The 71,809-nt window shown below is 45.3% G+C and overlaps 1 protein-coding gene and 1 pseudogene across 1 annotated transcript; both read left to right on the plus strand.

The window, feature by feature from the left end:
• The first annotated feature begins 9,543 nt into the window (after positions 1-9,543).
• On the plus strand, positions 9,544-32,062 carry LOC147001140 (uncharacterized). Its single transcript, XM_085830427.1, has 3 exons — positions 9,544-9,841; positions 27,903-28,084; positions 29,589-32,062. Exons 1-3 carry the CDS (start codon positions 9,716-9,718, stop codon positions 31,015-31,017), a joined length of 1,737 nt encoding a protein of 578 aa, XP_085686553.1. The 5' UTR covers positions 9,544-9,715; the 3' UTR covers positions 31,018-32,062.
• Positions 32,063-44,189: 12,127 nt separating this feature from the next.
• On the plus strand, positions 44,190-47,068 carry LOC147001141 (hippocalcin-like protein 1; annotated as a pseudogene).
• The last annotated feature ends 24,741 nt before the right edge of the window (positions 47,069-71,809 follow it).

Below are 71,809 nucleotides of genomic sequence, written 5' to 3' on the forward strand. Positions count from 1 at the left end.
ACACACACACACACCTTCAAAATGACACATTCATATGATAGAGACCCAAACATCTGATTTTTCTTAGATTAAATCCCAATAGTACAATAGAGTTCCCACACTTTGAAATAGTAGCCTTCTGACAAGATGAGAAAACAAAGTCCTTGTTTTTGGTGTATCCCTATGTAAGCTAGAAAAACATCTCTCAAAGTTTAAGTGCAAACGAGTTAGCTCGTGGTCTCCCTAAGTCTTGGTAGGAGTGAGTTCTGCATTTCTACCAGGCTCCCAGGCCGCTGCTGCTCTCCAGACAACAGTTGTCACACCACAGATTGAGGCAGGAGTTCCTTTATTCATATGGAACTGTGTTCATGGCTGTCGGACTCAATATTTGGCCAAAAACCAATCACTTCACATATCAGTGAGGATGGAGACAGGCAGAGAAATGGGTGGTAGGCGTCTCGCTGTGCACTAAGATCTATTAGTATTATTCTTATTAATAATAGTTCTTTTTTCTACAGTCCAGTCATTATCCCCCTCCTGGTCTAACCTCCGGCAGTTTCTCATCCCTTTCCTCTTCCCAGTCTCCAAGACGATGTCCCTCCCCTCTACCCCCATGCACCAAGACCTTAGTGCTGTGCTCTGCTCTGTTTCTTTTCTGCTGCCTCACAGATTCTGTCTAAAGCTTCAAGGAAGGAGAGTAGCTAAGACCACCAATTTTGCCCAGACAGGCTGAGAAAAATTGTAGTGAGCTGGACTCTCAGGCTCAGGTTTTGGGTTGATTCTGAAAGATGACCAAGACACTTCCCAAGCAGTCAAGAAAAAGAAAGTGTTCCAGGCCAAGGATTTGGTGCGAGGGTATGAAGGTGTGTGAAGATGAGGAAGCTCACGACAAAGTTCCAGGGTCAAAAGCTAGCTAGCCTGTCCTACAGGAAGCCAATGAGGAGCAGAGCTGCTCTCAGTGGGGAAACACAGAGGGGCACTCTGAGCTGCAGGGAAGGGCAGCTTGAAGTCTCAAGGATGTGGCTGATACTCTCTGCTGAGCAGGTCTAGTGTACTGCAGATGCTTTAGTGTGGGGCTCTTGGGTGAGTGCTGCAACTTCTCAACTCTCTATGGGTGAATGATTGGTGTGGTCGAGAAAGTTTCTCAGACTGGGCATGGTGGCACATGCCTTTAAACCCAGCACTCGGGAGGCAGAGGCAGGTGGATTTCTGTGTTCGAGGCCAGCCTGGTCTACAGAGTGAGTTCCAGGACAGCCAGGGGTATACAGAAAAACCCTGTCTCAAAAAAAAAAAAAAACAAAAAAACAAAAACACAAAAAAAACAATAAAAAAAAACCAAACGAAAGTAAGAAAGAAAGAAAGGAAGGAAGACAGACAGACAGACAGACAGACAGACAGAAAGAAAGAAAGAAAGAAAGAAAGAAAGAAAGAAAGAAAGAAAGAAAGGAAGAAAGAAAGATAAAGTAAGTAAGTTTCTCAGGGGAAGAGAGGTAAAGTCGGGTGACCTCTGAGGATCCAGTGACAGGTTGGAGTGTGAGTAATGGTGTGGAGTTGTGGTTCTAGATTCTCTCTGGCCTCGCCTTTATGGGGGTGTGCTTGATCATCCTTGGGGTGTCCATTGCATACATCCACAATTTCACCAACAGGGGCAAGGAAACAGCTGCTCAAGTTCAGCCCCAAGGGCCTGGAGAACATTGACTAAGGAAGTGTTTTCCTGGCTGATGAGAAAAATCACTCAGCTGTGGTCATCTGTTCCTGTTAGAAGGATATGCATCATATTATATACTATGTGCATGTTATGAAATGCATAATAAAAAATGTTTCCCAGTCACTCATGGCTGAGTCCCACAGAACCTGTCAAAGTTATTCTTAGTGGAAGGCCCCTACACATGCAGGCAGGGTTTGGAGGTCCTTAGAGGTCAGAGGGTAGCTGGGAGAAGGGTTGGGGGAAGGGCTAGAGTAGAATCAAGAGCTTCACTTTTATTTCATAGACAATAGGAAAACACAGGAGAAATGGCTGCCCCATCTAAAGGAGAGGGAGGGAAACCTATGAATTCATCCACACGCTGAAGGAAGAGGGATTTTTTGTTTGTTTGTTTTGTTGTCTAGAAATAGGATCTCACTATGTCTGGCTTCTAATCGGCTCTGCTGCCTGGAATTTGTAGCTTCAAATTCCTAAGCTTCCAACTCAGCCTCACTGGTGCTGGGATCACAGGCATGCACCACCACACCCAGCTATGAAGAGAGTGCTGTGATCTAAGAAAAAAATAAAGTATGCAAGCACTCTTTAAAAGCTTTAGCAAAAGCTATCTGCATATGGAGTGCTAATTAAACTCTTATTTCTTTTGGTTTGTTTTGCTTTCCCATGAAAACAAACCCCGCCCTTTTCTGGCACTTGTTTGTATTATTCTAAGTGCTTGAAAACAACAAATGGCATCCCCTTAATTGCTGAAAGACAAATAATATTTTTAACACTCATTGCATTTGCTTGCATTTCAGCATATCAGGGCTTTAATCCTATATGTATTTAATTCCAGGAGCATGAATCAGAGTTGGGAGGGCCACTGTTCTGCCCGTTGGCAGGAAAGATAGAAATGTATTCAAAGTGGGCTAGTAAATACTGAAAGGCTAGTCTCTGAAAATAGATGTGTGTGTATATCCATAAATACACTTATTTTATGTTTGCTGACTTACAGACTGGACAGCTCACAGCCTGCAAAGGATTCAGAGATATCCGCTACTCTATAGTGAAGCCCATGTAGCTAATTGATTCTCATACATGCTCCCATTGATTTTTGCCAAGTGGTTACATCAATACCCAGTGTGCAGTTTAAACATGCCTGGACAAAATAAGACGTAGAAGAAATGCTTATTATCCAGCTCAGTCACAAAGAAGTAGCTGCTGTCATTGACAGATGAGTCTCTTTCTGACATCAATGTCAGTTGGCATTTGTTTATGTTAATGAGCAAGCAAGGCTGGTAAAGATGTCTGGTGTAACTTCATCTGCCCATGACACCTGCGGCCTCCTTGCTATAACAGAGAGGATTGGCAGCGTTTTTCCAGAAACATCTTTGCTACTCACAATGCGGTGGCTCAGATGTGCCTGCGTGTGAATATAATCCTCAACAAAGTCCCACCACTCCCCTGCCTTGTTTGGCTTAGACAATCAGTTAAGCAAGAGGTCCAGACAGGATCAGCGGCTGCCCATTTCTCTGGTGTAAATACTCCTACGAAGCAATTTCAAGCTGCCAGACTATGGAACTGGGAAGAGATGCACAGTGACATACCACCATGTAGTATTTCTACCACATACACAAGTTCCCAAACCCAGCTTTCCTGACTGTGTGGCACAGCTCACCTGAGTAGCCCCCACAGACTCCAGTTTAAGGCTCCTTTATCGAGGACTGTCTACTTTATTTCAGCACGGAGAGTCTACAGACTTTATTAAAATGACAAAATGAACAGTCTTTGTGTTCTGTTCTGTAAAATAAGCTGAGGATAGATCTGCTTGTCATTCATTTTCTAAAGTCAGCCATAAAGGTGACCCAGAAAACACACATTTTCAAATGTTGAGGCCTAAACTGGGCATGGTGGCACTTACTTTTAATCCCAGAACTCAGGAAAGTAGAGGCAGGCAAATCTCTGTGAGTTTGAAGCCGGCCTTGTCTACAAGAAAATTCCAGGCTATCCAGGCTACAAAGTAGATCCTGTCTCAAAAAATAAGAACAAATACAAGTGTCTGGGCCCAATGATGAGCTTCCTAAGGTATTTTTTTCTTTTCAGAAACAAACACAAAACATGGATAATGGGATCGTGAACACTAGAGCAGAGACTCATGGTGTAGACATGAGCACATCTAGGACATATAGCTCAGTGGAAGAACACCTTTTAAAGGGGGGATGATTCAGAGGTTGAAAGCAGGTTCAACTCCCAGCACAGAAGTTTACAATCATCTGTCATTCCAGTTCCAGGGGATGTGATGCCCTCTCTGGTCTCTGAGAGCACTGCATGCATGTGGTGCACAGACATACATGAAAGCAAAACAGCCACATAAAAAATGACAAGAACTTTAAAATGTGTGTGTATGTGTGCATTATATGTGTACACTTGTACATGTGTGTGCATGTGTATGTGTGCACTTGTACATGTGTGTGCATGCCTGTGAGTGTGTTTTAAAGATAGGGGTGGGGTGGAGAAATGATGACTTGGCATTTAAAAGTACTTGTTGCTCCTCCCAGCACTCACATGGTTGCTTACAACTATCTGGCCAGGCAGTGGTGGCACACCACTGGGACACTTGGGAGGCAGGGGCAGGGGCATTTCTGAGATTGAGGCCAGCCTGGTCTATAGAGTGAGTTCCAGAACAGCCAGGGCTATACAGAGAAACCCCGTCTCGGAAAAAAAAAAACAAAAACAAAACAACTATCTGTAACCCCAGTTCAAGGGGATCTGACACCCTCTCTGGTCTTTGGGCACACCAGCAAAAGATTGACCCCCAGATCTAAATTTCCATCTCTGTTATAATTGTGTGCTGCCAAATCCTTCCCTGCCTCTGTCCCCAAAGCACAAACCATGAGGTGAGTGACCCATACATGTGGCTGTCTCTCACCTTGGGCTGTAAATGGCTTGCTTTCACAACATTATCTGGGGGTAAGTACTCTATGAGGTGGAGGTGAAAGTCCCAGTGACATTTCCCTGTTCATATCACGGGTACTTGTGGGTGTCCCTATTTTATTGCATAGTTTACCACAAAGTTCCTTTAAGACTCAGATCTGTTCATTCCAAGAGTAATCATTTACAAGTTAACTGCAAGCAAACTGGAAATGTCTGTGTTAAACAAGCCAAGCCTCCAGAAAATTCCGGAGCTGAGAACATTACCTTTTCCCTTGGCTGGACAGTGAGAAATCTCAGGTTCTTGGGAATTACTAGAGGCAGAACATTCCTCTGGAAAATGGGCTATTAGCCAGTCTTATGGGCACCAGGCATGAGCTTTTCTATCCTCCTTCCTTTGGTTTCCTTTGCTGAATTGAGTAAAGGATGAAGCTTATGTTGCCTACAGGATTGGAGGTTTCTGTCTTTTGGTCTTGCTGGTTTGGGGCCTGTAATTGAGGCAAGACATCGTGGTGGAAGAATGCAGGGTAGGGGAGAGGCTCACAGCATGACAGAGGGGAATCAGAGAGAGGAGAGAAGCCAGACTTCCAGTATTTTCTTCCCTGAAAGGATCTAGTAACACTTGCCAAACAAAGGCCTGTCTGCTAGCTTCCATTATCTCCCAGAAGCACTGTTCAGAGGATGCTGATGATGTCATGAGAGGTCTACAAGTCGTTATCTAGACCTTTTTAGCTCTTCAAAGTCTCAAAAAGAATCCACTTGTCTGAGAGAGGGTCTCACTGTGCAGCCCAGGTTAGCCACAGCCTAAGAGAGATCTGCCTGTTTCTTTCGTTAGAGTGCTGGGATTAAAGGTATGGCCACCACACTTGGCAAAAGTCTAGTTTTTAAAAATAACTCTCAGTGGTAAAACTGATCTGAAGTGTGGGGCGTGGTGGTGCACGCCTTTAATCCCAGCACTCAGGAGTTCATGGGCAGGCGGATTTCTGAGTTCAAGGCCAGCCTGGTCTACAAAGTGAGTTTCAGGACAGCCAGGGTACACAGAGAAATCCTGTCTACAAAAAAACAAAAACAAAACAAAATAAACTGATCTGAAATGATCTTGTATGAATTTATGCAGAGTTCTTGCTTATCCCAACTTCTGGGATAACAAACCCTTTCTCTCTCTGCTACTGCTCTGATGTGGTTTGTCCCCTAATGATCCTCGTATTGTAGACTTGGCCTTGGTGTCATGGTGGGGCTCAGGTGGGGACTAGGAGGAGTTAGGGCACTGAGGGTACTATCCTTGGAAGCAATTAAGGAAATTTTCTTGGGAACCTCCATTAGTTCTCATTAAAGCGAGTTCTAAAGTAGGGAGTTGATTTCTGTTTTTCTGGCTTCCAGCCTGTGATCAATCTTACAAGTAAATAATGTCAACATTATGCTACCACCTACATGAAGCTACATGGAAGGGGCTGCTTGATCTTAGACTGTACACCTCTGTCCTAGTTTGTTTTCTGTGCTGTAATAAAACACTGATTAAAACTCGAGGAAGGAAAGGGTTTAACTGGGTTACAGGTTATAGACCATCATTCAGGAAAGCCAAGACAGGAACTGGAGGCAGGAGCTGAAGCAGAGACCTTGGAGGAATGGTGCTTACTGGCTTGCCTTCCTTGATCTACTTAGCCTCTTTCTTACACAGGCCATGCTCACCTGCCTAGGAATTGTGCCACCCACAGTGGACTGGGCCATCTACATCAATTAATAATCATGAAAATGTCATACAGACATGTCTGAATCCCAATCTGATGGAAACAATTCCTTGACTGAGATTCCCCTTCCAGTTATATCTAGGTTTGTGTCCAGTTGACAAAACTAACCAGGGCAGCTTCCAAAACCACTAGCTAACTTCCTCCCCTCTCCCCTATCCTTGCTTTTCTTATTTTCTCCCGGTGTAGAGATGAACCCACAGGCTCTATATACTCCAGACAAGCACTAACAATGTACCATTTGGGCAACATCCTAGCCAACCTCCTCTTCTTCAAAAATTTCAACCTCAGGTATATTATAGCCACAGAAACAGACCAGTACACCCAAGGGAAAAAATAATATGAGTATAGTCTTTTATATGAAAAATATAGGCTCAAATATATATGGATTCATAATTTCTCAGGCTTTAAAACTAACATAGGTTTACGTGGTATGTATTTTGAACCAAGCCCCTAGTGAGGTCTACAAGAATAGTGTATGATCAAAGGCATTTATATTTTACAGCAAAACATAAATGTTTGTATAGTATGGGACAAGTGAAATTGTATATTGCCTCAAATCAGTTTTAGGACAATTTTATCCTTGAGAATTATTATATCTTTTTTGAGTCAGGGTTTCTCTGTATAGAGCCCTGGCTATCCTGGAACTCACTTTGTAGACTTGGCTGTCCTTAAACTCATTGAGACCAACCTGTCTCTGACTCCTGAGTGCTGGGGTTAAAGGGATTTGATACCATGCCCAACAAGAATTATTTTTAGAAATAGATATTTCAGGTTTTTTTAAAAATAAACTTAGTGGTGTCCGTGTCTGTAATGGTAATATCAGCATCTTCTTTTCTCGATGCATTAAAAATATGTAAATGAGGGCTGGGGTAGTAACTCTGTGTTCGAGCACTTGCCTATAGGTTCAAGGCCTTGGATTCAATCCTCAGTACCACATACAAAGGAGTGGGTAGTGCTCCCTTGATTCCTGTTCAACTTAAACCTTAAATTATGTTCATGTCTGTGTGAGTGTGTGTCTCTGTTTGTGTGTGTATATCCCTTTGTGTGTGTCTCTGTGTGTGTGTCTCGTGTGTGTGTCTCTCTGTGTCTGTGTGTTTATGTGTGTGTCCCTGTGTTTGTATGTGTGTGTATATGTCTATGTGTATGTCTCTGTGTGTGTGTGTCTGTGTGTGTGTCTGTGTGTGTGTATCTGTGTATCTGTGTGTCTATGTGTCTGTGTGTGTGTGTTAGACACATTGATTAGTTTGACTGGTACTATATCATGTCAAGGAAAAACACTACTTTCATTTAACTTCCCAAGGCATCACAGAGACGATGTCTCCAAAAATAAAACCTTGAAAAGTCACAGGGAATATTCTTCAATTTCAGAGAAGAACAAAAGCACTTATAGGTGGGAAGAGAGGCAGAGGGATCAGAAATTGCCTTGTGGAGGAGAGCCTGTACTATAACACAATATCCTCAAGTTATACATGCTGAGATAGGTGTGTCCCTGAGACACTAAATGGAAGGATGTTCACAGGCAGTGCTGGTAAAATACCAGAAGCCATACATAATGTCTGACCTCAGCTCCCACCTCATACAGCAGATTTGTACATGGGAGCCTTAAAAAGATGGACTGGTCTACTGTCCTATGGCAGCAGGAGACCACTTTTATTTCCCATGTTGGGCTTATAATGTCCCTCACATTCCCTTCTTTTCAGACCCACAAAAGGTTTTTGTAAAGTTTCTCTAGGCTGTATTGTTGGCAGCAGCAGTAACCGTGCCTCTTGTCTTGGGGAGTTAGAGGGTGTGATTTTTGACTAGTGTCTTCAGAACCTCTGAGTTTTTAAAATACAGCTGAGGCTCTGATCTGATAAATGGTTGCTCTATGATGTGTTCTGACATGGGGTCTGGTTTTGGGGATCTGTTACTTTGGCACTATTCTTTTTTTGCCTCTTAGTGTACTATACCTCAGCCTTATTTGAAATACAGAAGTCTAATTGAAGAATAGTCCTAGGAAGATATATAAAATGATTTGTTTTATAGTTCATCCCCCAAGTCCAGTTTGGTTAGCTTGTTATGCAATGTAAGTGAAATATCAGGTTTTTTTCTCCTGTGCCCTTTTTTATCATTAAAATGAACACAAAATGTGAAAAAAAAATAAAATAAAATACAGCTGAGAATTCCTGAATGAGATATAGATGAAAATGTCCTAATTCAGATGATTTATTGGCCCAGTTGTGTCTGTGATCAGTCAGCTGTGGGTAGGAGTTCTCTCTGAGAACCATCTCTACCTCTGGTTCTCTTGGGTATCCCCCACTTCCCACACCACATCAGTGCATTCTATGATTTTCTCAGGGTGAAGCCTGGCCTAGCACCCTGAAACTGTCTTCAGGTAACTGGGAGTGTCCCTAATTGTACAAGCTTAGGAAACAGGATGCTTAATAGGGGTTGGAGTATTCTTCCAAGTCAAAGGTCATGGGTTTGAATTCCCATTCGGCTTGTATCATGGTCAACTCCCTATGCAAAACACCTGACTTTACCCTTTATCCCTGGCTTCTTAAGGCTGTGAGAAGGAGCACAAACAGAACATGGTCCCTGTCATTGCATCCCCAACTAGCTGTCCCTACATCTTGTCCTGCTAAAGTGCCCTGGAGGATTTCACTGTCTTGTAGGGGGCAAGCAACCCACACTGTCTCACTGGCACTTTCCTGAGGTTCTGATGGGGAATTCAGGGGGTTCTGAGACTAATGGTGAGATTGGGGAGCAAAAGGGTGGGCTCCCTTCCAGCTGGGAAGCCAGTATCCCCGGTTCCACTCCACGCCCTCTGGGCAATGTTGCTAGAGGTCATGGCGGGTGCGGGGTGGGAGTTGGGCACCCCAGCTCATGAGAGGGCGCGCCCTGGAACCCCAGCACTTGCAGAAGGCAGACACAACCCAGCAGCCCACAGCCACCGACAGGCCCTGAGCGCACATAGCCCTCCTTGCTGAGGCCTCCGCTTCCTGGCGACGCGATAGCGGCGGGCGCCCCGATTGGCGGCCAAGCCTGCGCCCCGCCCCGCCGGGCGGGCCTCCGTGCCCTCCCCAGCCGGGCCCTCCCTTTCCGCCGGATGCGTCCGGGACAGCGGCTTGGTGGCGCGCAGTTCCTGTTGCCTGTGCGCGCCCGCGTCTGGGCTCCTTTGGGAGGACTCGGAAGCTGCGGCTCCCGGAGCACAGCGGGCAGAGCTGCAGGCCGCGCGCGCCCCTGCTGCCACCGGGCCTCCCGCGGTGGCTCCCGCGCCCCGCGGCGACTTCCGCACCCGCGCTTCCCTTTGTTCAAGTCCCTGAGCGGCGGCGGGGTCGGAGCCCGCGCCTTGGGCGACTGAGGCGGCCGCAGTCCGCGCCCTGGCGCCGCGGCGATGCCGGACCAGATCTCCGTGTCGGAATTCGTGGCCGAGACCCTTGAGGACTACAAGGCCCCCACGGCCTCTAGCTTCACCACGCGCACGGCCCAGTGCGGGAACGCCGTAATGGCCATCGAGGAGGTGAGCGGTAGCGTCGCCCGCGCCAGGCGGGAGGCTAGGGTCGCGGGGATCTCGCTGCGTCCTGGGGACCCGCTAGGCTTCCGCGCCTGGTGCCCGATACCCAGTGCCCTCCGCCTGCGCCCACACCCGGGAAAAGTTTTTGGTACCCCAAAGCCGGACGCAGCCGGACCAGCAGTGCCCAACACAGAAGCCCTTTGTTCCCTGCTCTAGGGAGAGGCTGCTTGGCCACCTTGGGCCTTTTTTGGGAACGCTCCTGTCTGTTCCCATTTCCAGTGCAGGGTTTCAGGTTCTTTGCTCCCATCCTCGGACAGGTTAATTTCGGCTGCAGAGTCTGTGGCAGCTTCGAGCCGGGGACCCCTGCGAGCTCTGCGGCCCTCAAGTGATGGGTCTCTCCAACTTGTTCAGGACCTCTCCAACTTGTTCCTGAAGTAGCCCGGCGGGGGCAGAAGTGGCTTCTGAGCCAACATGTAGAGCAGATCCAGGGACCCCAAGCTGCTTAGGCACGGGTGCCCATCCCATCTTGGGAGGCCTGGCAGTGCCCACTACTTGCCACAGAGCAGCGCTGTAGAGGGATGTGGAGAATGGTCTCTTTGAGGTCCAAAAGGTCTTTGGTGGCCGCTTCTGGGCTACCTGTGTGGTGCCTGTTGACAGTATGATCAGTTCCTGTGCCCTTAACCTGGAAAGGACCTGCATAGTCATTGTATTGAGTGGCTAAGCCGCGAGCTCTCCAGATCCTGGGGAAGAGGGACTGCGAGAAGGAAGCAGTTTGGGTTGAAAATTGAAGCAGGCTTGGAAGAGGCTGTGTGAGTCCAGAGACCACGGCTGTCCATAGCTTGGGAAAGCCTCACTTACATCATTTTCTTTACCTCCCCAACAGAATTTAGAGTTTCGTGTTTTCAGCTCTGTAGGCTTTGTTCGTCCAGCCGGACTCACAAAAGGTAGCTGGAGAACGAGACACACATGTGTAGCAGTAGTGAACCGATGACTACATTTCTTTTGCTCAGAATTTTAAGATCAAGGTAGACATTTTAAAATACTCTTGCCAGAGGTTGGTGTTCGGAGAGCTTTTAAATTAAGCTATGTCATTACATCCTTTCCCGTTGGTTGAACAAAGCAATCGCTATTAGGCTTTGGCTGGGCGGGGAGTGGGGTGGGGGACTAGACTATTATTCTTTCGTGTAAAATATTTGTCTTTGTAGACCTACACAGTCAGGAAATGAAAAATACTAGGTTCAGCATCCTGCTCTTGGAAGTGAGCTAGGGTATCCGTTCTTCTCCTTCACCCTAGTCCCCCTTTTTTCTCTCTCCCGTCTTCCCAAAGATCTGCTTGTAAATCTTTTGTAGCAAATTCAGTGAGAGCAGATTGCTTTAGTCCACTTTTCTCAGCCTGGTCTTTAGGTGCCACTGATGCCTTTAATGAGTCAGGTGGGGGATGAGAGCCCCTCCCCCATGAGGGCCCTTGCAAAGCACTAGGAAGATAGTCACAGTGTTTTGAAAATGCATCATTAATACTTATGAAAATAATTACATCCAAAAAGGTAGGATTCCCTATGTGGAAAGGACACTTGTGTCTGATGTCCTTTAAAGACAGCCCATGTTTATAAGGTTAGGACGCTTTTCTCATTGTATTGAATCAGTTAGGTATCAGTAATACTGGCAGATGTTGGAAAGCCAGGAAAATACGAGTTGCAATTAAAGTAGGCATGGCCTCTCTGATTAATTTTAGTTTATTTTGGATGAACCCAAAGCTGCTTTTCCATGCAGTGCAGGAGATTACCCAAGAGCTCAGTTACTGAGTAGATTAAAGAGAGACTGGATTTGGTCATTCTATTAAATTGCAGGCTGGCTTCACTCAGCCTCCAAAGCAGAAAATGGATTTGAGTTGGAAACAGGGAAAACCTGAACTCTTTGCAGGCTTATCTCATTTTAAGTGAGGCCAGCATCCACTCTAAGATAATAGTGTGTATGAACTGATTTGAAGGGTGAAAGGACTCAGTGTGGATTACTTAAAATAATGCTTTCTTTCTCCTCCTACATTATTTAATGTTTACTTCCAAAACAAAAAGTTGTTCTCTGTCTAGTGTAATAACACACCATGTTTACAATACTTAGACTTTAAACAAATGTTTTTTTATGGTCAGATGAGACATTAGGGTAGGTTTTGGGACGTACAAAAAGTTATGCATTTCATAGAAATACAACTAAAAAAATAAGTCCCTGGTCTTCTACTTAAATGAGTTATGGAATAGGTAAACTTATCTGATTAACTTTGGCAAACCTGATTGCTCCCAATGGAGAATATGTTTAACTGTTGTCATTTTCTGACTGAAATCGGCTTTCTTGACTGCACACCTGTAGCTAGAATGTCAGTAGTTAGCCAGTGCCTGACCTGTATTACAGGTATCAAACTGTTGTGTTTAATCTCTATCCCTGCTGTGCAGATAAGGAATTTGAGGCTAGGAGATTAGTTCAAGTTATAGACACAGCAAGTGGAGTTTAAACTTGGCTGGATGCTGCTTTCTCAAACTGCATGGCTTTTTCTAATGCTTAGTGATGGTGCTTTCTCAAAACTGCCCATAGCTAGATCAGCCACCTCCAAGTCAGGCTCCATCACTTTCCAGTTGTATGAATTGGGATGAGACCCTCCCCACCCACACACTCTTTTACAGTTTTCAGTCCAGTTCACAGTCTAGATAATCATGTCTATTTCTGAAGGTTCTGGTACAGTACACAGTAGACTTAGTAAATGGTAGCTGCTTTACCAGATTTCACTGTAATTACTGTATAGACCCTGGAATGAGAATGGAGGAGGGGAGAAGAAAATGGATGAATGGATGAAGGTGTGCATATAAATGAAAATTGTTGTCCCTCCTCCTAGGTGTGCCTGTGTGTGGATGGGTTTTTGTGTGTGTGTGTGTGTGTGTGTGTGTGATGGTTCCTGTGCTGACCGAGGCCAGAGGCTGAACTTGCAAAGCTTTCCTGAATCAGTTCCCCACAGCCTGTCTCTGCTTCCCCTGAATCCTGGGAATCCCCATGCAGGTTCACAGGCTTGTGCAGCAAGCACCTGACACCCTAAGCTGCCTTCCCAGCCCCCATGCATTCTCTCTAAGGAACTTATTGTCTTGGTAACAGGTGAGAGTGTAGGTGGTTTGAAACTTTTCACTTCCTGATGACTTTCTCTGGGTGACTTACTTTGCACAGTTTGCAAAGTGCAGAAGCGCAACTGGTGTCAGCTTTGTGCTTTGGAAATAAGGGAGAAAATAAGTAGTTGTGGCATAAATCTGAAAACTGAGCCCCGCCACCCCCCACCCTCTTCCCAGCTTTGATTTTTATATCTTAGTTTATTTAAGCCTCTGGTTACTTCAAAATACTCTGGAAATAGAGAAACATTGTGTGCATTCTTGGGACACTCCTGTTGTTTGTTAGGGCTTCTTCATAGCTCCATTCATTCCTACCCTGTTTATTTGGCATTGATGTAGTTTTAAAAAAAAAATTTGATATTGACTCTTAAGTATCAAAATTTAACTTTTTCCTTCCATGGCCATGAGTCTCTTATTCTGTTGTTCTTGGTTACCTTGGAAATCGCTTTGCTGTTTTAACTGCAAAAGGAGAATGAACATCTGGACTGTACAGACTCCCAGGGGGATGTTGTTCATGGGGCCAGGCTCCGTCCAGCATTTCCAGTGGGAACTGGCCTTGCATTTGATTCTGAGTTGTAGTCCTTTGTGACTTGTTTGTAAACCAGCGCCTTCAGAATCCCAGGCTAACAGATTTTGAATCTATGGTCAGAAGGATGCCCCCTTTTTCTCAGTGTATCCTTGGAAGGGAGTAGGTTAACAGGCAATCATTTTATGCTGCCCTGAAATCTGAATTGGTGTCTCTGGAACGTTTTGAATCAGTTAGGGTGGAATTGGTTTCCCTCCAGCTGAACTCAATTTCTCTTTTATGATTAGTAGTGCAGTTACTATGATACCACTCCTTGTGCATCCCAGCTCTTGCTGTGGTTCATTTGGGACCTGCTGCTGTGTGTTAGGTGAAGGGATTAGACATCTCTTCTCTTTGAAAGAATCTGTGGTTCCGTGGGGAGAAACCGACTCTCCAGGCAGATCAGTGACGTGAGGCCATGTCTGTGAGAGCATCTATGGCGATGATATACAGAACAGGAAGACTGGGACTGCTTACATGTGATCAGAGCATCTATGGTGATGATATTGAGAACAGGAAGACTGGGACTGCTTACATGTGATCAGAGAATCTATGGCCATGATATAGAGAACAGGAAGACTGGAACTGCTTACATATGATCAGGGATGTGGATGAAAGGGCCTTGAATGGAAGCCTGGTGTAAGAGGCTCCAAGGTGGTTTAATCCAGTCTTCCATATCTGTGTCCCTACCTTAGGGAAATATTTATCCACTCTTGGGCTGGTGATCAACTAGGCCTTTGGTGGAATTTTCCTATCCATCCAGACTGCAGAAGGCTCCTTAGGCCAAGAATTTACAGAGGCCTTTCATGGTGGGGAATTGCACTTTTGGCTTTTGGTCAGCATTGTAGCCCAAGAATGAAGTCAGCTCTTTGCTAACATTACTCTGTCTCAGATGCTTGGTGGCGACATGGGTTAGTGGCCACTCTGTTGTGTGATGTAGATTCAGGACTTTGTTCTCCATACTTGCAGGAAGTCCTGTTGATGAGCACAGTTTTAGGTCCTTGCAACTCCAAAATGCTTCACCTGACAGCACCAGTCAGTGTGGTGTGGAACTTGCAGAGCCTCAGGTTCCATGGCAGAGCTGTGGAAATAATGTGTGCATTTTAACAGCACTCTCAGGAGCAGTGTGTGCACCAGGGTTTGAAAGTACTGTTGTAGGCTGCCCTGAGTCCTGGCTGTGTTCAGAGTTGCCGCGTGGGGGAGGGGGTGTCTGTGGACTGGAAGAACCTGGTTCTGTCTCCTAAATTCTGATTTCATATGATTTGGGTGAGGCCTGGAGCTTTTATATTTGTAAAAGGCTCCTCCCTAGTTGATAATCACTGATAGACAGGTGATTATGTCATGTTGTGTGCCAGGAAGTGATAAGTCAAGGTTATGCATAACTTGGGGAAAGGATGTGGTTTTGGAAGGGAGGAAACTGAAGTCTCTGGAGAGGTGACCTTTGAGCAGTCTGGAATGTAGAGGCTGCCTGCTTGCAAAGACCTGGGGAAAGAGGAGTCCTGGAAAAGGCCTGAGGTGTGAGTATCAGGGCAGAGAGAAGGCCTGTGATCAGAGGTGAGGGAGAGCAGAGGGGCCTGTGTGGAGGGGTGGCTTAGGTCCAGATAGCACTGGGCTTTACCTTGGGGAGAGAATTTGCACTTTGGCTGTGGAATGGTGCGAAGCTGTTAGAGGGTGTGGGGCTCAGACTCCTATGGTCTGATTTCCTCTTTAGGATTTACTTTTTATTGATTTGTATCTGTGTGTGACACTCAGAATGCAGATGTCCTTAGAGCTTATGCAGCCAGAGTAGTAGGCAGCTGTGAATTTCTTGGTTGTGGGTGCTGGGAATGAAACTTGGAACCTCCAGAAGAGCAGGAAGTTCTCTTACAATAAACCATTTCTCCAGCCACTGCTTCACAGTTTAAAGACATTTCAGTGCTTGTTCCTAGTCCCAGGAGAAAGGTGGGGAGACCAGCAAGGGAGTAGGGGTTCATTTGGGTGCTACGGTGGTGGCAGTGCTGAAGTGTCCTTTGAACTGGGTGTCATTCCCTGGTACTTGAAGCATGGGTCTCCTATCATCCCCAAGGTAAAAGTGGCACTGTCCAGCATGCCTTAGTGGTAGAGACCAGGTCTACTGTAAAGATTGACTGGCTGGAGGACTTGTATTGAAAGCAGTCTTTTTTGTTTTTGTTTTTTGTTTGTTTGTTTGTTTTTGGTTTTGGGTGTTTTTTTTTGGGGGGGGGGTTCAAGACAGGTTTTCTCTGTATAGCCCTGGGGGTCCTGGAACTCACTTAGTAGACCAGTCTGGCCTCGAACCCAGGAATCCACCTGGCTCTACCTCCTGAGTGCTGGTATTAAAGATGTGTACCACCACACCTGGCTATAACTAGCATTTTTATGAACTTTAATTCTATGTTAAGAAAATGTGCTTTTGCCAGTTGGTTGCCTAATACCAAATGGTCAGCACCGAAGCCAGACATATAAATAATTTTATACAGATTGTGCAGGCTGTGTTTACATATTTAGGGAATATACATGTATGTATAAAATAACAAATGAAAAGAGAGGTTATGAATTTGAAAGAGAGGAAGCAGGGATATGTGGGTTGGTTTGGAGAATAGAAACGATGAGATTATATTACAATTTCAAAAAATAAAGAAAAGTAATTGTAAAGTAAGAAAGCATTAAATGGGCTTATTTAAGTTTATTTCTTTTTGGGAGAGGTCATATAGGCACCATGGAGTCATGTGACTCTGGGTTTCAGCAGGTGACAAAACAGGAGTTCTGACCACTCTGGTTGGTTCTTCAATGTCCTTTCACTGTACAGAGGTGGTTTTCCTTAGTGCAAGCTGGTGTCCATTGAGTCTCTGCAGGCCAGCTTCCATTGTTGTCAACTTAGAGGAGCCAAGACTGACAACTCCAGAGATATCAAGTGCTAACCCCTGGGGAGGCATTAGAGGCCCTTTTTTTAGAGGCTTTTCTTTTCTTGTTTTACTTTTTAGTCAGGGCTTCAGGGTTGCCTTGAACTCTATGTACCAAATATACCTTTGGATTTCAGATCCTCCTGCCTCTGCTTCCACCTTTGAAGGCTGCAATTACAGCATGTGTTATCATGTTTGTTTTATGTGGTGCCAGGGATCAAACCCTGAGCCTCTTGAATGCCAGGCAAACATTCTACCAACTGAGCTGCCTCTGTAACCTCTAGAGGCGTTTACTGAGAGGCCTTCACTGCCACAGAGTGAGTTGTCTAATAATATACCTGGTCCCTTAGGGCTGTGGGTTCCAGAAAACCATCTGGGTTGTGTACATAAAGGCCTCATAGTGAATGACTCAGGCTGGGTCTTCGAGGCCAGGAGATCTGTGTGTGGTGGCTGCTCTTCTTAGAGGGGCACAAGCTAAACCATGCCAATTAAGGTAACTGTTAGGGACAGACCTTCCACCTAGGGCTGTCCTAATCATCAGGATCCATTCTTCTCAGATCAAAGAAAAAGTCTCCAACTAATGCCCACTGGAACATGGCAGAAGAGGGGGTACAAAGAGCATCAGAGGACACATTTGGTAAAACACTTGCTTTCTGGATATAATGTGACCATTGCACCCTGGGCAGTGCCATTCCATTTATATGCACAAGATCCAGCCTAACAGATATTGAGTAATATTCCATCAGGCAGCACTAAGTGACCTTAGTAACGATGGTGATGGTGATGAAGAAGGAGAAGGAGGAGGAGGAGGAGGAAGAAGAGAAGAAGAAGAAGAAGAGGAGGAGGGGATGGAGAGGGAGGAGAAATGGGGGAACTAGGAGGAAAAAGAAGACACAATGGAGACATGAAGGTGCAAGTGTCAGAGAGGATGTAGGTAGAGGTAGGAATGAGAGATAGAAACAATCAAGATATACTGTGTGCACATATGAAATTGTCAAAGAATAAATTAATAACAAATAAATAATAAACCTTCCAGTTCAGCTCACCCCTGCTTCCTGACCATTGTCTTGCCTCTAACAACCCTAACACTAAGAACCCTAATCCTAACCTTAACCCTCTAATAGGCTAACCCTAAGTCTAACCCTGCTTACTGTGAGGGAAATGTGTTCATTATACCTTTTGAAGTGAGAAACCATTTCTTATTCTTGATCTTTTGAGATCATCAGATCCACTTTCAGTCTAGGCAATAGATTCTTTTGGCATCCTACATACATAAAAGACAATGAACAGGGTTGTTCTTTCATTTTTTTATACTTGCCCTATTTTTGTATTTTAGAAATGGTGATTTGCTAGTTTGATTTTTAAAATTGGCATTGGAAAGTACTTATTTCTTCAGAATTCTGGTACATAGTGAATATCAGCTGCAATATCCTGCAACATGAGATAACCCGTCCTTGATTTTTCTAAGTTCCCTTGGCCAAGAACCTTTCTATTATAGACATTAGAGAGACATTGTATTAAATTTCCTTTCTGTATCCACAGAGAAATTCATTCTGATTTGAGATATGTTTATCTAGAGAACCTGTCCTAATACAACTGTGGCTTTTCTCTACTTTGCCACTGATGCTGATGTGCTGGCTAACAAGAGGGCTCATCAGTGTTTCCCTTACGTTTGTGGCTTTCCTCCCAGGGTTGGTTGGTTCCTATCATCTGGGAAAGGGAGCTGCAGTCTCCCTGAGCCTAGCACTGAGCCACAAACAAAACTCTTGTTTCCTAAAATCCCTCTTTAATGTTCATTGCCTGGGCACCCTCTCACTCAGATTGATAACCCCACTGCACCTTGGGTAATGGGCTATGCATGCTCTTCCCCTGGATTTCAGGAAGAAGAAGGCAAGTGATGTGAGGCAAGCTCAGGCAAGGTCTGAAGTCAGGTCCTGGTAATGGAGGATCATTACTCACAGTGGGCAGGAGCAGGCAGCTGGCTAGCCTGAGCTGGAATGTGTTGGCAACTAAAAGGGGGAAGAAAGGAAAGGGGAGGGGGGGGGAAGGCCCACGCTCTGCCAGAGTTCCACCTATGCTCTGGACAGAGATGTGGGAGAGCTGCCATTCACTTTCAACTCAGCCCTGAGTGGGCATCTAAGCCTTTGACCCACTCTTTGGGTCTGAACAAGGGGCAGCCCAACCTGGGAGCCCCAGGGATACTTTTCTAAAGCCCTGGAGTTATGGGAGAAAGGGATGAGGGATGAGAGGTTCCCACACCTGTGAGAGTGAGCACAGTGGATCTGCAGTGGAGCACATGAAGGCCTTCCATCTGGAGAGTAGAAAGGGCTCATTACAAGAAAGCCTATCCCATCCTCCAAGGGCAGTGGGCCTTGATTAACAGAGACATTCTATAGTTTTAGAGCTTTATTATAGAAAGGCAGGGAGAAAGAGAGAAGGTAGAAGAGAGAGAGAGAGAGGCCCCTCTAGAAGGCTAGAAGGGGGAAGGCTAGATAGAAAGAGAGTAAGAGGGAGAGAGGAGAGGTCAAAGAGAAAGGAAAGAGGAGAGAGGAGTGCAAGAAATGAGAGGTAAGAGATCAAAGGAGTGAGAGCAAGAGAGATAGACAGGGCTGAACAGCCCTTTTTATGGTCTTTACTGTTGCTAGGTAACTGGGGAGGAGTTTAGCCTGAAGGTCAGAAGCTTGGGACATTGCCTACATGACTTTTAGCCAGGCTTCTCTTGTGGTTGCTGGGGTGTGGGTGGGGGACTGTAACTTAGGCAGGAGCCTGAGTTCCAGAAGCATGAGGGAATTGATACCTTCCTTGTCACATAGGTGAATTATCACCCTCCTGGGGTTCAGACCTCAGCTCAACTGGAGACCTGCCTGTCTGTGCACAGCCCAGTGCCCCACATGAATGGTGAGTTCTCCCCCAGGGCTGGGAGGGGTGAGAGTCCTCTTGGGGACTGGCTCAAATGCTAATGTAGTGCAAACCACACCTGAGATCTGGAAAAGGTGTGGCCCTGGACATGAAGCACACTTTAACCATAAAGAAGGGTGAGGCCCACTGGCCAATCAAGATCTCCACAGGCAGACCTGCCAGTCAGACAAGGAGGCGGGATCTTCCCGGTGCCTTTCCCCAGGTTCACTGTGGCTGTGCAGGCTTGAATGGTTCTCTGTGTCCTGCTCTGAGCTCTGCTGTTGGGTGCTGTGAGAGGACCTCAGGGAAGCCCTTGATTTCGAGGCATGGTGAGCACAGGGTTACTGCCCACAGAGGATAGGGGCATGGTGGTGCTGAGCAGTGGAAGCTGGGGTGGTGAGTCCTCTCTGGGGCTGGATGGGAAGTATAAGTCATATGTGAGCACCTGTGAGGTCTCTCGTGTTGCTTCTCACTTGCTCCATCGGGGTGACCTCTGAATAACTTCCCCATCATTGCCCAAATCCTTTGGACCTTAGTTAGGCTGGCTTGTGAAAACAAGGGTGGTTTCTTTGAGTCTGTAGCACACATGTCCAAACCCCTTTGTCTTTTAGTATACATTAAGAAGACAGGTAAAAATCTAATAGGTCTGATTTCATACATTATACTTGTTTTTGTTTTGTTTAGGTTTTGTTAATTTTTTTTCTGTTGCAGTTTTTTCATATTTTTTACATCATATGTTTAGTGAGTTGAGTATTATTTGGCAAAGGGACTTTAATAATTTCAGAATTTTTTTGTGGTTTTATTGAAAAATGATAAACCTCTGAGTTGATATTCTTCTATTCCAATCGTTTGTAATTTTCGCCATCACATATTTTGTAGAAGTCCTAGTTGTTTATTGCCATGAAACTTTTAGAATCCACATTTTTTGACTGAGATATCAATTTTTTCTCTTCCTCTTGAATCCCTGAGATTCTGTCTTCCTTTCCTGTTCTGTGGGTGAAACTTGCCTCTGTAGTTGTCAGGTAATCTCATGTCCTGCTCTTAGGGACTTAGCAACTGCTTATGTCATTTCCTGCCTCCATCCCCTGTGTCTGTTGTCAGGCGTGCTTTATATACATGGACCACCAGCTATAGCAGATCTCTATTTTTGTTCCCTGTCCCTGTTCTCTGCACATGCACACTCTCTGTCATCTCTCCCCTCATGGCTCTCTTTCTCCTCCCTGTCTGTGTGTCTGTCTGCAGGTCCTCTTGTGTATTTCTATCCCTTCCCCAGGTTCTCACTCCTCTCCCTTCCCCCAAACAACCTCTTTTGCACTTTATCTGTTGCATGCTTTAATTTCTCAGACCTGCTGTGATGGGATAGCTTGGATTTCTTGGTTGCAATTGTTCCTGGCTGTTACTCTCTATGTTGCTATGCTGGTGTGTAGCCATCTCTGTTTGGGTGATTATTGACCTAGGTACTGGCCTCTGGGTTTGTCTTTTTGGGTGGGAGTTTTGTTCCTGGGTTACTGTTTGATACATGGATTTGAAGAGAGTGTTCACTGACAGTTTCCTATTTTACTGACCTATTTGGTGAGTATGGTCAACAGGGGATGCTTTGTGATATTAAAAGCTGGGAGAAGCAATAGGCAAGAACAGAAGATCTTAGTAATCCACAAGGAGACATAGTCAGGAGAGAGATCAAGCAGCCCATGGTGTTTAATACAATGTTGGAACAACTGGGAAAATTGAATCTGGGATAAAAAATCATTCATGAAGTTGATCTATGGAAGCTTACCTTGTGTCCTTTCAGGCATGGAATGTGGTTGAACAGGGAGTATCTGCCCAAGTGGGGGCTGAGACACAGGGATGAGGCAGGAATGGATGGACAGGTGGGGATTGTCTATGGTGTCTATAGGAGTCTTGCACAGGAGGAGAGGAAAATTACACTGCTACTCTTTTCCAGTGTTAAGGGTAGCTGATATTAGGGTCTGCAGTAACAGATAGTGTGGTAGGTCTTTGGACAAAGTCTAGTCTACAGACAGGCATGGTTGTGGTTATCCAGGAGTTTCTGTCGATAATCAGGGGCTCAGCAACAGAGATGAGTTTGTAAATCCCAAACAGTTTGCTTTTTGAGAATGTACATTTGTACATTCCAGCAAAAATCCCATGACAAAATCCCCTTATCAACAGCCAGTTAAGGTACATCAGCAGGGTCAAGCTACCTAGAGATAACTAAGACCTCCTATAGAAAACAAAAACAAAAACAGCTTACCCATCATGGCTGTCAGATTTTTTTGCCCCCCTTGCTTGGTTCCTGCACATTATGTCAGACATACAGTTTTCAAAATATTACAATGCTGATTTGTATGCAAACTCCCCACTCTTGTTGTAACTACAATATATACTCAAAACCTCTAGACTTGATCTCTCAGTTTGTACCTAATGGGAGTTTGACTGCTGAGAGTCCTTGTTACTGAGCTCATAAAAAAGACCTCTGTTTATTTGCATTGCAATAGGCTCTGTGCTGGTCATTGCAGTTTCTGTGAGTTAGGCATAAAACCTTGATGCTTTGACTGGACCCCCAAGACCCTCAGGACTCCCATCGGAAGGGTTGAGAGACTGCTGTTAGGATGTGTCATTGCTGTTCTTTGTATCAGTGACCTGTCTGTCAGAAATGTGTCTGTGTACCTTGGTTTTTTTATTTTTCTTGAGTACTTGTGGAGTGAGATGAACATAGTGAATGTGGAACTCCAGTGAAGTGGAAATGCTGGAGAGTCCTAGCTACAAAGGGCTAGGAAGATGTTCCAGGCCCTGGAACAGGGGTTGTATGCCCCTGGTCTTAATTTCTGGGAAGTTACAGTAGTCTTGGAACCCTGCTCCATGGCTCACAGCTGCCATTCTGTCTTCATTTTCTCCTCTGTACAAGTGGTGGAATCTGCTGCTTAGCCTTCACTGCCCCCTCGTGGCCCTCTATTATGTGTGTGCCACTTTAGTATTCTCTTACTGAGAGAGGAAGTGAGACTGATTCCATCCCAATTGATATAGTTACTCACCTTCCACCTTGGGTTAAATCCCTCTTATCAAGAGGACCTGTACCCATTAAATTGCCCCTGACAGAGAGCTCTTTATGACCGCATTCAGGGCAAAATCAGACTCTGCAAAACAGGGTGGAAAGGACAAAGACCTCATTTTGCCCCCTTCTAAACAACCCTGTTCTCAGTCTCTATGTGACTCTGTAGTTTTGAACTTGGAGCTGTCAGTGTATGGGAGGTTGTTTTTCATCCCTTCCAGCAAAGTTAGCATATCTTCCTTAGACCAGCAATCTTATTTCCAGGTCTGTGGGCAATCTGCTCCTCTATTCACCTTCCAGCTGTTTGGCCACCTCTTTGGTCTCCCTGGCCTGGGAATCCAGGGTTAAGGACACCACACCACAGGGCAGTGCAGCCTCCCTTCTCCCCATTCCATCGTATCCTTCCATGCTCTGAGCCAGGAACCCTTCCCATTTTATCCTGGCTCAGACACTACTCCAACTCCCTGATGTGGTGGCAGGGGTCCTGTAATTGATATGGTTAGATCTTTGGTTTTGGAGTTTTACAACTTTCTCATTTATTATTGTCTCTCTGTCATAGTTGTTTTAACTCAACATTTCAGACTACAGTCATCTGAAGGAGCCTCAGTTGCAGGTGTGCCCTCATCAGAATGGCTGGTTTCTATGTCTCTGAGAGATAGTGTTGATAATTAATATAGGAAGACTCTTCCATGAAGGGTGGCAATATTGGGAAGCAAGTGGACATGGGTTGGATGAGAGAGCTAGGTGAGCATTGTAGCCTCCTGTGGCCATGTGAACTGGGTTCCCCTGAAAGGCAGCCCGGGGCTGAAAGAGATCAAAGGGCAACAAAAGAATGAGGCCAAGACAAACCTTTCTGTTCAAAGCCTCTGAAGTTTACTGAGAGTCCCTGCTTATAAAGAGGGTAGGCCCATCATCTGCCAGCCCATTCTTTGTGCCTGGAGCCAGCCCATAGGCGATCTATAGGGCTTGTCTCCAGATAGTCTCCAGGACCTTTCAGCAGGAAGCAGAGTATTGGAGAAGAGCAAATAGAGCCATCAAGGTCAGAAGTCTCTACCCTAGGTGTACTGGCTAGTTTTATGTGTCAACTTGACCAGCTGGAGTTATCACAGAAAAAGGAGCTTCAGTTGAGGAAATGCCTCCATGAGATCCAACTGTAAGGCATTTTCCCCATTAGTGATCAAGGGGGAAAGGCCCCTTGTGGGTGGGACCATCTCTGGGCTGGTAGTCTTGGTTCTATAAGAGAGCAGGCTGAGCAAGCCAGGGGAGGCAAGCCAGTAATGAACATCCCTCCATGGCCTCTGCATCAGCTCCTGCTTTCTGACCTGCTTGAGTTCCAGTCCTGACTTCCTTGGTGATGAACCAGTATTGAAGTGTAAGGCGAATAAACCCTTTCCTCCCCAACTTGCTTCTTGGTCATGATGTTTGTTTAGGAATAGAAACCCTGAGTAAGACACTAGGTAATCTCCTTCTTAATGGCAGCAAGGTCAAAGTCTAGCTCAGCCTGTTTCAAGGCTGAGGGAGGCTACAGAGCATGAGAGAGTGACCAAGCAAGAAAGCAAGGCAGGAAGTAGTGTTTGTCAAATATTTTTGCCTTCATTTTCTAGCTTCAGTTTCTAGTCTGAGCTCGCAGTAGGATGGGCTGTGATCTGACAGAACCGTGTAAAACAAACATTTATTACCTGAGATGCTTCTGCTCAGAGGAAACCATCACAGCAGCAGAGCTGCAAGGTAGAACAACAACAATAACAGCAACAACAACAATTGTTTCAAAAGCTGATTTTGCTGCTGGACAGAATCTCTGGTCTCTTTTGAAGGAATATGGAAAATATCAGAAATTGAGATGGCAAAAGTCATAGAAAGCTGTACATGGAGCTTAATCGGTTCTTCCTGTAGGGTCTGGAAGATTGGAGTGTTGACAGTAATGCAGCCACACGAAGTTGAGATCATACTATTTCAGTGGAAAATAGACTGAAAACTTTAGGAAGAAGTCATTTGTGTGATATTTTAGCCAAAAAAAAAAAAAAAAAAAATCTTTGTACTTGGCTTATTCCCTGAAATATTGAGTATTGAGTAAAATTATTGCTTGATTTGTATATTTTTATTCTATTGATATGTTTTTGTTCAATCTTCCTATTTCTTTACTCAATTTACATTCTAATCGGTACAACCACCCCATTCCACCTTCCGAGTCCCTCATCACTGACTCCCTTTTATCTCCCCATGGAGGGTGGGAACCTCTTGAGTATCCCCCAACTATGGCATGTCAAGTCTCTACAGGGTTAGACACATCCTTTCCCACTGAGGTCAGACAAAGCAGCCCAGTTAGGGAAACAGTTTGGACAGACAGGAACAGCTTAAGGGACATGCCCTGCTCTGGATGTTGGGGACCCCATGAAGACTGAGCAGCATATCCACTACATATATGGTGGGGGCCTCCGTCCCAGCCTGTGTGTGCTCTTTGGTTGGTGGCTCCATCTCTGAGAGTCTCCTAGGTTCTGGGTTAGTTGACTCTGTGGGTCTTCTCATGGACTTCCTATTCCTTCAGAGGCCGTCAATTCTTTCCCTAACTCTTTTAAAATACTCCCTGAGCCCTGTCCAATGTTAGGCTGTGGGTCTCTGCATATGTTTCAGTCAGATGCTGGATGGAGACACTCAGAGGGCAATGATGCTAAGCTACTATCTGCAAGTATAACAAATTATCCTCAGTAATGCCAGCCTTGGTGCTTGCCCAAGAGATGGGTTACCAGTTGGGTCGGGTATAGTTTGGCCATTCCCTCAGTCTCTGTTTCAACTTTGTGCCTGCCTTACTTGCAGACAGAACAAATTTTAGGAGAAAAGGTTTTTGGTTTTTTTGGTGTACTGAACACTTCACTGGTGGTTCTGCCTGACTGCAAGATGTCACCTCTTCATGGTCCATAACTCAATGCTATCTATCTCAGCTAAGATCACTTCCCTAGCCACATTTGTGCCCTCCCAATCATAGTCTCAGGCACATTCTACAGATGTTCCCACCCTAGCCCTGCTCCCTCCCAGCAAGTGCTGATTTTATTTCATTTTCTTGGCTCTCTGTCCTTCCCTTGTCTCTTACCACACCTGTTCCTAACACTCCCCTTCTACTTTCTTAACTACTGTCCCATCCAGTTTTCTCCCTTCCATCTGCCTCTTCTGTCTCTTTCATACCCCGTTCTGAGTGAGATTCAACCATGCTCATTTGTGCCTTGTCTCGTTTAGTGTCTTTCTGTCTATGAAGTGCAGTGTGGATATTCTGTAGTTATTGTTATTATTCACTTGTAAGTGAGTACGTACATGCATGTCCTTTTGTGCCTGAGTTACCGCATTCCAGATATTAGTTTCTAATTGTATCCATTTCTCTGTAAAATTCATGATGTCCTTGTTTTTTATACCTAAATAGCATCCCATTTTGTAAATGAAACATGGTTTTTGTGTCCACATTTCAGTTGAGGAACATCTGCATTCTGTCCTGTTTCTAACTGTTATACATAAAGTGGCTGTGAACTTAGTGGAGCAAATGCCCTTGTGGGTATATGCCTATGAAGGTACCCTGAGTGTAACACTTCCTCCTGCTTGCTGTGTTTTAAATTAATGGAAGGAGTATTCACAGTATTTCCTCATCCCAGGATGGAACCTTAAAGAAAACCTGCTGCAAATGTGATCCAAGGGAGGCAGTGTCCATTAATTTAGAAGCCAAACTTCACAGGATCATCCACATTGTGCCGCTTCTGGAAACTGAAAGATGAAAATACCATGGTCATTGATTCTTTCTCTATGGTTTCAGTTTAGCACCACTCCAGCTATCTTTTGACAAAGTCAGGATCCCAGGGAAGACTCTGTGAGAGTTCCTTGCATTTAAGTGGTGAGGTTGATGCTTGAGTTGCATTTTGTGACCACAGGTTGTGGAGAAAACTAACACATTGAGGAATCTGCCATGGAGAGATGCTTACAGGGAGATGAAGTACCCAAACTGAGAGATGTATAAGAAGTTACAGGAAGAGCACCATCTATGCCTTTAGGAATTGAAGTCCAATGTGTTTGAGACAAAGCTATAGGATTTGGTGTTTGCCCTGCTGTTTTTCTTGCCTTTGTCCAATCTTTTCTCTCTATGTGCACATTCCTATCGATTGGAATGGGAGTGGGTATTCAGTGCCATTTTATGTTGGAAATATATAACTTGCTTTCTGATTTTACAAGATGTGGCTGTCAAGATATTGTCTTGAGTATCAGCAGAGACTTTAGACATTTCAACCATGCAGGAGCCTTTCTAGATTCATCTTGGGGAAGATGAAAGTGTATACACACTCAAAATTTTCCTTTTTCTTTCTTTCATTTTTTGTTTATCCTATAATTTAGATATTCATTATCACCCTGATCACTGTCACTCTAGGTCCCTGCCCACCCAGACTCCCTCCTTCCATTCTCCTCTGTTTCTCCTTTGAGTGGGGTTGGGTCCCCCTGTGTACCCCATGGGCACATAGATTATACTCTGTTTTTTAGAATGGCATATGCTCGTGACATCAATACTGCCTGAGGCTTCAGAGTCATTGGATTCTGAGTGTTGATATTTCCCCAAACTTTTGTGTTTGTTTTGAAATTTTTAAATAAATAGGAGTGTTTTGCCTGTGTGCGTGAATATGAATATCATGTGTGCCTCATCCTTGGTGTTGTTGGAAGGTGGGCTCAGAACTCCTGTTCATAAAGCCATGGGTCACATAAATGCTAGTAATTGACCACCGTTATCTGGAAGACCAGCAAGAGCTTTCCATGGCTGAATTAGCACTCTCTCCTGCCTCATGTTACTTTTTATGTTCAACACTTATATTACTAATATTTTCATCTGTCCATTGGTCCATTAAATGTGCCTTGATTGCTAATAAAGTTTTACTAATGTTGCAGTTTAAAGCGGTACACTTCCTGTTTCTGCTAGATGAGTACAGAAGTGCAGGGAATGTATACTTCTTTGTAGGAGCTGTAGTAAACAACTGAGTTCTTTCTATCATTTTGGTCTCTGTGGTTGATTTTTGCAGTGGAGTAAGGGTCTTAATATGTAAACTTTGCTGTCCTGGAATGTGTTACATAGAACAGACAGGGATCCACCTCAGTGACGTATACCTACCCGTGACTCTGGGATTAAAGACATGAACAAATACACCCTGCTTGTCCATGATTTTTCTTGTTAGTGATTTTTCTTACAATTTCTGGGATGTGTCCTCAGTACTGTTGATCTGTTTCACCCTACATCTCCCTCTCAATTGGAATTCCTCTCAAAAGACTTTACCCTATTCATTTAAAATGTTCATAAGCAACACAGGTGAACCTTCAACTCAATTTACTTTAAAATGTTATGGTACTTAGATTATAACTTCTGTGTCCAGAGGTCACTGGAGGAAGCACCAGAATTACATGAATATATGGTCAAGGAAGCGTACATTTACTTTACAGTGATGTCAGTACCATGCTTTGTGATGTACACATGTATGGGATATTTTAGGATGCAGTGACTTATGATGATGTGCACGTGAACTTCACTGGGGAAGAGTGGAATTTGCTGGATCCTTCCCAGAAGAGTCTCTACAAAGATGTGATGCTGGAGACCTACTGGAACCTCACTGTTATAGGTATGACTGTGAATTTTCTTTTGCTTTTCAAAATAGTGGGAAGACATGTCTCTTGGTGAGTGATGATGCTCTGTTATTTCAATTGAGAACAAGGAAGACTGAGCTGAATAAATAGTGTCCAGTGATGTGAAAATTCACAGTACCTTGAATTTTGCCTTATTTCCAATACTATATCATTCATTTTTCTGGTACTGTCTTTTAGGCTACACTTGGGAAAACCATCATATTGAAAGACATTGTCAAAGTTCAAGAAGAAATGAAAGGTAATTTTCATGTGCAAGCTGATGCAATTATGCCTCTGAGGAAATTTTACTATTTTATGGAAGCTCTGAAGAAAATCAGCAGTGTAAAATGTCAATGCTTCACGTGTACCTATAATTATAATATTCTTTTTTTTAAAGATTTATTTATTTATTATATGTAAGTACACTGTAGCTGTCCTCAGATACTCCAGAAGAGGACATGTGGTTGCCAGGATTTGAACTCAGGACCTTCGGAAGAGCAGTTTGTGCTCTTAACCACTGAGCCATCTCGCCACCCTAATTATAATATTCTTAAAAAAATGTTCTGCCTCGATGTAGTTATCTGATTTATCTATCAATGCATTCCTCAAGAGAAGGAAACATTGTCTTAAGAGATACCGTTATTCAATTTTTACCTCTATTAGACCTATACTGATCTGACAATGTGTATAGACTTATAAGACTTAGATATTGCACATCGAATAGTGATAAATATATATCCAAATCCTTCAGATAAGCAAATAATCCATGGGAAAGTTGGTGATACTCATATTCTTATACTAAAATTGATCATTTGTTTAGGGTACAGTTTATGAGAGTCAAGAGTGTTGTCATAGGAGAAACCTTAATTCATGTATTACATGTCTATGAGGAACAAAAAGTCAAACAGTGTGAATGCAATGTGGAAACCTTTCATCTGTTATTTTTCTTTTAATGTATATATCATGTGTCACAATGGATGAAAGCCATGTGAGCATAGGGATATTGAAAGAAGCAATGTACTGCTTTCTATCCCAGAGCAGTGAGAAAATATGTCAGATTCTGCCTTTGGTAGACATTCTGAATATGATAAACGTTTGCAATCAATTGGTTTTCTAATTTTACTGGGAACTTCTCCAAGCTCACACTGTACAAAATCTTTATGGGTACTAGGAATTTGGAAATTCTGTTGTTTGTCCTGGTTCACATTCAAATGTGATACAATTCATGCTACAGGGAAAAATTATGAAAGCAATTAGTGTTATAAAGCTCTGGGTTGTTCCATTTTCCTCATATACATGAAATACATCATATAAATATCCCATATAAAACGGATGTTATAAATGTCAGCCATGTAATAACCATCACAGATATCTCGAAAGATGCAAAACAACCCATAATGAGGGAGAACACCATGAACATATAAAGTGATTTAACCAGATGATCTGGTCCACCTTTATCAGTAGACCAATTTGTAAACTTTATTCATCTTGATGAAATGATTGAACAGGGAAATTAATGTAGTAAACATATCACATGTGCCAATTTTCATTGCAGGTATGTAAGTAACCATAGTGGAGAGAAACTCTATGAATGTAATGAACGTTCTAAAGCCTTTTCATGTCCCAGTCATCTCCAATGTCATATAAGAAGACAAATTGGAGAAAAAACACATGAACATAATCAATGTGGTAAAGCCTTTCCAACACCCAGTCATCTTCAATATCACAAAAGAACCCATACTGGAGAGAAACCATATGAATGTCATCAATGTAGTCAAGCCTTTAAAAAATCCAGACATCTTCAACGTCATAAAAGAACACATACTGGAGAGAAATCTTATGAATGTAATCAATGTGGTAAAGCGTTTGCACACCTCAGTAATTTATATCGTCATAAAAGAACACATACTGGAGAGAAACCCTATGAATGTCATCAATGTGGTAAAGCCTTTTCATGTCACAGTCATCTCCAATCTCATAAAAGAACACATACTGGAGAGAAATCTTATGAATGTAATCAATGTGGTAAAGCGTTTGCACACCTCAGTAATTTATATCGTCATAAAAGAACACATACTGGAGAGAAACCCTATGAATGTCATCAATGTGGTAAAGCCTTTTCATGTCACAGTCATCTCCAATCTCATAAAAGAACACATACTGGAGAGAAACCCTATGAATGTCATCAATGTGGTAAAGCCTTTTCATGGCACAGTAATCTCCAATGTCATAAAAGAACACATACTGGAGAGAAACCCTATGAATGTAATCAATGTGGGAAAACCTTTGCAAGACTCTGTAATCTCCAATGTCATAAAAGAACACATACTGGAGAGAAACCCTATGAATGTAATCAATGTGGTAAAGCCTTTGCAGTTCACAATGTTCTCCAATCTCATCAAAGAACACATACTGGAGAGAAACCCTATAAATGTAATCAATGTGGTAAAGCCTTTTCACAATACAGTCCTCTCCAATGTCATAAAAGAACACATACTGGAGAGAAACCCTATGAATGTCATCAATGTGGTAAAGCCTTTTCATGTCACAGTCATCTCCAATCTCATAAAAGAACACATACTGGAGAGAAACCCTATGAATGTAATCAGTGTGGTAAAACCTTTTCACATTTCAGTACTCTCCAATGTCATAAAAGAACACATACTGGAGAGAAACCCTATGAATGTAATCAATGTGGTAAAGCCTTTGCAAGTCACAGTCATCTCCAACGTCATAAAAGAACACATACTGGAGAGAAACCCTATGAATGTAATCAATGTGGTAAAGCCTTTGCACAACTCATTAGTCTCCAGTATCATAAAAGAACACATACTGGAGAGAAACCCTATGAATGTAATCATTGTGGTAAAGCCTTTGCAGGTCACAGTGGTCTCCAATATCATAAAAGAACCCATAATGGAGAGAAACCTTCGAAACCTAATCAATGTGATAAAAGACTTTTCACAAAGTTATTGTCTCTATAATCATAAAAGAACCCATATTAGATAGAAACCTCATGAATGTCGTCAGTGTGCTAAAACCTGTGCATATCCCACTTGTCTTCAAAATGTAAAAAATTCCACACTGGAAAAAAATCTTATGAATGTAATCAATGTGGTAAAGACTTTTTACAACTCTATAGTCTCAATTATTTTTAAAGAAGACATAGAAGACAGAAACCTTAGGAAGGTAATCGGTGGTGTAAAGCATTTGATGTCACGGTCATCTACGATGACATAAAAGATCACATACAAGTGAGAATCCACGTGAATGTTATGAACGTAGTAAAACCTTTGCATGTCAGAGTACTTTAGGCATACACAAGACAAACCACACTGCAGAGAAACCCCAATTTAAATGTTTGCTTTTCTGAGAATTGGTTTGGTCATGAGATCTGTTCCTAGCCATTGAAAGGCTGAGGGAGAAACCCTCTGAGTATATTTAATATGGGAAAGCCTTTGCACAATTTTGTAGTCATCTTCATCATGGAAGAATTTGAACTGGGTAGAAACATTGTGAATCTATTTAGTATGGTGAAGCTTTTTATTGAGCTTCTTTTTATGTATATTCTTCTTTTTATGAGACTGTTCATACTGGAGACAGATGCTATGAATGTCAGCAGTGTGGTAAAGCCTTTACATTGTTGGGTCCACTGAGGTTCAACACAACTCACACTCCAGGACAATGCAAAGGATAAGAATTTATTGGGCTGGTGGTGGTGGTGCACTCCTTTAATCCTAGCACTCGGGAGACAGATGCAGGCAGATTACTGAGTTTGAGGCCCAACTAGTCTAGTGTGTGTTTCAGGACAGCCAGGGATACACAGTGGAACCCTGTTTGGGAAAACAAAAAAAGGAAAAACAAAAAGAATTTATTGGGATTAAGTCACTACTGATCAGTGAGAGACACAAAAGTATACTCAGAAGTTTATCTTCAAAACCTCACCTCCCACACCCCAACCTGAGACAGAAAGTTGTATAGCTTTCAAACACAAACACCTCAAAGTCCTGGGCCAACTTACAGCTACATTTTGTCCCAAATCAAAACTTATTTTTATTGAATGAGTCAATAAATGGTGATTGCTAACTCCTTGTATTTTGTTGTTGTTGTTGTTGTTGTTGCAGCTGTTGGTGGTGTTGGTGTTGGGCTCTGTGTGTGCTTTCCCTTCTTTTGTAGACAGTAAGAGATTATTTACTACCCGTGTTTACAAGAAGCCAAAAGTTTTTTTTTTTTTTTTGGCTTTGTAATCTACTTTTTTTTTTTTTTTGATTTTTAATATTTTTATTACATATTTTCCTCAATTACATTTCCAATACTATCCCAAAAGTCCCCCATAGCGCCCCCCACTTCCCTACCCACCCATTCCCATTCTTTTGGCCCTGGCATTCCCCTATATTGGGGCATATAAAGTTTGCAAGTCCAATGGGCCTCTCTTTCCATTGATGGCCGACTAGGCCATCTTTCCATACATATGCAGCTAGAGACAAGAGCTCCAGGGTTCTGGTTAGTACATCATGTTGTTCCAACAATAGGGTTGCAGATCCCTTTAGCTCCTTGGGTACTTTCTCTAGCTTCTCCATTGGGAGCCCTGTGATACATCCAATAGCTGACTGTGAACATCCACTCCTGTGTTTGCTAGGCCCCGGCATCGTCTCACAAGAGACAGCTATATTTGGGTCCTTTCAGCAAGATCTTACTAGTGTATGCAATGGTGCCAGCGTTTAGAAGCTGATTATGGGACGGATCCCTGGATACAGCAGTCTCTAAATGGTCCATCCTTTCATCACAGCTACGAACTTTGTCTCTGTAACTCCTTCCCTGGGTGTTTTGTTCCCAATTCTAAGAAGGTGCACAATGTCCACACTTTGGTCTTCATTCTTCTTGAGTTTCATGCGTTTATCAAATTGTATCTTATATCTTGGGTAGGGACAGTTCCTAAATAGTCTTGTACCTCACTTAAAGCTGTCATTGTCCCCTGAGATCCTCAGGACAGACCAAGGAGGGAGGCCCTGTGTTACCTCACTCCTACCCCCAGCCCCAGACACCCAAGCTCCTACAGCATTCATAGAGGGAATTTCATGGCACATGGTGTCCTCAGGACTTCCTGTAGGTAGAGTTCCTTTCTGGCCTTCATCTTCTGGAGGGAGAGGATATCTCCTGCTGCAATTTTCTTCACTTCCCCACATTCCATAGACACGCTCTCCAGGTTGTCAGTGAGTCTGAAGGAGATACCCAGAAAGAGTCCTCTGTCTTCGGAAAGAGGGTCTTTGGGTCCCCTCAATCGAAAATAGACACAATGTTATATGGTGTGCACTTCTGGTGCTAAAGAGAGCAGTTCCTGAGTCTATATGACTGAATGTCACCTGCATACATGCCTCCAGCCCCAGGGTCCTCAACTCCAGATGCCATCCATGCACAAGTGCATGGTAGGGTCCAGCCAAACCTGGAAACTGATGTCTGGAATCTGAAGCAGACAAAGAGGTCAGAGGAGTACAAGTTCTAGCCTATAGTGTCTCTTCTCATCCTGAGGCCCTTGGATACTTTGGTGTACACCCAGTGACTCCTTTGTAGCCAAACACCTCGCCACTGAATGAGGAGAGTCTGGGTCAGATAGTTCCTAATTTATGTCAGAACTTTGCTATGGTGTCAGAAGTCAGAGGATGATCAGTAGAAAGATCCCTCTGAAGATGGGCACCTCCTACATTCCCTCCCATCTGCCTGTGGATGAATGCGTGTACAAGTCTGCACACAGACTTGCTGATAGCTGTCTACCTTGGCAGGCCGTATGGCTGTGCTCAGCATGTATTGAGAATATACTCAATACATGTAGACCTGGCTCTGCACTTACAAACAACTACTACTGTTTCAGAGGACCTGAATTCAGTTCACAGCACCCACATCTGGCTCTGTGAGCCACCAGGAACTTCAGTTGCAGAGCCCTGACTTCTCTCCTCTAAGCATAGATACACACAGACATACATGTGAATAGAAATTTAAAAAATCTTTTTTAAAACGAAAAAGATAGCTGGGCAGTGGCAGCACACAACTTCAATCACAGTATTCATGAAGCAGAGGTAGGTGGGTCTCTGTGAGTTTGAGGCCAGCCTTGTCTACAGAGTGAGTTCCAGGATAGCCAGGGCTACACAGAGAAACCCTGTCTTGGGAGAAGTGCAGAGTAAAGAAAAGCAAAAAGAAGGAAAAAACATTCTCTTGTCAACCTCTATATCCTGCATGGGAAAGCATGCATGTGTGTATGTGTATAAGGGTGCATGTGTGTGCATGAGGGTGCATGTGTGTGTGCATGAGGGTGTGTGTGATGGTTTGTATATGCTTGGAGCAGGGATTGGCACTATTAGAAGGTGTGGCACTTTTGGAGTAAGTGTGGCCTTGTGGGAGTAGGCATGTCACTGTGGGTGTGGGCTTTAAGACCCTCATCCTAGCTGCCTGGAAGGCAGTATTCTGCTACTTTCAGATGAAGACGTAGAACTCTCAGTTCCTCTTGTGCCATGCCTGCCTGGATGATGCCATGTTCCCCCCTTGATGATAATGGACTAAACCTCTGAACCTGTATGCCAGCCCCAGTGAAATGCTGTCCTTTGTAAGAGTTGCCATGGTTGGTCATGGTATCTGTTCACAGCAGTTAAACTCTAATATAGTGTTTAACACATACACATGCACACACACACACACATGCACACACATACACATGCACACACACAGGAAAAGGGAGTTCAGTGTCTGATCTGAGGAAGTGCTCTGAACAAAGCAGGACCAGAGTCTGAAGGTAGATGAGAATTGATGCTAATTCTAGAGGCCTCTTCCAAGAGAAAGCACATATACCCGAGGACTCAACCTCTCTGAAACAGACAGCAAGAAAGGCAGAGAGGTGGAGGATCTGCAGGTGCAGAAACCCTGGGGTTGAAACAGACTTACCAGGGCCCAAAGAGGGGAAAAGCAATGATGATGACAGTAATGATGTCCCAAAAGTGTAAGTCTTTACAAAAGGTCAGAAATGCCATTCAGGATGTTGGGGAGAGTGACCATGGAGTCTGGGAAATCCGCCCCCAAGGAGTGGTGGGATGTTTGTGTCTGAGCAGCCTGCAGGGTGTGAGTAGGAGCTTCCTGGGTGACTGGAGTGGGTGTGACCCAGATGAGCCTAGCTTAGTGAGGAGAGTCACCCACATGGCTCCCATCCTGTTACAGTAGCAGTTTCTGTTAAGAAAAAAATTCTTGGGGATTTCCTGTTCTTTTCTCCACCTCCTCTTTTCCCCAACTCTTGTGGGCCATCTCGGTCTTGGGAAAGAGCAGAGGGAGAGGTCTGACAGTGCGGGGTGGGGCTTTCCTTGCAGCCTTGCCAGCTGCCCCTCTTTCTCCTTTTACATTGCACTTTTACCTTGTTTCTTAAGTTTTATGCATATGGATTAGTTTGTGTGTGATGGGCAAGTGATCCAGTGAATATAGGTCAGAGGACACAACCTCTGGGATTCAGTTCTCTCCTCCTACCACGTGAGTTCTCAGGTGTAAACTCAAGTCATCAGGCTTGGTGCCTGGTGCCTTTACCCAGGGAGTTATTTCAATGGCTCTGCTGCCTTTTTTTTAAACAGTCATTGAGGCTCTGGGGAATTGGGAGTGTGCGCTCCTGGAATGTGGCTTGGGAGTCAGGATGGTTTTGCAGTGACTAGTACTGTGACATGGGATCTATGGTTCAGATGGCAGGCTGAGGTTGCAGTAACATTCTAGTCTCCCTCCCATAGATCTCACTGCGTGACTGGCTGTTGTCCCACTCAGAAGAGGAGGGTACCTCTCTTACTGTAGCCTCTGCCTCCCTGGCTGGACTCAGGCTTCTGGTCCCTTATAGCTGGCTTCTCCAGAGAGGTCCAAGGTAGCCCTTGCAGGATAGGTCTGTGGACCGGAGGAGGACTGTGGGATGGCAACACATTATCTCTCACTCCTGGTATCAGTGAGTAAAGTGATCACCGGATGTCTTAGGATGCTAATTGCTGTGAATAGGATCCCTGTGTGGTGGCATCAGCTCCAGAGTCCTAGGTACTGCTCAACGCTGTCCAAGAAATATGATGACATTCATATATAATATGAGATTTTCCTACAACCACATGGATTGAGGAAAGAGAAACGGGGTGAACAATGTCCACAGCCTTTGAATTTAACCCATTGTATTTCAAGCGGGCCCAATAACTGTCTATTTTACCCTAAGGACTTACTTAGTTTGGACTAGTGGTTCTCAAATTCTAATGCTGTGACCCTTTAATACAGTTCCTCATGTCATGATCACCCCACCCAAAAAATTATTTTTATTGCTACTTCATAATTGTAAATTTTATCGTTACAAATCGTAATATAGATATGTGTTTTCTGATAGTTTTAGGCAACCCCTATGAAGAGTACTGCAATCCCCAAGGAGTTGGGACCCACCCATTGATAATCTCTGGTTTAGACCTACTATGCTTTCTTGCCTAGTTTAGAAATTGAAAGGGGTGTCTACAGAGGGCAAGGGAATCCGCCAGCCTGTGCCCTCTCGTGTCCGTTCAGCCTCAGTGCAGCTTGTGTGGCTCCAGGTGCATCCTGTAGCTGATGGCCATTCTGCAGAGGGCTGCACTGAAGTGGAGGCTAAGGCTGTTTTAGTTTCACCTACAGCAGGATGGAGGAGGACGAGGGGGAGGAGGAAGTCGAGGATAAGGAGGAAGAGGACGAGGAACAATATTCTGCTGGTCACCGTAAGAAAGAGCAGTCGAGGCTGATTTCCCCCTGCCACCTTCTGGTCCACCTGACATGGAACAGGCTCTCCATCAGCCAAGTCCAGATGGTCTGTTGAAGTTCAAATTCACAGAGGATGCACCCAGTCTCTCCTGAGTCCAGAACTTCCTAGGGATTTGGTACCCACGTCTCCCACCACCTTCCCTCCAGGGTCTATGTCTATCAGTGCTTGAGGTTTGGCATTCTGACTGATGAGATTGCTGCGTGGTGGGATGAACTGTACCAAGCATGTTCCTAGCCAGCACTGAGCTGTGGTTAATGGGACACTGGAGCTCCCAAGGGCCTTTCCCAGCTACAGCACAACTGTGCTGTTAGCAAAGCTTTTTACTTGCAGTACCAACCTCAGGTTAAATACTTTCACAGAGCTCCCTCCCCAGCTACTTGTTTGTTCTTTCTTTACTTTACAATTCAGTGTGTTAAGGACAATAAGAGCATAACAGACCCTGGGAGAAGGGGTAGGGGCTGTTAGCTCCCTCCCCCAATTCCCATTACTGTGAAGTCACATATCCTTGATGCTCCAAGGCTGTTATCTGTCAGATCAAATCCCTGCCAGAATATGAAGTGAGAGGTTGCCATGTGAAACCAAGAGACCCTCATTCCTCCCCACTAAAAAGATGAAAATAGGGTTGTCTGATCAATGAAGCCTGGGTTAGTCTGATGGCCGGAGCTAGGTAGGTATTTTTCTTCAGGGGAGCAGGCACAGTGATTTTTCTGCCCCTGCATAAGCGTTCTTTTTTTGTCAAGCATTTTCCCAAACAGCTAAACATCATGTTGGCTGGCTTGGTTGCTTAATGAATGACAGAGGGGTCAAGGGGTGTGTACCACTGAGCCCATCACACATCTTTGCTGCTGTCTCAGTGCCTTCTGAAGAGCTAAAATGAGATCTCTCATATTAAATATTTTATCCAGTTCTCTGTTAGACATCTACGGGCGAGTCCCAGGAAGCATCTATGAGGCCGCCAGCATTTGTGGTCTCCACTTAGCAGTTTCATGAATGTCAGCATTAAGCCACTTTATTGGCCAGGAGCTTCTTTGGGTACCAGCTAAACACACCTTGGAAACTCACTGCCTCTCAGGATGTTAGCAGGGAAGGGGCCCAGGGTAGATCAAAACCCAAAGGAAAGAGCACAGCTCTAACCTAGGTCTTTTCTTTCTCAATGGGATTCATTCTGCTAACTCCTAGCTGAGCCACGTGAGACCGCTTACCACTCCCTGGAGGCTCTGTCTTCTTCCAACATCCCCTCCGGGCCTTCAGTTTTGACTCTAAGTTCCATCTTCTTGGCCAGAGCACCTAGTTCTCCTGCCTAGGAATGTGCCATTGTAGTGCAGAGCACTCAAGAGTAGGGACCACAATCCATCATGACTCAAGCATCTATACTTCAAGAACCCAAGAGACTGGAAAACACTGGGGCAGTTCCTGACTGCCTGCTCAAGTATGGGCTTCTCTGGTGATCCACTCTCCCAGGTGACGGAGTGTATCTGTCAAAAAGGAGGCTAAGGTGGGGGTGGGGGGTTTCTGCTGCTGGGAGCCTGCTTTCTTGTCCTCCCTCAGGGTTCTTTGGCTAGATTGCTCTATGACTGTTGGTTCTCTGTCCCAAGCATCTGTACTGAATCCTTGTCCCCTTTGGAGAGGAAGGGGGGTCACTGTCACTGACTACACTGGCTGAGAGTTCCTATGGCTCAGGGATAACTGCTGGATATTCAAGAGTCTCAGCAGCACTTAGCATTGTAAAGGTGTGTTTTCCTATCTGGGTGTAGTGGAACATGGCAGAGCAGGAGGACTATGCTCCACAGAGTCCCTCCAGGACTGAGGCTTCTTTACATAGAGCCCTTCTTTACTGGAGTTTCCGAAAAGGGTCAATCCTACCCCCTCTTCTTCATTATCTCATACTGCTTATGCCATTGGTCCCAGGTGCTTAAGATGGCCAGATACATTCCCATTGTCACCACCCTTTCTTTGAATGACATTGCATGCAGGAACAGATCTTCAAGCCATTGCTCCTCAGAACCAGGTCCCGAGGCTCAGACCCTTCCTTTTCCCTTTTCTACATCCCATGAACCCTCAACGCCTCAGGGATAGCCCTGAAACATGGGTTGAAGGTTCCCGGGTGGTCTCCATCCTCCTGATGCTTACGCCTTGTTCTTTGCATCCAAAGAGGGTCACGTGGATCTGCTTGGAGGCTATGTCAAAGTTCTTCCTGCCTCCAAATTAGTATTAGTATATCCTGGGAACAAGGGTGTGTGTGTGTGTGCGCGCGCACGCGTGTGTACTATCAACACAGTAGCAAGAATGTCATAAACGAATGCAAAGCATTCATTTTGACTAGCAGCTTGATACCAGGGAGGAGGCAAAGTTTGGGCAGCTGCACAGCCCTGTGTTCTGGAGCTCCCTCCTCTGAAATATTTGGTAAGGAGCTGGGAAATGAATCCTCTCCTCCAACACCTGCAAGGATGTCTGCACTGCAGCCTCCTCCCGGCAGATATCTGCAGAGCAGGTACAAGGAGTTTGGCATTCTAGTAGCATCTGTTAGATGACAAATCACAGACACAGCAGTGATGTGTGTTCAATGAGGTGAGTGGATGCTGCGTTCATGAGCTGGAAACCAAGGGTCTGTGGCAAGGCTGTGGGGTGCAGGGCTGTTGATCATGAAGAGGAGCCACAAGCACAAGCCACAAGCTATGGTGGCAATGCAGCTGTTTCCACATTGCCCTCTCTGGGACTGTCATATCAGCACAATTCCATAGCCAGGTATCCTGGATTCAGGTCCTGTCTCACTTAGGAGAGGTTCTGCAGCTCTCTGATGGTCAGTTCTCTGGTTAGCAAGATGTATCTGATGGGTGACATTTCTAAGTGGACCCCAGGCCAGAGACACATTGTAAGATTCCCTGTGTGAATGGTTCAGTTTTGAGGGCCTTGGAGCTACATGGCTTCACCGGGTCTAGGTCTTTTCTCTCCAATACTAGTATTTGAGCAGGGGACCCCACACCTCCCATCTTGGTCCAGCCTGGCTTCTCTACCTTTTACTTGCTACCACCCCAAACTCTACCCTCATTTCTGGGGTCTCCTGCTCACCTTGTTTCACAGTTTTTTCTCCTGCCTGAGGGCCTCCTGAGGGCCTTCCTCTGACAGTAACATCCTAGTAGCCACCTCCTGGCTCAGCTCATTGTCCCTTCCTCTAGGTACTCCAGTTCCCTTCTCCCTCCCCTGCCCTCCTTTTCCCTCTCCCTTCCTTCCTTCCTTCCTTCCTTCCTTCCTTCCTTCCTTCCTTCCTTCCTTCCTTCCTTCCTTCCTTCCTTCCTTCCTTCCTCCCTTCTTCCTTCCTTCTTCATTGCCACCTTCCTCCTTCCTTCCTCCTTCCTTCCTCCTTCCTTCCTTCCTTCCTTTCTCCCTTTTTCCCTTCTTCCTTCCTTCTTCCTTCCTTCCTTCCTTCCTTCCTTCCTTCCTTCCTTCCTTCCTTCCTTCCTTCCTTCCTTCCTTCCCCATGAATATTCCTGGATTATCCCCAGATATCTCTTTTTGCACCTCTTGTCCTGCGCCACTAAGGGATTCTTTGGACCAACCATCACCAGGTGTACCACCCTCCCACTGTTGGCTACCCTATTCTTACCTCCACTTCTGTGTTCCCAGGAACACAGTGTGCTTCAATTTTACATATGTCTGGTTAATTGAGTTTCCAAAATGAATTACCTACAATAAAACTAGGGCATTTCTATCCCTTCCCAAAGAGTCATGATATGCTCCTACTCTGTGTTGGGGTGTGGATTAGAGCCCTGGGTAGTGGGCTCCATGGAGAGCAGCTAGCTCTTCATCTGTATGTTTATCCTAGGCCTGTGGTGACCCCTCAGCCACCAGTAGTCACATTTGTCCTCTTACGGCAGACTCTCTGTGGCTGGAGAAGTTGATTTTGTGGGCTTCTGTTCAGAGCTGGATGTAGCTAACTTCTGGGGGTACTTCCGGCCAGCACTGGCCATCCTGTCAAGCTTAATGTCCAGTGAGCAAGAGAAAGGTTGGCTGACTCGTGGTTGAAGCCCAGGCTGTAGGTGATAAGGAAAGAGGACACTAAACCTTGGTAGAACCAAGGCTGTGAGGTAGGAAGTGAGTGTAGCAAGAAAACAGAGTTTCTGGCAGTCAGCCATCACTGGGGGACGTAAGAGAGCCTGCGCCCTTCTATGCAGGTCCTCCAGGACCTTAGTTCTGTGTTTCAGTTATTTTTTTGTTTTTGAGACAGGGTCCTCTCACTGTAAACCAGGCTCGCATGGAGCTCAAAGTTTTCTGGCTGCATCTGCCTTTTGACTGCTGGGATTAGAGCTGTGTGCCAGCACCAAGGCTCTGTCTCTATTTCTTGTTCCTGAAGCCCCTCCCAGACAGGGCTTAGCCTATAGTGTTCTATCAACTCAGAGGTTCTTAGACATGCCACCGGTCAAGAGATAGAGGCTGGGACACTGTGATTTGGGGATGCTTCTTCTTTGAGTAGAAAATAAAATCTAAGGGGACTGGGATCCTGGAGAGAGGGCTCTTGCTGTTCTTGCAGAGGACCCCAGTTCAGTCCTGTTCCCTACAACCACATGGTGGCTCACAACTTCTGTAACTCCAGTTCCAGGGATCTGACATACTATTCAGGCCTCTGCAGGTACGAGGCAATCTCACAATGTATTATATAAGAAGAAAAACATTTGTTACATACTATATAAATAAATATTCTTAACGTTTGAAAGAGAAAAAAAGAAAAGAACACATGGACACATTTTGACAACTTAAAACTGCAAATGACCTTAAATCCCAGCACTTGGGAGGCAGAGTCAGGGGGATTTCCGAGTTCGAGGCCAGCTTGGTCTACAAAGTGAGTTCCAGGACAGCCAGGGTTATACAGAGAAACCCTGTCTCAAAAACCAAAAAAATAAAAAAATAAAAACAACAACAACAACAACAACAAAAAAAAAAACAAAATAAAAACCCTGCAAATGAGCCAGGCATTGTGGCTCACACCTGTGACGGCTAGACAGGGGAGGCAGGAAGGTAAGGGTGAGGTTTGTCCTCAGCTACATAGTAAGTTTGAAGCCAGCCTGAGCTACATGAGACCCTATCTCAGAAAACAAATAAATAAAATTACAAAGGAAAACAAGACAAAAGGTCTTACAAGGTCCATCCAGCCTATTCCCCACTTCAGTCAACTTTACCTTTCCAGTAAGTTCTTCCACAGGAGGCCTCCACTCACAAACCCATCTGACCAGTTCTCACAGATGGCAGCAATGGCCACATGCCCTTGTGCATAATCTTCTTCCATTTGTAGATATCTCTCTGTCTCTCTGTATTTCTCTGTCTCTCTTTCTCTGTCTGTCTCTGTCTCTCTCTCTGTCTGTCTCTCTGTGTGTTTGTGTGTGTGTGGGGGTGGTGGTGTTTGTGTGTATGTCTCTGAGAGAGAACCAGGGTTTTTCTGTGTAGTCCTGGCTATCCTATAACTTGCTCTGTAGTCCAAGGTAGCCTTCCTTGAGCTCCTATCTATCTGCACTGTCACTGAGTGCTGGGGTTAAAGGCATGCACCACTACTGGCCTTCCTGTTCTCTTTCTTCTAATATAACTTTGTTAGACAGGTTCTCATGTAGCTCAGGCTGGCCATGAACTTGTTATATAGTCATAGATGACCTTGAACTCCTGATCCTGCTGCCCCCACCCTCCAGTTCTGGAATTACAGATGTGTGGCACACGGCTACCTGACTTGATTATTTCTGATCAAGACACTGGACATTTGAGTTGGTTGTTTGTAAAGGGGAGGACGTGTTTAGATAAGTAAATGTGTGCTTTGCAAGGCAATATCAAGCTGCCACATGTCTGTGTTGAACAAGGAACTTTAAATATCTCCTAGTCATCTAGATAAGTAAATAAAATATGTACATAGAACGCTAACAGCCTGGGAAAGAGGTGAAGAAGACAAGGGCGGTAGCAGGTAATACTGAGTGCATGTCTCATCTTCCTTAACAGGACCTAGCACCTAGAGCTTAGAATTCATAAGCCTCTGAGAAGTTCAGAGTGGTTTCCTTTGGGACTTGGGTAGAGGAGACTCACCCACACTAGTTCTTCTTCACCTTTCAAAAATAACTGAGCTATGCAGGTGTGTTACTGTGAAAGAAAGAAACCAAAATTGAGGTAGGGAAGTGAATGAGCATTAATGTCCAGTGGCCAATCACTGCAGGATCTCACACTTGGACCTTGTGGGAGACTGCAGTGGGGTGTGCTGGCCAGTGAAGCACAGTCCTGAATTTCCATTGGGGCTGTTTCAGCTGTTAACATTCACATCGACATTCACCGACCAATTGATGCCAATTCTAGATCTCCCTGGCAGAACAGTATCTCATAGGCATAATAAAGAGTGGGGACTCCCATAAGGTCCCCAGGTGTCTCTTCTAGGGTTAAAACAGCATGACATGTGCTGGTAACTTCTCCCAGTATTATATGGAGGGGGACAGGGAGGTCTTGGGGGGGTCTAAAAGCCCCCTGTCAACATGCTTCAAAGCTTTAATACCTGGGTCCCCATGAAATCCTACTTACCCAGATTAACCCAGAAATCTGGGTAAGAATAGGGTTTTTAAATGTAATTTATAAAATTAGGGTTGCTGATAAATGAAGTTGAACTTTGAAGGGCCAAAGCCATGTTCCTGTTCTCTGGTATCATCCCTGAGTCCACTCAGGATGAGTGTCAACCTAGTTCTAAATTTACCCTAGCTGTGTTAGGTAGGAATGTGAACCACTAACATCTGCCTATGCAGGCGGGATTTATTTACTATGCAGCATCAGCAAATGTATCTGTGACCAGGAAACAAACACACTGGGTCCCCCACGAGAAAAAGAACGAGCTGTTCAAAGTGAAGAGTCAGGATTGGGTCCACGAGACCCCTTTTCCCCAAGCTGATGAGCTGAGGGTTTTGTCTCAATCCTGCCTTTTGTTTAACCCTCACAGGACATTTGACAAAGCTTCATTCCACTGATTTTAGGTTGTCTCTCCCTGTCCTCTTATACCATGATTCTGCATGCATGCTCCAAGTAGACTGTATTTATCCATAAAGAGATATTCTTGCTATCTTTCCTAGAGTGTTCTGGGTTTTGCCATGTTATATAGAACCATAGCAAAATTACAGTTATGAAGTAGCAACAAAAATGACTTTATAGCTGGGGGTTCACCACAACATGAAGAACTGTATTAAGGGGTTGCAGCTTTAGGAAGGCTGAGAACCACTGCTGTTATGGATGTCACTGGACATACAGAGGATATTGCTTAGCCAGCATGGTGCTAGGTTGTGATAGGAAGTCAGACTTGGGGTTTCAGGTATCCACAGCTCACCTTGTGTCTTGGCCTTGCAGGTTTAGTCTCCACTGCCAGCTGCCATGGGCAAGCAGAACATCAAGCTGGGTTCTGAGGTGCTGCAGGAACTGCGGAAACACAGGGATTTCACCGACCATGAGCTTCAGGAGTGGTACAAGAGCTTCCTCAATGACTGTCCCACTGGCCACCTAACTGTGGACAATTTCAAGATAGGCCAACTTTTTCCCCTACAGAGAAGCCTCTAAGTTCGCTGAACATGTTTTCCACACCTTTGACACCAACAGTGACAGCACCATCGACTTCTGAGTGTTCATCATTGCTCTGAGCCTGACCTCTCGGGGCAAGCTGGAATAGAAGCTCAAGTGGGCCCTCAGCATGTCTGACCTAGACAGCAATGGCTACATCAGCAGCAGTGAAATGGTGGAGATAGTGCAGGTACCTACACTTGACAGGGCCTGGCACATGGGGAGTGCAGGGATCCAGGACCGGCATCCTTGGCCCCATACACCAGGTCATTCCTCTGCCCACTTGCTACCTGGGTATACTAAAGGAATGCATGTCTTTGCAGAGAGTAAAGATAAAAACCAAGCATCTATCAATTGCATGCTGAACATCAGGCTCCAGCTGAGCTCATCCATCAGGTTTATTCACACAATTCTATAAAGTGGGTCTTTTTTTTTTTAACCTCTAATGAGATCTGAGGCTCAGATAGGAGATTAAGAATTGTCAAAGCAAGAACTGGGAAAATGACTCAGTGGGGAAGAAGACTTGATACCCAGCATGAGGACCTGAGTTCTGATCCCAACACCCACGGTAAAGGCAGGAGTGGCTGAGCATGCCCGAAACCCTAGAACTAGGGGATAAGTGAGTCCCAGAATCTTGCTGAGCAGGCAACCTAGATAAAATGGTAAGCCCCAGATGGGTTCAGTGAGAGGGTAAAGGGAATATTGTGAACACCGGTATTCCTGTTTGGCCTCTGCACGGGTGGGTGTTCATCTGCATACACATTAGTTGTCTATAGGGCTTCCTATAGAAATCACAATGACACAGTAAAGGATGAGTCAGCAGTCAGTTCTTCACAGGAGCGATGCTTATGTGCACCCTGCATCTTCCTGCCCCATGCTCTAAACCATCTCTGTATTTGGTCCAGTGGGCTGACTCTGTGGGTAAATGTGCTTGCTACCAAGCCTGGCAGCCTGGGTTTGATCCCTAAGACCCACATGGTAGGAAAAGAGAACCAGCTTCCACAAGTTGTCCACTGAATTCCACATGAGATCACCTCCCCCAAATAAATAATTACATACATCCATAAAATAAATTAATAAAGTAGTTATATACAGTTCCTAATACAATGGCTATAGATATTAATAAAATTTGTATTATTTGGGAAATAACAGGAAACTGTCTGTGTACCTCCAGTTTCATTTTCTAGACTATTTCCCACCCGTAGTTTGTTGGATCTGCAGATTCAGGACCCATGGGTGGGCAGGGCTCAATGTATTTCCCCTAAGACCTTCCCTCCAGGATTTCCCAGCTCCCCACCAAAGATCCTCCTTTCAGAGAGATGCTTTGCCCCACAACCTCCCCTCTACTCCGAACCAAGGAGCCCTCCATTCTTCCATGCCCCAGCTGTATTCTGTGCTGTTGAACGTCACTTAAACTTTCCTGGCTCCTTTTTCCCAGCTCCTTGTCTGTGAAACTTGTTCTGATGAGAGAAGGGTCCTGACTCTGCCCTGTCCATGCTTCTTGGTTAGCTGAGAGAAGACCATAACCCACCCTCCATCCTCCAGAGCACACTCACAGATGCCCCTTTGCAGGCCATCTACAAGATGGTGTCCTCCATGATGAAGATGCCTGGGGACGAGTCCATGCCCGAGAAGCAAACAGACAAGATCTTCAGGCACATGGACACTAACAATGATGGTAGGAAACATGGCAGGAGTGAGCAGGTCGGGTGGGAAGAGGGTATTGGGAGAGGGGGTGGGGTGGGGAGAGGGGAGTAGATGAGCCTGTGAAACTGTTGATGGCACAGAGGTGTTTGGGATATACCCTCTGCCCTATATAGGCTTGCCCTTTTCTAGCCCACTTGATTCAGCTCTGATTGAGGGAGGGAGACTAGAATTTAGGGTCAGGTACCCCTAGCTTGCATCCTGTACCCTTCCTAGGACTCTATAACCATGGGCATGTCAGTAGACCCTCTGACCTTCAGGCTTCATCTGCGTTGTCTGAGTTAGGGTTTCCATTGCTGTGATGACACACCATGGCCACAAGCAACTTGGGGAGGAAAGGGTTTATTCACTCACAGTTTCCATATAACTGTTCATCATCAAAAGCAGTGAGGGCAGGACTCAAACATGGCAGGAATCTGAAGGCAGGAGCTGATATAGAGACCATGAAAGGGTTGCTACTTCCTGGCTTGCTCCCCATGGCTTGCTCAGCCTTCTTTCTTATAGAACTCAGGATCACTAGCCCAGAGTTGTACCACCTACACTGGGCTGGGCTCTGCTCCATCAATCACTAGTTAAGAAAATACCCTCTGGTCAGGCATGGTGGCACATGTCTTTAATCGGAGCTCATAGGAGACAGGAGGCTCTCTGTGAGTTCAGGGCTAACCTGGTCTAAAAAGTGAGTTCTAGAACAGCCAGGGCTGTACACAGAGGAAACCCTGTTTCAATAAGCAAAACAAAAGGGAGGAAAGGAGGGAGAGAAGGAGGGAGGTAGAGAGACAGGGAGAGAGAAAGAGAGAGAGAGAGAGAAGAGACTGGACATTGTCCATTTTCCAGAGGTTTCCAGACTTATCCAGAGCACTGGCTAATCCTAAGTCTCCCTCTTCCATTCCTCAGGCAAAATGTCCCTGGAAGAATTCAACAAAGGTGCCAAGAGCGACCCATCCATTGTCCGGTTGCTGCAGTGTGATCCCAGCAGTGCTAGCCAGTTCTGAGGGGAATGGGCTTTACACAGTTGTGAGAAACACAGGCTTGACCTGCCATCTTCAGCTTTGTTTGCAAAAGTGGATTTCTCCATGATTTCTCCTGCTCTCTCGGGACCTGGGTCCAGACAGCACATCACACTCACCTGGTCTGGCTGGATGCAGCTCCCTCCTCTATCTTACCCAATATATGTCCCTCCCCATTCAGTCCAGGTTGGTTCCTTCCAAGGTTTCAAGTGTTCTCAGCTGTAGGGCTCCTTCCCTGCCCACAGAGGGCCTGGAGGCCCTTAAGGACACCAGACAGGACATTTCAGTATCTCCGAGACCAGCTGATTTATTCGATGATCCCAGCTGACTTTGTGAGGATGAAGAACATGGAGAGCAGACAGGCAAGCCCTTCCTGTGCGTGGCTCCACCTCCCTTGTTTATTTTCTCTGACCAAAGCTGCTTGCATGTATATACCGTGGTATCCTTACTGTTAATATATACGTTTTGTATAAAGTGAGAAGGTTCAGCCCCTGTATTTAAAGCCTCTGACTACCTTTATAGCATGGTCCCCTGTGACCTGTGATACTCCCCACCCCAAAGTCTGGCTGTGCTGTGGTATTTATGTATTCATTTGCCTAATTACACAGGAGATACATGCATGCCCAAGACTGTGGACATCTGCCCTCCGTCCTGCAAACACAGGTGTTCCTGTGTGTTATGTCCTTGCTTTCCATTGGCCTGGCATATTAAAATGATCAAATAAACCAAGGTCTGTGAGTTTCCTGTGTTGCCCCAAGAACCCTGTTCATGGTTCACTCTCCAGTGAGTGTGGGGATGAAGCAGATAAGTGGTAGACATGGGAAAAGTCCTTGAATGTCTGGAACAGCCGAGAATTTGTCAGAGAGGAGTACATGCCAGCCTTTCTCCACTCAGTGGGCTCCACACACAGCAAGGCCATTGGCCCTCCTGCTTAAAGCCACAGAACCTGTAGACTTAGCCCCAGACCGTCTGATGATGTTCAGGAAGCACCCACTGAGCACCTGTCCTGGGTGAGCACTGGAGACTCTGAGATTGGCCAGACATTGTCTTTGCTCCCACCTCACCTCAAGGAGAAAGGTGCTGTTGGCTAGAAGGTGTTTTAGATATTGGACAGAAGCAGTACCTCAGGGCCAAATATGTGTCTTGGCTAATGTCACCCACCAATCTTGCAAGCCATCCAGCAGTTCACTTGGAGGGGGTACACCTGAGTGGTAGGCCGGCACTTAAAGAAAGGGAAACTAGGTGGATGAGAGAGAAATGGAGCCAAGACAATGTTCTGATCAAGGATCAAATGTTTAATGACAAATGCACTTATAAAGGAGGGCGTAGGCCCATTCCCACCCATTCATTCTTGGAGCCTGAAACCAGCTGCAGGTGATTATGTGCAGGATAGGGCATAGTCTCTGGAATAGCTCCTGGGCCTCTCAGCAGGTAGCAGTATCTTGAAGAGGAACAGCAACAGTGGCTAAACAATTGAGTGATCTAGGGAGGAAGGCTCCACCCTAGGTAATCTCCTTAGTGGCAGCAAGGTCAAGGTCTGGCTCAGCCAGCTTCAGGCTAAGGGAAGGTTACACAGTAAGTTCAGGATCACTTATTCAAATAATGGGGAATAAGAAGATGGATGGATGTGTCTACCCAGTTATGAAGACTTCTCTTTTTCTCTTTCTCTTTCTCTTTCTCTTTCTCTTTCTCTTTCTCTCTTTCTCTTTCTCTTTCTCTTTCTCTTTCTCTTTCTCTTTCTCTTTCTCTTTCTCTTTCTCTTTCTCTTTCTCTTTCTCTCTCTCTCTCTCTCTCTCTCTCTCTCTCTCTCTCTCTCTTCTCTTTCTCTTTCTCTTTCTCTTTCTCTTTCTCTTTCTCTTTCTCTTTCTCTTTCTCTTTCTCTTTCTCCCTCTCCCTCCCCCCTCCCCCTCCCCCTCCCCCTCCCCCTCCCCCTCCCCCTCCCCCTCCCCCTCCCCCTCCCCCTCCCCCTCCCCCTCCCCCTCCCCCTCCCCCTCCCCCTCCCCCTCCCCCTCCCCCTCCCCCTCTCTCTCTCTCTGCCAACATGTGATTCCTGGGATTGTAACTCAGGACCTTAGGTAGAGCAGTCAGTGCTCTTAATAACTGAGCCATCTCTCCAGCCTTGGGAGTCTTCTCAAATGGAGAACTCAATGTCACACAAGATGTGAGAGTACAGTGAGGGGCAGAAATAAGAGCACAGAAAGGGGCGACTGAGGCAGATAAGTCATGAGTTCTGGGACAACCTGGACTCCATAGCAGAATTAATGTCAGAGGACCAAAGGACAAAGAAAACTCTATTGTGCTCAGGGCTGCATGGAAAAGGAATGGAGGTCAGAGAGCCACAGTCCAGAGATGCAATTACACTGCACAAGTACTTAGAACTGACTGTTCCCTATGTTTGTCTCCAGACTTGAAAGGCAACTCGGTTAACAACAGTGTTCATGTTCAAGGTGTGGTTGATCTGCACTAGCTGTCAGAGCATGGCAGCTAAGGCCAGGACTATACAAGTCTTCCATTCAAAGTTTCAGCTGATACCTGCTAGTGGAGATGAAAGACCCACAGCGTGAGGATTCCCCCAAGTTCTGACTCAGGAGAGGCGACACCCCAAAATCACCCACAAGAAATGTTCTTGCTGCAAACAGCAAGAGGATTTTTTTCAAGAGTGCTCTTGGGCCCACGGTCATACACCACGCAGGGGTAGAGGACCGTGGTGCGCCAAGTCGCTGGGTAAGGGGGTATTTAAAGGAAGAAACCACAACTCAAGGAAGTGGGGAGGGCGTTGTTGGAAAATACCAAAGATACCAGTTAAGAGTCACAAGGAAGTGCAAAGTCACAAGTGTCACAAGGAATACCTGGTAATTGTTCAGGTTATCTCTTAAGACAGTTTCTAAGAGCCCCTAACATTAGCACATTCTTTGAATTAACACTCTTTGAACCCAGGAAGCAGGTGGGTGGAGAGATGTCACTATCTGTTTTATGATTAACATACCTTGGAGCATTGAGTCACAAAGGTCACATTCCCAATCCTGGGCCTAAAGGCCTAGAATTTTGTTATTACGTTTTACTTTTTCAGAGATCTCCCAGGCCCAGAAAGAGAGACGTTGCAGATAGTCCTGAGGTAGCCTCCAAGTTCTGAATGGAACCCTGCTCAGGTCTCTGTGGGACCTGGAAGAGAGATGCCCAGTCTGACCTGGAATGTTCATACAGGTTGCCTGAAGCTGGTAAGGGGAGTTATGGAGCTTAGGCTGCAAGGAGGGACACCTGGGGAAGAACAAGAAGCATAAAATAGAGGTAAGATGATCAGTAGGAAGGGAGGGGAGGAAAGGGGAGGGAAAGTGGAGGGGAGGGGTGGGAAAGGGGAGGAAGAGGGGAGGGGAAGGAGAGGGGAAGGGATGAGAGGAGATGGGAGGAGAGACAACTGTCTGGGCCTTGCTGGTATTTGTTTACAAGCTATGAGATGAGCCAGGGTGCAGGTCAGTTAGAGGTCAGAGGGAGGAAGGAAGGAGACTAGATTGACATTGGAGCTTTCTCCCTCAGCCACACAGACATGACTGGCAAACGCTCACTAGAGCATTCTTTGTCACAAGAACTGAACATCAATTCTGAGAGATGCAGTCAATCAATTTTGGGGTATGGAATGCAGTATGCAGAATGTGTGATACACAGACATAGTTACATATAGTCATAAGACTTAAGATATATCTAAATAGCGACCTGAAAAGGCTTGGCATGCTTCTGTATATAAGAATAAGGCGGCCGGGCGTGGTGGCGCACGCCTTTAATCCCAGCACTCGGGAGGCAGAGGCAGGTGGATTTCTGAGTTCGAGGCCAGCCTGGTCTACAACGTGAGTGCCAGGACAGCCAGGGCTACACAGAGAAACCCTGTCTCGAAAAACCAAAAAAAAAAAAAAAAGAATAAGGCACCAGGCAATGGTAGATCATGGCTTTCATCCCAACATGAGGCAGCAATAGCTGAATCTCTGAGTTTGAGGCCAGCCTGGTGGACAGAGTGAGTTCCCAAACAGACAAGGCTACCCAGAGAAACCCTATCTTTCTTAAATAAATAAATAAATAAATAAATAAATAAATAAATAAATAATTAAAATAAAATAAAGGAGAGAGATGAGAGGCAACCTCCTTAGGGGTCTTCAAGGGTTCCAACCTCAAGCTAAGGGTTACTTCTAAGATCTGGTGATAAAACAGGCCCCTGAGTTGGTCTCTATCAACTTATTGCCCACTCATTATGAGGAGGGAGGCTACCTGCCACTGTTAGTAGCCCTATAAAGAGGCCCAAGTAGCAACAGCCCACAAGAACCAGGGCCTGCCAGGTGACACCTGAAAACACACAAAGAGAAAGCTGCCCTGGCCACAGCCCAGATTTTGACCCAGCCGAACTACTCCTGCGTTCCTGAGCGACAGGAATGCTGGGAGAGCAAACACCAACAGTTTAAGGGTAACCTTGGGAGGAGGTCCACTATCTGAAGGCACATCGGTGGGGACCCATGGGGAATGGGACTGCTTCCTGAGAAGTCCTGGGCTGCTGACAGTCACTAAGAGCTCTTCAACAGTTACAGACAGTATTTAAAACAAAAATAAGACAGGCTGGAGTGATGGCTTGGTGATTCAGAGCACTGGCTGCTCTTGCAGACAACCCCATTTGGTTCCCAGCACTCACACAGCATCTCACAACTGTCAGTTTCTCCAGTGCCTCCCTCTTCTGGTTTTCAGAGATACGCACTCATGTGGCACACCTACATATATGCAGACCAATGCTTATACACATAAAATTAAACAACCCCTTAAAAAAAAAAAAGCAGAGGCCAGGCACAGTGGCATATACTTTTAATCCCAGCACACAAAGATACAGCCTGATCGACAGCCTGTATCTACATAGCGAGTTCTAGGACAGCCAAAGTTACATTATAGTGAGACCTGGTCTGGGTTGAGAGAGAGAGAGAGAGAGAGAGAGAGAGAGAGAGAGAGAGAGAGAGAGAGAGAGAGAGAGAGAGAGAGAAGGGAGAGGGGAGAGGAGGGAGGGAGGGAGGGAACATTGGGCTGAAGTAAAGAAATGGCCCACTCATCCCATCCTATTTCCCACCATGCCAACTGCTGGTCTCCAACACAGACTGGCCAGCAAGTAACAGAGGGAGAATCAATCCCAAGAGTTTCTCAAGACACACTGAGATAGGTGCTCAGTGCTCTCACCTTCTGTCTGTCTGTCTGTCTGTCTGTCTGTCTGTCTGTCTGTCTGTCTCTGCCTCTCACATTCACACACACACACACACACACACACACACACACACACACACACACACACACACGAGCCCATCTCACTGCCTCCTCTGCCCACTCGCCTACTCCAGAGTTGATAGTGAGGTGGGCCTGCCTGTCTGAGAACTGGGATCAGCAGAAGAGGCACAACAATGGACTGTCTATGGGTTATGTGTGAGAAAAGAGAAACTTTTGGTCTCAGAAAGGATGGCATTGCTAGGAGTACCGGGGTGGAATGGGCTCCCATCCTGGCAGGGACTATGAGGAAGTCACCATCCTCAGGGTGGGGAGAGGGCCCTTAGGGAGCTCACCTGGGACTGCAGTTGTCCCTCTGCTGTGTGCTCTGAGGCCAGTTTGGAACCTAGGAGTCTAACCCACAGTTCACCTGCTTTAAAAGGTCTGTGATTTGTATGGGATATCCTTTCTCACAGCAAAATATAGACCTAATACATCAATGTAAGTTAAACCTTCTCTTTACCAAGGGAGGAACTTAGAAGGGCCACACTGTTCCTGCACTTCTACTCCATCCCAGACACCCTTGTCCCATTTTGGTCCTTAGAGCCAGACCTTTAATGAGTCCCATGTAGAAGGGTCTGTAGCAGTGACACTACAGAAGACTATCCTATGTGACAATTGTTTCCTCTTTGTGTTTCCTCATGAGCTTTAAATAGACAGGCAGTCCCAGTGAAACTCTCCATGCCACCAAGACTGTGCTGTCCCCTGTCTCCAGTAGACAGACTGGTGAATCACACAGAACTATGAAGACTGTCCCCTTGGCCAGCATCTCCATGCCTCCTACTGGCCCCTGTAGCTTAGGGTTTCATCAGTAACAAGAGTGTGTTTTAACGAATAGATTCCCCACAGCAGTTCATCAATTAGTTTAAAATTGTACCCGACCCAGCCCACACACACCTTGTGAGCTTGGGCTGAGGCCACTTCTCCAGAAAGAACATTGGCTGCCCTCCCAAGTCTGTCTCCTCTGCTGGCCTGCGACTTGTCAAAGGGTAGAGGGAAACAGCATCTAAAGTTAGGAAGAAGAAATGCCTTTCATGTCACTGACCTTCATTCTTTCCATATATTTGTTTTTATAGCAACAAACCAAATGTTTTAAAAACAGAAATCAGAATGGATATGAAGCAATTTCATCACCTGTCTTCCACAGCGCAATTGGCGCCTCCATATTAAGTCCTGAGTGTCCTGTCCTTCCTCCTTTGGGGGCTTCTGTTGGACACAGTTTTCTCTTTTGAGCTACTCACTTGCAGCTGAGAAAGCACCTTTCTTCCCTAGTAGCAAGACCTAGAAGTGGGGTATTCCAAGACAGCAACATGTCCTTATTGCCATGATCAGAAAAGATTCAGGACCTCTTCAACTAAACAAAGTGGCACAGACCTAGGAAATTCCCAGCTTCCACTTTCCCCAAAAAGCGAGCTCAGTGACATTTCCCAAGTGAGGAGGCAGGAGAGGAGGTGATATCAGTCTAGACTAGACTGATGAATAGGCTATCTCAGCACACTCATGGCAGCATGTGTGGATACTGACATGTGGGGCTGCTTCTTGACATTGCCCCAGAAGATACAAGCCCCACAGAGCCTCATCCAAGAGCCTGAGTACAACTAAGTATTAACTACCTCTCTCTTCCTTACTCACAGATACAGCTCAGTCATGGGCAGAACAGACATGCTCATGAGAATTCAGGAGGGAAAACTGTTAGCAATGAGATGGGTCCTATCTTCATGAGGGAGCTGGTTACAAAATTCAGGCAAGGCAACCTCTGAAAAACAAACATGTCATGCTTATGCAACAAGGAGAGACCTGGCCCTGATAGAGCCAAAGAGGATGTTTGGAGTAGGAGAGGGACAGAGAAGATAATAAAGAGACTTGTAGATGGGTATGCATAGGAACACCAGCAGCAAATACATCTTCCAACAACTGATACACCTTCCAGCAGCAGATACATCTTCCAGCAACTGATATATCTTCCAGCAGCAGATACATCTTCCAGAAGTTGATATATCTTCCAGCAGCAGATACATCTTCCAGCAGCAGATACATCTTCCAGCAGCAGATACATCTTCCAGTATATGAAACATCTTCCAGCAGCAGATACGTCTTCCAGTATCTGAAACATCTTCTAGCAGCAGATACATCTTCCAGCAGCAGATACATCTTCCAGCAGCAGATACATCTTCCAGTATCTGAAACATCTTCCAGCAGCAGACATATCTTCTAGCAACTGATACATCTTCCAGCAGCAGATACATCTTCCAGCAGCAGATACATCTTCCAGTATCTGAAACATCTTCCAGCAGCAGATATATCTTCTAGCAACTGATACATCTTCCAGCAGCAGATACATCTTCCAGTATCTGAAGCATCTTCCAGCAGCAGATACATCTTCCAGCAGCAGATATATCTTCTAGCAACTGATACATCTTCCAGCATCAGATACATCTTCGAGTATCTGAAACATCTTCCAGCAGCAGATACATCTTCCAGCTGCAGGTACATCTTCCAGCAGCAGATATATCTTCTAGCAACTGATACATTTTCCAGCAGCAGATACATCTTCTAGCAACTGATACATCTTCCAGCAGTTAATACATCTTTCAGCAGCCAGGGATTTCAGAAAGAGGTGAGGGCAAAGAACAAGAACCCGTGCCTACAGTTCGTGAGGTACAGACATCCTTGGGGCTTTTGAGGCTGCAGGTGACTCTCAGAAACCATGTGTCACTAACCCAGGTGGAGATGGAAGTTGTTGGGTAGAAATTTAGAAGTCCTCATTTGCAATAGAAGTGTCTGCCTTCTCACCACCCCTTAGCAGCCCAAGAAAGTTCTTCAGGCTCCAGCTTAGCAAGGCTTAAGCAACTGCTACTAATATGAAGAGGTTTATTTTTAAATCAAATTCTCCCTTGTAGTTACAAAAATAAATCATATTCGGGGTGGCATGTAGCAAATTTGGTTGAGGGCTTGCCTAACTTTCATGACACCCTGGGTGGGGTACTCAGTGCTACATAAAACTAGGCATGGTTGCACACATCTATAGTCCCAGAACTCAGAGGTGGAGGCAAGAGGATAATAAATTTAAGGTCATCGTCATCCTCTGAACAGCAAGCATGAAGTTTGGGTCCACTTTGGGCTATATACACCCTATCCTGGAAATAAACAAACAAACAAATAAATGACACTTGTAAAATTTAAAATAAGCCAGGCAGTAGTGGGGCACACCTTTAATCCCAGCACTTGGGAGGTGGATTTCTGAGTTGGAGGCCAGCCTGGTATTCAGAGTAAGTTCCAGGATAGCCAGGGCTACTCAGAGAAACCCTGTCTCAACCCTCCCCCCACAATTCTCAAGATGGTTCCAGGAGCCACCCATTGCCTTTTAATAATCATATACCCCTCTCTCTCTCTCTCTCTCTCTCTCTCTCTCTCTCTCTCTCTCTCTCTCTCTCTCTCTGTCTCTCTCTTTCTTCCTCTCTTCCTTTTTGGGATATTTTTTCACTCCATAGAATTCCCTAGAACTCTTTATGGCTAAGCTGCATTCCACAGCACCAGTGCATGGCAGCTGGGTTACCAAGTCACTATTGAAGGACATCTGGTCAGCCCTTATGGCCATTATACACAATCATTGTGAACACTTACAAAAAGGTGTATCTGTGAACATGAGTTTCCATGCATGTGGGATAACTGCCCGGGAGCATGATGGTTGGACTTCACAGCAATTGTATGCTCAGCTCAATTGTTTGTTTTAAAATTTTATTCATTTACTTCTTACATAGGTGGAGTGTATGAATGTGGAGGTCAGAAGACAAATTGAAGGAGTCAGTTTTGCTACATTGATCCTGGGTTTTAGCCTCAGGTTATCAAGCATCATTACCCACTTAGCCATCTTACCAGCCTGTGTGCTGTTGGGCATTGGGCTATTCACTGACAATCTGGTCTCCAGGCAAGCTGAGGTGTAACCCCGGGACCCAGTGGTGATAATTGACTTACATGGGACAGAAGTTCTCTCGTGTCTCCTGGAACTCTGGCTCCTGTCAAAGTTACGGCCTCCACAGCCCTCAAAAGAGAAGCATGGCTTTAGTCAAATAGCCAATGCCCCAAGCTTCTGACCTTCAGGTTAAACTCCTCCCCAGTTACCTAGCAACAGTAAAGATAACAGCATACCATAAGAGGGGCTGTTTGGCCCCTCCTCATTCTCTTGCTCTCTTGCTCTTACTCCCCTTACACTTACTCTCTCCTCTCCTCTCCTCTCCTCTCCTCTCCTCTCCTCTCCTCTCCTCTCCTCTCCTCTCCTCTCCTCTCCTCTCCTCTCCTCTCCTCTCCTCTCCTCTCCTCTCCTCTCCTCTCCTCTCCTCTCCTCTCCTCTCCTCTCCTCTCCTCTCCTCTCCTCTCCTCTCCTCTCCTCTCCTCTCCTCTCCTCTCCTCTCCTCTCCTCTCCTCTCCTCTCCTCTCCTCTCCTCTCCTCTCTTCTCTTCAGACATTTGGTGTATGTGCTTGGCTGAGGAGCCAATCGGGCGAAGCTACCATCTGTGGGATTATGACTGAACGCCTCTAAGTCAGAATCCCGCCCAGGCGGAACGATAAGGCAGTGCCGAGGGAGCCTCGGTTGGCCCCGGATAGCCGGGTCCCCGTCCGTCCCCGCTCGGCGGGGTCCCCATGTCGTCCCCGCGGCGGCGCGGTGTCTCCACCCGCCGGGCGTCGGGACCGGGGTCCAGTGCGGAGAGCCGTTCGTCTCGGTGCCCTACCCAGCAGTTTTCTTCCTTCTAACTCAGGAACATTGCTCCCCAGTCCCTTACTTTTCTAATCCTCCTTCCCAAGTGAACACAGTCAACATAGATTTTCACACTCAGACACATGACTCCCAGCCCTGATGTGAGCTAAGATCAGTTAAGTAGAATCCTGAAGAATATTCATGAGGCCTGGCAAGATGGCTTTAGTGGGCAAAGGAGCTTATTACCAAGCTTAATTGATCCTGTGGACAAATGTGCAGGAAGGAAAGAACGGACTCTAGCAAGTTGTCCTCTGACCATGCACACCACCCATGTATACAAATACATAAACAAAATGTTAAAAAAAAAAAAAAGACATAACCGTGGGCAGGTTCCAGGTCCCAAGGTTCTGGTCCAATCCCCACATGCTGGGAATGTTTAAATCATCTGGGTAATTCTAGTATGGCTTCAAGGATGAAAATCAACTTCACAATCTGAATGAAAAATTAAATAGTATAGGGGGCCTAATGACTCCTAAAGCATTGGGAAGGTTTTTATTGTAGCTATAAGGAAGAAAGAAGACAGAGGAAAGAGGACAGAGTGAACTTGCCGACAGACTAAACCATGTGAGGAGAGAGAGAGAGAGAGAGAGAGAGAGAGAGAGAGAGAGAGAGAGAGAGAGAGAGAGAGAGAGAGAGAGAGAGAATCACTGACCAAGAGAGGTGGCCAGGGCCAAGAGAACAGCATAAACCAAATGGCTGAGTTATACAGGAATCAGGCTTGGGGAAGGGATTCTAAGGTCTAGCTTCCAGGAAAGAGAAGTTTAGGGTAGGGGATGAGATGAGAAGTGCTAGGAGGAACCATAGGTACTGAGAGATGCTGGGAGAGCTGGGAGGAGCCATAGGTACTGAGGGATGCTAGGAGAGCTGGGAGGAGCCATAAGTACTGAGGGATGCTGGGAGAGCTGGGAGGAGCCACAGGCACTGCACAACACTCCTCCCTGGTCTCCTAGAGACCCTAAGTCTGTTCTTGGATGGTGTGCTCATGTCTTCCCCCTGAGCAGGGGGGCCTGGACTCTGGAAGGTAGATTCTGCTGTCAAGGGAGGCAGCAGGGCTAGTGACAAGCTTTCTTCTGCCCTATAAAGCAGATGTTTCTGTACCTGTATCTGTCTGCCACTGACTCTTCTTTAAGCAAAAACCCTTCTGGGTTTTATACTGGAATCCCAGAACTACGGTCCCAGCCACCTTGTACAGTGCCTAGGTCTTGGCACTGGTCCTGAACTGGGATTTTATTGTGAAAAGGAGGCAAGAATCCTCCCTGGGGTGGCAGACATCTGCAGAAAGATTTAACTACCCCCGTCTACCATCAGAGAATGTTCAGAATCCACAGCTGGGCAGCAGGGTCCTGAGAGGACAAACACCTCTGTACACAGTGGACACGTGGTTCTGGCTGTGTAGTGTCTGACCTAGTCTGGGCCCCTCTGGAGATCTGGGAGTCACCCAGATCTCACAAATAAACTCCCATACTACTTCCATTAGCCAAAAAGGATGCTGCTTCCTTGGAACAGAGAGCCCGTTGGCTGTGAAGTCAGAGGAAGCAGCAAAATAACAAAGCAAAACAAAACACTTGTCCTTCATGGGACCAGCCAGTCTGAAGAGCATGCTCAGATCTAGGGAGGGTTCTGGGTGTTCTTCAAGCCATCTCCTGGCCTGTAGGCTTGTCAGTCTTCAGTAGCCAGAGAGGCAGCAATGTGCCTGAGGTTGGATCTCCTGGAATGGAGCTCCTTGGGCCTGGCCCCAGGCCACAGCATCACAGTACTGGAGTGGCACCTGGATTCCTACAGCAATCCTGCGGCAATTCCTTTGGGAGCTGAATCATGAGAGCCCTGGTCTTAGCCTTCAATGCAAGCCTAGAGCAGTCCTTGAGTAGGCAGGGCTCTCCTAATGAAAAGAGACTGAAGTCTCCCAACATAAAAAATTTCATTTTTCAATGAGAAAACTGAAGCTGGATAGCCAAGTGGTTTTTCAAGAGCCATTGATTTGTGAGGATGGGAGTGGAGACCATAGGATACTAGAGGACAGGAGCATTGTTCTGAGAAGAGGGAGCCCACAGCAATTACTCTAGATTGCACCCCACTAGAAAAGCACAGAGTTCATTGTGTAGATAGGGCAGGTTGGAGATGCAAACTCTGTGGGAGTTATCAGATTGGAAAGCAGGAAGAAACTGTGAATGTCGTGGCAATACCAAGGTTGTTCTAAAGGCACACTTGTGCCCTCCCTTCAGCTTTCTGAGGACTGTGACAATGGACCCCCAAAGAACTGGAATTTTCACCAGGAATTTCAAGTCGACATAGGGAAAGTGCTGGGACCCTGACACTAGCCAGAACAGGACTCTGTCTCTAGTGCTGCCAGACTGCAGGACAAATATGGGGAAGGGTTGTGTGCTGAGAAGAGACAAGGATGGGTCGACCACGGGCTGAATCTTGACCATGACCGCCAAACCTAAACCCATCTGTAGTCAGGAGCAGAGAGAGATGGATCCTGGTGCTCAGTTGCTTTCTCCATTTTATTCAGCCCAGGAATCCAAACCTCAGAAGGGTGCTACCAACACTTAGGGTGAGTTTTTCCTTTTATATGTTGCTACCTAGAAATTCTCCTGCAGATGTGTCCACAGGTTTATAGTCTAGGCAATTCTAGATTCCATCAAGTTGACAATCATTATCCACCATCACAGAGCCATCAGTGAGTAGGTGGTAATCCTCGTTAGTGGGAGCACTGGATGTGCAGTCAAGGGACCTTGTTCTTGCAATGGCCTTGCTGGTAGTCACCCTTGTGGAAAACAGCCAGACTCTGCTGTCCTTCTTGCTTAGCCCTGGGTTCCAGCACCATATAAAATGGGTTTGGAGGTACATGCCTGTGATGCTAGTACTTGCAAGCAGTTTGTTATTGTTTGTTTTTCAAGACAAGGTTTCTCTATGTAGCAATGGCTATCCTGGAACTCACTCTGTAGACCAGGCTGGCCTGCAAATCAGAGATTCAGCTGCCTCTGCCTCCTGAGTGTTGGGATTAAAGTCCTGCACCATCACTGTCCAGCTCAAGATTATCTTTATATCAGACCAGCCTGGGATGCATAAGACTCTGTTTCAAATACAACAAACAAACACAAAGCCCCAGCGTCTCCTATAACAGTAGTTAGTTTAAGATGACTATACCATTCATCAGTGTCTTCTTCACTTCCTGCGGCTATTTTAAAAAAAAGAAAAATAATGTCAACAGTTAGGATGACTCACATGGTAATGTATCATCTTAGCATTCTAGACGCTAAGGGCCAAGAGCAATGTGCTGAAGGGGTTGATTCCATGTGAGGCCATGTACTGGCTGGTTTTGTGTTGTCATCTTGGCTAGGGTTATCACAGAGAAAGTAGATTCACTTGGGAAAGTGCCTCCATGAGATCCAGCTGTGTGGCATTTTCTCAGTTGAGGATCAAGTTGAGAGGATCCACTGTGGGTGGTGCCATCCCTGGGCTGGTGGTCTTGGGTTCTATAAGAAAGGAAGCTGAGCAAGCCATGGAAGCAAGCCAGTAAGTGCCACCCCTCCATGGCCTCTGCATCAACTCCTGCTTCCTGACCTGCTTGAGTTCCAGTCCTGACTTCCTTGGTGATGAACAGCAATGTGGAAGTGTAAGCTGAATAAACCCTGAACTCCCCAACTTGCTTCCTTGCTTCTTGGTCATGATGTTTTGGGCAGGAATAGAAACCCTAACTAAGACAAGCCTGGAGGCCAAACTTTGCCCAAGCCTTTCTTTGGCTTGTGTTTAGCCATCTTCCTGTGTCTTCCTTCTTCTATCCCTATTTGCTTCTGTGTCCAAATTGCCTTTCCTATGAAACAAATGGAGCAGGCTGAAGTGATGACACGGTGGACAGAATGCTTGGTGTGGGAGCTTAAGGTCAGTGATTCTTTTCCCAGGACCAGCATAAGAAGCCAGGAGTGGCCCTGTAAGCCCAGCACTGTGGTGGGTGGAGACAGGAGGATCACTAGGAGCACAGGCCACCTGTCTAGTATCAACTTCAGTGAGATAACCCCTGCCTCATACATTAAAAACTAATTTCTAGAAGTTCTTGATTGAAATGGCTTTTAAACCAAACTGAAAATGAAAAAGAAGAAAGGCAAATTTTTCTTCTCAGAAAGGCACGGATACTATTAGGACAGACACACTGTGCTCACTTCAGCCAAGATCTTATTTCTAAATAAGGCCACACACTGAGGCACTAGGGCCAATTTCTTCATAGCTCTTCTCTGGGGAATACAGGATGTTAAATGATTTCTGGGTGTAAGCACAGAGTGCATGCAGGGAGTCCAGGATTACAGTGACAAGCCTAGGTTCTAAGTTTCAGCTCTGTACTGTTTGAACAAGCTGCTGACAAGGGGAACTGGGACCTGCTCTCACTGGTTGTTGGTCACTGTCTTCTGAGTTGAAGGTTTCCTAGAGTTTGTGTAGGAGACAGAGGTGGCAGGTATATATCCAACTATCTATCTATCTATCTATCTATCTATCTATCTATCTATCTATCTATCTATCTATCTATCCATCCATCCATCCATCCATCCATCCATCCATCCATCTATCTATCTATCTATCTATCTATCTATCTATCTATCTATCTATCTGTGGAAAGCCGTGCAGCGAGCAATTGCTGTGGAGAGCTGTTCGCGTGCCGCGAGCAATCACCATTATAAGATGGTGCTGGCCTCAGCTGTGACAAACTAGTAAACAAGCCTTGTGCGCAAGTGCGAGAGTGAACTTACTCCTAGTCACTGCCCATTCTCGGGGTGTAATAGTGGTGTGATGGGCGAGCAACGAATCAAGAGCTGTCACGCCACATCAGGTGCTGAAACGTCATGGCTGAGCACTATATAAGGGACTCCATTTTCTGGGGTCGGGATCTTCCTGAGAAGTAAGCAATAAAGCTTTGCCGCAGAAGATTCCAGTTGTCCTGAGTGTGTTCTTGCCGGCGGGGACAAAAGCTCGTGATACGTGGTGCCGAAGACCTGGGGACTTTATACCATCACACTGGCGCAAGGAAGATCCCTCGTTCGCCGGGCGGAACCAGAACTGCGGGACACTACAGCTCTGCAAGGTAAGTATTGTCTTGAAATTTCTCCAGAGTTAGATGCCCTTTTGATTGTTTGCACGGGGATTGCACTTTCCCTTTTGGTTTTGTTTTGCTTCCACCGCTGGAACTGCTGACTGGTTCCCAGTCGCAGTCAGGCTCGGACAGCACCTGGACAGCGACTAGTTTCAGTCACGGTCAGGACTGGATAGGGGCAGTATGGGAATTTCTCACTCTGTAGTAATGGTGTTAAGGTCAATCCTGAAGCAGTGTGGCCTAAAAATCACCACTAAGAGTATAGAGGCATTTGTCAGGGAGGTAGACTGTGTGGCACCATGGTATGCTTGCTCAGGTTCGTTAACTGTCACCTCTTGGGACAAACTGAAAGGAGATCTAGTTAGGGAACAGCAGAACAGCAAACTTAAAGCAGGGATCATGCCGTTATGGAAATTGGTGAGATCGTGCTTAACAGATGAGGATTGTCAGCAAATGGTAGAAGCAGGGCAGAAGATTTTGGACGAAATTCAAGACAGTCTATCAGAGGCAGAGTGGGGAGAGAGATTGAAAGTTGGGACGAAACAAGGTGCACCGAAGAATTTAGGCCTTTCCACGGGCCTTGAGCCCGAGGAAAAGAGATATAAAGGAAAGAATGCCTTGGGAGAGATTAGAAAAAGGGATGGAAAGGGAGAGAGGAAGAGAGAAAGAACTGGAGAGGCACATAAGGAAAGGAGACTCTACCCACCATTAGATGAGTTTAAGGCACTAGCTGTCAGTAGCTCAGAATTGGATAAGGAACTTAGCTCCTCTGAGGAGACAGACTTAGAGGAAGAAAGATACCAGCTAGATGAAAGACGAGCTAATCAGTCACAGAATAACATAAAGAAAGCAAAAGTAGCTAGAGACAAATGTCAAATCACTATGCGATCTTCAGATCCGCAACCTCTGGGTCCTAGTACACCTCCGCCCTACGTGCAGAGGTATCAATCAGACTCATTCATTTCAAAAGAGGAACAGAGAAAAGTGCAGCAAGCGTTCCCAGTCTTTGAAGGTGCAGAGGGCGGACGCGTTCATGCCCCAGTGGAGTATATACAGATTAAAGAACTAGCAGAGTCAGTTCGTAACTATGGAGTCAATGCCAACTTTACTGTAGCCCAAGTCGAAAGGCTTGCGACTCTGGCAATGACCCCCGGCGATTGGATGACCGTAGTAAAAGCCACATCTCCTAACATGGGAATGTATTTAGAATGGAAAGCTTTGTGGCAAGACTCCTGCCAAGCACAGGCAAGGGCCAATGCCAATGTTGAAGGGGACCAAGGAACATGGACTTTTGAGTTGCTTACAGGTCAGGGACAACACGCTAATAACCAGACAAATTACCATTGGGGAGCTTATGCTCAGATCTCAGCTGCTGCAGTTAAGGCATGGAAGGCACTCTCTAAGAAGGGAGAGGCAAGTGGGCATTTGACCAAGATCACCCAGGGCGCACAGGAGTCATTCTCAGATTTTGTGGCTAGAATGACAGAAGCGGCAGGGAGAATTTTTGGGGACCCAGAGACAGCTATGCCTTTAATTGAACAGTTGATCTATGAACAGGCTACCCAGGAATGCAGGGCAGCTATTACACCTAGAAAGAGCAAGGGACTGCAGGACTGGTTGAAGGTTTGCCGTGAGCTTGGAGGGCCACTCACTAATGCAGGTTTAGCAGCTGCCATTCTACAAGGGCAAAAACGCCCTGACATGGCTGAGTTCAAACTCTGCTATAATTGTGGCAAACCGGGACACTTAAAAAAGGACTGTAGAGCCCTTGTCAAAAGGAGAGCACCAGGACTGTGTACTAAGTGTGGAAAAGGATATCATTGGGCTAGAGATTGTCGTTCAGTCAGGGACATTCGAGGCAGGCCCCTGCAGCCAGGATTCCCTCAATCAGTAGATAATGAGACCATTCCAAAAAACCAGTACAGGGCCCTCAGGTCTCAGGGCCCGAAAACATATGGGACCTCGACAGGCAAAAGGTAGACCCCACAGTCCGCAGGGCAACAGAAGGATCAGCTGGGTTGGACCTCCGTACCACCACCTGATTCATGCTAATGCCCCAAATGGGGGTGCAGCCTATTCCTACTGACTATAAAGGACCTCTGCCATCTGGGAGTGTTGGCCTAATATTGGGCTGGGCCTCCCTTACCTTACAAGGTCTTATTGTTCACCCTGGAGTCGTAGATCAAGACTATGAAGGGGAACTTCAAGTTCTCTGTTCCTGTCCTCAGGGTGTCTTTTCTATTTCACAAGGGGATAGAATAGCTCAGTTAATAATTTTGCCAAGCCTACATGGCTGTTTTCCTTCCTCTGGTGTCCCTCGAGCTACCAGAGGGATTGGTTCTACTGGAAATGATTCTGCTTACTTAGTGATGCCTCTTGACTCCAGGCCATCCTTAGAATTAGTTATAGAAGGAAAACAATTTAAAGGGATTTTAGGCACAGGAGCAGATAAAAGTATCCTTTCTTCCCAATGGTGGCCAAAAACTTGGCCCGTTACTCAGTCATCACGTTCTTTGCAAGGTTTAGGTTATCAGTCCTGTCCCACTATTAGTTCCCGTTCTTTGAGCTGGACAGCTCCTGAAGGTCAAACAGGACGATTCACTCCCTATGTTTTACCACTCCCAGTAAATCTCTGGGGGAGAGACATCTTACAGGCACTAGGACTGACCTTGACTAATGAATACTCGCCACAAGCTGTTCAAATAATGAAGAAAATGGGCTATAAAGAAGGAAGGGGATTAGGGAAAGGAGAGCAGGGTAAACTTGAACCTATCCCTCAAAAAGGTAATAATGGGAGACAAGGTTTGGGTTTTTTCTAGGGGCCGTTGAGGGCTCCATGCCCATACCATGGCTTACAGAGGAAGTTGTATGGGTTCCTCAATGGTCTCTCTCCTCTGAAAAGTTAGAAGCAGCTACAAAACTAATTTCTGAACAGCTACGCTTAGGTCATTTAGAGCCCTCTACCTCACCCTGGAATACACCTATTTTCGTAATTAAGAAAAAATCTGGCAAATGACGTTTATTACATGATCTTAGAGCTATTAATGCACAAATGCGTCTATTTGGACCAGTTCAGCGAGGGCTACCATTGCTTTCTGCCTTACCCAAAAATTGGGAAATTATAATTATAGATATTAAAGATTGCTTTTTCTCTATACCTTTATGCCCTCAAGATAGGCAAAGATTTGCATTTACCATCCCAGCCATTAATCATTTAGAGCCGGATCAAAGATACCAATGGAAGGTCCTACCTCAGGGGATGGCGAATAGTCCCACCATGTGTCAACTGTATGTGCAATTGGCACTTAAGTCAGTTAGAGAGCATTTTCCATCATTACAGGTGATAATTTATATGGATGACATTTTGATTTGCCATAAACATTCACAATTATTGCAAGATGCATACCCTATATTAATAAAAACGTTAGGGCAATGGGGATTGCAGGTGGCCATTGAAAAGGTGCAAGTTGCTCAAATGGGAGCCTTCCTAGGGTCACTCATTTATCCTGACAAAATTGTTCCTCAAAAATTAGAGATTCGCAAAGATCAACTACATACCTTGAATGATTTCCAAAAATTGCTAGGAGATATTAATTGGCTAAGACCATTTTTGAAAATTCCATCAGCAGAATTAAAGCCCTTATTTGACATATTAGAGGGAGATACCCACATCTCCTCCCACAGAGCACTTACCCCAGCTGCATGTCAAGCTTTACAAACGATAGAAAAGGCCTTACAAGATGCTCAATTACAACGCATTGAGGAGTCAAAATCATTTGAATTGTGCATATTAAAAACTGCACAGTTACCAACAGCAGTCTTATGGCAAAAAGGACCCTTATTGTAGGTCCATCCTAATGCTTCCCCTGCAAAAATCATTGAGTGGTATCCTAATGCAATTGCTCAACTTGCACTTAGGGGGATAAAAGCAGCTATTACTTATTTTGGGAAAGAACCTCATATGCTAATCGTACCTTATACTTCTGCTCAAGTTCAAACCCTGGCAGCAACAACTAACGATTGGGTAGTCTTGGTTGCCTCTTATTCAGGACAAATTGATAATCATTATCCAAAACATCCAATTTTACAATTTGCCTTAAGCCAAGCCATAGTGTTTCCAGTAATAACAGCCAAACACCCACTTCTGGATGGGGTAGTAGTGTATACAGATGGATCCAAATCTGGCATAGGTGCATATGTAGTAAATGGCCAAGTAACATCTAAACAATATAATGAGACATCACCCCAGGTTGTAGAGTGTTTGGTAGTTCTAGAAGTCCTTGAAACTTTTCCGGGACCACTCAATATTGTATCTGACTCCTCATATGTGGTCAATGCAGTTAATATGCTTGGAGTTGCTGGCTTAATTAGACCCTCTAGCAAGCTTGCTCACATTTTTCAGCAAATTCAGTCAGCCTTGTTACATAGAAGATATCTTGTGTATATTACTCATGTTAGGGCTCATTCTGGCCTTCCTGGCACCATGTCTCATGGAAATGACTTGGCAGACAAAGCTACTAGAATCGTGGCTGCTGCTCTGTCCTTGCAGGCAGAGGCTGCAAGGGAGTTTCATAAACGCTTCCATTTTGGCTGCCGGAACGACTCACCCGCAAGATATTCATCAAGGATGGTGCAGAAGATGCAGACCTCCCGAGGACTGCTCCTGATCCTGACAATGCTGAACTTGTCTCAGGTTCCTAGTATGAGGGGCGAACAGAGATGGGCCATTCTCTCGACTTTCCCTAAACCAATGCCAGTTCGCCATAATGCTATAGTTTTTCCAAAATTCTTTACTACTAATAAAACATTAGATTTGCCATATCTACCCTATGATCCCACCCGAGCACCATTAGGGGAAAATCGCTCTTTATTAGAACAGGGTTCTTTATGTTTTCAAATTAATGGACCAGGAAAATGTATCAACCTCACAGCTCGAGCTTTAGGGAAGTTTAATGAGCACCGAGGAGGTTGGGTAAGCACAACCCAAGATACTTCCAATGCAGATATAACCTTTACAAATCGGACCTTTTGGCAGGAGGCAATTTGGGTTAATGGTACATTTCTACCACCTAACTTTTCAGAAAAAGAACGTCCCCACCAACCAAAAATAGCCCCTCATTGTAGCTTGGAAGATGAAGGGCTGATACTGCCTTGGTCTGATTGTCAATCCTCCATCACTCGTTGGGCAGATCAGAGTAAAACCTTTTCCTTTTCTCCCAACATGATAGATGACCCAGAGAAGGAATTTGTTATGAAAAAGGAACTTTTCATACAGGACTTTAGAATGCATCCCTTTCACAAGTGGGTGCTTTGTGGAGTCAATGGCAGTTGTACAGAACTCAATCCTTTGATTTTTATCCAGGGAGGAGCAGTTGGAAAGGCTTCTTTTACTGGCATCTCAAGATTTGCTCAGTATTGGGGAATACATGCTGCCTCCCAGGATTCTTATGGATATACTAATACCAGTGTAGAGATCACTGGGTTCAATAAAACTTTGGTAAACCAGATTAATTATCCATCTACCCCAGTCTGTGTTTACCCCCCTTTCTTGTTTATTCTTTCAAATGATTCATTTGAAGTCTGTTCCAATGATTCTTGTTGGATTTCTCAATGTTGGGACATAACAAAGAACACCCGTGCCATGGTAGCACGGATCCCACGTTGGATCCCTGTTCCGGTGGAAACACCCTCCACCTTATCCCTGTTTCGACAAAAAAGAGATTTTGGAATTACTGCTGCCGTGATCATAGCAATTTCAGCCAGTGCAGCTGCTGCTACAGCTGCAGGGTATGCTATGGCTAGTACGGTTCAATCAGGCACAAAATTAAATCAGCTTTCAGCAGATCTGGCTGATGCCATCACTGTCCAAAATTCTGCTAGTACCAAGCTAAAGGGAGGGCTGATGATATTGAATCAGCACCTTGACTTGGCAGAAGAACAGATAGGAGTTCTATACCAGATGGCCCAGTTGGGTTGTGAAAGAAAACTGGAAGCTCTGTGTATTACCAGTGTCCAATATGAAAATTTTACTTATGCAGCTAATCTGTCTAGACAGCTTTCCTTGTATCTTGCAGGAAATTGGTCTGAGGGATTTGATGAGACTCTTGAGGCCCTGAGGGTGGCAGTTTTAAAGATCAACTCAATGCGAGTGGACCTGTCATTGACAGAGGGCCTCTCCTCCTGGATTTCATCTGCATTTTCTTATTTTAAGGAATGGGTGGGGGTGGGTTTATTTGGTGTTGCCACCTGCTGTGGACTTGTGTTCATGCTCTGGTTGGTTTGCAAGCTCAGAACCCAACAAACACGTGACAAGGTTGTGATAGCTCAAGCACTTGCTGCCATTGAGCAAGGCACCTCCCCTGAAATCTGGCTATCTATGCTCAAAAATTAGTTGACATTGGTGGCTGGCCTCTTTTGTAGAGTTCGACATAGGTCATTTAGTAGTTACTGTCACATAGCACTGCGGTATCCAGGGACGGGCAACTTTCCTCATGCACAGATCATCCTAAGACACGGGGCCCAGTGGCGATAGGGTTATCCTATAACAGGAAAGGCTGTGACATTGGAGGAACGACCTAAGACAGGAGCCACAGTGGATGGGCATAATTACACAGACCTAGTCCAGCCTCAATTTAATAAAATAAAAAGGGGGAGATGTGGAAAGCCGTGCAGCGAGCAATCGCTGTGGAGAGCCGTGCGCGTGCCGCGAGCAATCACCATTATAAGATGGCGCTGGCCTCCACTGTGACAAACTAGTAAACAAGCCTTGTGCGAAAGTGCGAGAGTGAACTCACTCCTAGTCACTGCCCATTCTCGGGGTGTAATAGTGGTGTGATGGGCGAGCAATGAATCAAGAGCTGTCAGGCCACATCAGGTGCTGAAACGTCATGGCTGAGCACTATATAAGGGACTTCGTTTTCTGGGGTCGGGATCTTCCTGAGAAGTAAGCAATAAAGCTTTGCTGCAGAAGATTCCGGTTGTCCTGAGTGTGTTCTTGCCGGCGGGGACAAAAGCTCGGGATATCTATCTATCTATATTTCTTTCTTTCTATCTATCTATCTATCTATCTATCTATCTATCTATCTATCTATCTATCTATCTATCTATAGTGAGACAGGGTCTATATAACCCAGTCTGGCCACTATGCCTTATAAATACAGTGCTGAGGGTAGAGGTCAGGGCCTCAGGTATGCTTAGCATTCACTCCATTTAACTACATCCTGACTCCCTTTCAATAATTGATTTTATTTATTTCTGAGACAGGTTCTCTCTATAGAACATTGACTAGCCTGGAACTCACAGAAATCTGCCTGTCTCTGCTTCTCAAGTGCTGGGATTAAAAGCACATGTCATGATACATGGCCCAAGAATTGAATTTAAAATATGTGAATGTTTCTATTATTATCAATAATTATCAAATGAGCCGGGCACTGGTGGCGCATGCCCTTAATAACAGCACTTGGGAGGCAGAGGCAGCCATATTTGTGAGTTCAAAGCCAGCCTGGACTTCACAGTGAGCTCCAGGACAGCCAGGGCTACATAGAGAAGTCTGTCTTGGAAAGAGAAACCTGTCTCGGAAAGAAAAAAAAAGTATCAAATGAGCATCCTTTCCCTACCTCTGAGTTTTCAAGGCCATTTAAAAATTTGTTTTATTACTATTTGTGTGTTTGTTTCTTTGTGTATGTATGTATACATGTGTGTATGCATGTACTGTGGTACATTGAAGTAAGAGGACAACTTTCAGGAGTAGGTACCCTCCTTCTACCATGTGAGTTCTGAGATGGAACTCGGGTGTCAGGTCTGTGCAGCAAGTACCTTTATCTCTGGGCAGTCTCACAGGCTCTACAGGGCCATTTATTTTCTTAAGGCAAAACATAGAAACATTAAGCAGGGAGAGGAGACCCAACCTCAGAGTTCTGGTGTGACAGCCATGAGAATCAGCAGTACATGTTATCCAAGCTCAATCAGTGAATGGTCCCAGCTCAGGACCATTCTCTACCTCACATAACAGGCCCCACATAACATCTCAGTTAGCCCCATTAAGTACCCAGTAGCTTTTCTATCCCAGTGTTTCAAACTCCTTCCACAATCCTTCCCAAAACAGGGGGCCAGCTCTTAACACTACCTTACTTCTGGTACCAATTTCAGTTTCTATCTTAGTTACTTTTCTGTTAGTGTGATAAAACACTGACCAAAAACAGTGTTTATTTCAGCTTACAGTTTATGGGCCATCTGGAAGGGACGTCAGGCCACCAACCCAAGGCAGGAACCTGGGGGTTGTGGACTGCTTCCTAGCTTGCTCCCCTGGGTTGCTCAGTTTGCTTTTTTATATCCCCCAGCATCACATCAATTGGAATCAAGCACATGCTTGATGGTCTTGCTTATAGGCAGTCTGATAGAAGCATTTTTTTCAGTTGAAGTTCCCTCTTCTCAAGAAGACCCTAGCTTGTGTCAAGTAGACAAAAAACAAACAGCAGACAGGGATTCTGTCACACATCTTGCAATAATAATAAATGTATAAAAATGTATTTTTAATAGAGCCATCAATTAGTAGGGACTTAGTGAGCTGTCCTGTGGGAGCTTGGAAGGGAATACTGAGAGCAATGCAGACAATGGAGGCCTGGCTTGTGGGGTTTCAGAGAGATATTTGAGAATCCCTTGAAGATTCTATCAGAGTAGTTTGTATAATATATTTCATTCATGAATCTGTGGGTCTTGTCAATTGGAGTTGAAAAATCTGGTGTGATTAATAAGAAACCAGTACCACTAAACTGAAACTTTTGCTTTACTGGGAAAATAGAGAACTGAACAAAAGTAGCTGGAACTGAGAAATTAGTGGTGATTAAGAAGAGACCATCATCGTTGAGGTGAGGTTTGGGAGTGTTTCCTTAGAGTAAGCACACTAAAGCTGTTGTTCAGAGGGAGCCAAGCCCTTAGGTCATGCTGCTAGCCAAACTCAGTAATGATTCAGAGTCTCTCACGTTTAACGGATTTGAAGACACTGTGGGGTCATGGAAACAGCTGAAGCTTGGCACTCTGAGAGGCCAGCAGAGGTCATCTGTGAAAGTGAAGTCTCAGCTATGGTGGGAACACAAAGACTGAAGGAGTCATGGAAGGAGTCTGAGGCTTGGCTCCATATGTCAGGGTCAGGGTCCCTGAAGAGAGACCAGGAGGCTATGTGAAGGTGCAGCTTTTGGAGGCCCCAGCAGATGGATATGTAAGGAAGGTGAGGCCACTGCCCGTAAGAGCAGAGGCTGTAGAGTGGAGCTGGCCTGAGCCTATGAGTTGAGTTGAATTGTGTGTGTTAGAAATGTCAGAACCCAAGAAGTGGAGTTGCATAGAATCTCTTGAGCCCAGAAGTTCATGAGTTATTTGCATGGTTGGAGTTTAGCTTTGTTTTGTTCAGACTGTGGCTACACACTGGGTCTTCTCTCATGAAATGAGAAAATATTATTATTATTATTTTGTTTCATAGGAGTCTACAGTTTAAAGACATTGAACTTTTAAAAAAATGCTGTATTTTTAAAAAGACTTTGGACTAAAAGTCTTGGAAAAGTTAAAGATGGGGACTTTTAAAGTTAGTCATGTTGTAATATTGACA

Source organism: Mus caroli, unplaced genomic scaffold (assembly GCF_978045245.1).
Source record: "Mus caroli unplaced genomic scaffold, Mus_caroli_1 scaffold_14, whole genome shotgun sequence".
Lineage (NCBI taxonomy): Eukaryota > Metazoa > Chordata > Mammalia > Rodentia > Muridae > Mus > Mus caroli.

Coding starts and splice junctions, on each gene's coding strand:
- LOC147001140 (XM_085830427.1), top strand. CDS start 9,716: ATGCCGGACCAGATCTCCGTGTCGGAATTCGTGGCCGAGACCCTTGAG. Junction 9,842..27,902: donor CCGTAATGGCCATCGAGGAG/GTGAGCGGTAGC, acceptor GGGATATTTTAG/GATGCAGTGACTTATGATGA. Junction 28,085..29,588: donor GTGGGAAGACATGTCTCTTG/GTGAGTGATGAT, acceptor TTTTCATTGCAG/GTATGTAAGTAACCATAGTG.